We start from the raw sequence: 72,089 nt of genomic DNA, 5'->3' as shown, positions 1-72,089 counted from the left end.
CCAGAGGGAGATCGGCAGACCAGCAAACCCCATCATGGATCGAACCATGTCTAACAGGGTCCGATTCCTCCTTTCAGACACACCATTATGCTGTGGTGTTCCAGGAGGAGTCCACTGAGAGGGAATCCCATTCTCCCCTAGATACGTCAGAAACTCATTGGAAAGGTATTCACCTCCTCGATCAGATCGAAGAGTTTTAATACACTTCCCAGTTTGTTTTTCTACCTCATTTCGAAATAGTTTGAACATTTCAAATGATTCCGACTTATGCTTCATTAAATAGACATACCCATACCTAGATAGGTCGTCTGTGAAGGTTATGAAGTAGAAAAATCCACCTCTTGCACTTGAGCTCATGGGTCCACATACATCAGAATGTACCAGACCTAAGAGTTCACTGGCTCGCTCACCTTTTCCAGTAAAAGGTGACTTGGTCATCTTCCCAAGAAGACAGGACTCACAGGTTGGAAGTGATTCACAATCACTAACTTCAAGAATTCCTTCTTGAGCCAACCTGTTTATCCTATTCTTATTGATATGACCTAGCCTACAGTGCCAAAGGTAGACTTCTGACACATTATCTATTCTAGAGCGTTTACCGAATTTTTGAACCACATTAACAGGCTGTGATAGTAAGTAAATTCCATATTTAATTGTCCCACAAATATTGTAACACCATTCAAAATGATATTGCAAATATTTCCTTTTATTAAAAAATCATAACTGTACATGGCCAAAAGGCCTATAGAAATAATATTTAATAAAAAACTTGGACAATAGTGACATTCACTCAGAATTATATTACGAGAATTGATTACAAGACTCATGATTCCTAAAGCTAGAACTGGAACTTTGCTTCCATCTCCAACTTTCAGAAACTTCTCACCTTCATCAAATCTCCTACTGACCTGCAGACCCTCCATCGAATTACAAATATGATAAGGGCTTCCGGTATCCAATACCCAGGCAGTAGTATCACAAATCGAAAAGTTGCAAGGAGTTATCATATAATTACCTTGCTTCTTCTTTGGCCTGTTCGGGTCCAGGGAGGCAATGTATTGAGGACAGTTCCTCTTCCAATGCCCGTGCTTCTTGCAAAAGAAGCACTTTGCCTGGCTCTGGTCGTGCTTGCGCTTCTTGGTCTTACCCCGTGCTACTGTCCCAGCAAGAGATTGCACCTTCTTATTTTTCTTCTTCTTGTTCTTCTTCCCCTTCCCAAAGGGTTGACGACGAGAAGAAGACCCTCCCACTACATTCACCGACTCCTTATGGAGTTGGTGATCCTTCTCAAAGTTCTGCAGCAACCCCAACAATCCGTGGTAGTTTACTGCAGGCTTTGTCATTCAAAAATGAGTAAGGAATGGGAGGAAGGACTTGGGCAAGGAATTAAGGATCGCATCCTTACTGAGCTGCTCGTGCAGAGGAAAGCCCAATTTGCTTAGGCGCTCAATCATCTCGATCATGTACAGTACATGATCAGTGACTGAGGCCCCATCCCTCATCCGAGCATTGAAAATGGCACAACTAGTTTTGTGCCTTTCAACATCGTCAGGCGTGCCAAAGGAGTCGTTCAACATTTGAAGCATCTCCTATGGTTGGGCATTCTCAAACCTTCGACTGAACTCGTCATTCATTGCTGCCAGCATAATACATCGAATGGTGGTGCGGTCATTGAACCACTTCAAGTAAGTGTCTCAGATCGCCTTACTAGCGTTCGGAGCTGGCTCCTCAGGTGCTGGATCCGTTACTACATAAAGGATCCGCTCATGCTCAAGGACGATTTTCAATTTTTGATACCAGCTATCGAAATTGGGTCCCATGAGCTTGTCATTATCTAATAATGACCGGAGCGACAGGGTAGTGGCCATAGCTGCTTAAAGGAAAACGAGACCTCTATTAGTACATAAATTAATACTAAAGACTTGGATTTTAGTCTAAGTTTTTCCCAATATTTTTACGAACTGGTAACCTCATCCTCCAATTCAAGGAATTATTTTAATTCCTTAATGGGTACTAGAATCCACACAGACTACACACGAGCCCAATTTTGGTTGGTCAACCCATGTGCATCTATGGGTAGGTTCTTAACCAGTTGTTTCTCTAAACAACTTCTAGTAATTGATTTTGCCCCAGAACCTAATCAGTAGGCTTTGGCCTCCACTGAAAAGATCTGGTTAGGTCCAACCATTAACATGACTTAATTTAGTGAATCAGACCAATAAATGATCAGGCCCGACTTTGGCCGGCCAACCTAACCACCATTAGAAAGACTCAATCAAATTATCATATTATGAATAATAATTCCATTAGCCAATGAGCACCAGGCCTTTGGGCCTCCAATGATCATTGAACTAATGGACTCATTATCACTCACTTAATGGGAGGCTATGACTTAGTTATCATTATAACTTAATCATTTTAGGGACCTAATAATTTTGAGGATTTTATTAAAGAATAGTAGAGAAGAAATCATCCAGCCAATTTCAATCCTCCCACTGACTTCAACAAGTCAGATTAAAAAAGGATTTAATTAAAGCTGGCATTAGGAGCACCTAAATCAGTCACACTGATTTACCTAATGACATGGGTGAGCTCTAATCACCAAGTGATCTAATCAAAATCTAACTTACCAGATTGGCCAGGTAAGTGAGATCAGTGGTGGGGATTTGCCATTAACTCGTCAATGATCGAATCAATGCGAGTAGCTCCCACTTAAGAACCACTGGTCAAAACTGCCGAACTTACCTTAGACAACAACCGGTTCATTAGTTTTAATTTTGATCAACTTAGTAAATAGGGCTCCACCGCGTAGCCATGAATTAAGTCCATCTTGGTCTCGTTAAAGACATGGACCCATTCAACTACAACTATTGAAGTTGAGTCTAGAGTATCCTTGACCTAATCTAATTCAACTTTTGATTAGATTTGATCAATTACTCCATTTAGTCCATTTTTTAAACTAACCTTAGGTCTAACCCAATTATGGACCTAATTCATCTAACCCATTGACCCACAAGTTTATGCAATTGTCTTAGGTCTTAATTCACAATTCTAGACCTACTAGACAACACTTAATTCTTTTAATTAAGTACTTGGGCTGATGGGTCAGGGTTTGGCATTTCGAAAACAATTTTCAAATTTGAAAGATTTTATTTTCTGTTCACCAAATGTGTTAACTCATTTCACAAACGGGTCAGCACATTTCATAAACAGCAATTCTATTGCTCATTTCATAACAGAAAATAACTCAAAATAAATCATAAATTTTTTTTTTTAGATCTAATCTAACACATTCATGATAAATTTCTTAATTATGTCCTTTCGCTGCTTCATCAGCATGGGATATAATTGCATCGGCACCCCTACCGCCATAGGAGACCCCATCGAATGGGAAGAGAGGGCCTTAAAATCCTACTTTTCTCCTATGACCGGACGGCCATGGCAACCAACCCAATTAGATTACTTGCTACTTGGATCAAGTATATCTAAATATATCAATTTTAAAATTTAAATTTTGAATTTCAAATTTTAAATTTCAAATTTTAAATTTCAAATTTGAGATTTCAACCAAATTTCAAATTTCGAATTTTCAATCTTTGAATTTTAAATTTTGAATTTCAAATTTCAAATTTGAGATTTCAACCAAATTTCAAATTTCAAATTTTGAATTTTGAATTTCAAATTTCAAATTTCAAATTTCAAATTTTAAATTTTGAATTTTAAATTTGAAACTTCTAACAAATTTCAAATTTCAAATTTTAAATTTTAAATTTCAAATCATTTTGAATTTTGAATTTCAAATTTAAACTTATATATTACACCTTAATCTACGCATGCATATGTATATCATATTCTAGAACCATGCTCTAATACCATTTGATGCGAAAATTTAGTGCAGGGGCAAAATGGTAATTTTAAAACTTTTTCAAAATTACTATTTTATAGTGGAATTATTAATTAATCTCATTAATTAATATTAATTAATCCTACACTAGGATCTAAATATGATACAACAGCATGCATTTAAATTTGAAATTCAAATTTGAATCAGTAAACGTTTTACAGTACTGTGTTCAGAACACATCACCTTTTACGGGTAGTCGATCACCGTAATCTGATCACCATCGGGGGGCTCTGATCGTCATGTCACAGCCACATAAATGTCTGGCCTCTGCGGATCATCCACACGAAGCTCCCGTCTGATCAGCTCCTCACGAATGCTAGTTCGTGATTTCACCCTTTTGATGGCAGATGTTGATCGAACTCCTTCGATCGATGTGAGCTGACTTCTCGGATGCTCCAGATCATCTGCACAGTTGCTTGAGAGGCTGATGGATCTCTCCCTAAAATTTGGTGGACTCACGACACTCGTGGCACACCAATCTCACTTCCTGAACCCTAGGTAGAAACCCTAGGGTACACACCAAAAACCCTGCGCCCAATTTTCTCTCTTTTCTTTCTTTTTCTCTCGAAAGGTTTTGGACCTCCACCTTGCACAGAAGCCTTATTCATGCCTCAAAGTTTCTCTCCTAAAATTTCTACACACATCCCACCTTTCTTCTCTTTTTAAAACAACATCGAACGTGTCTTATCCGCGTGAGAGGATAAAGACAAGAGGTTACACATTTGAATTCAAATCAAATTTGAATTCAAACGAAAACCAACTTATCCCTATCCTTTTGGGTGTGAGAAGAGAAGGGGCATGGCTCTTTGTGTGTGGAAAATTTTTCACGAGAAACCTTTTCTCGTGTAAGTAATGTGGCGCACAAAATGGATAAGGATGAAAGGGCAAGTGATAAGTTATCCATTCAAATTCAAACATGATTTGAATTTGAATGGCTAACTAATTATTTTATCCATCCATGTGGCGCACAAATGAGGGCGTGGGGAAGGGTTTTGTGTGAGAAAAATTTCATGAGAAGTTTCTTCTCATGAATACAAATGGGTGCAAGGAAGTTGGGTGTCGCAGGGAATTTAAAACAAGGTGGTTTGATTCAAATTGAGCCAACCTAGTTTAAAATAGATCAAGCACAATTAGACCAGATTAAACCCAACATAATTAGGCTTAATTAGGCTCAATAAAATCTTAATCAAATTAGGAATTAACTAAACCTAACCCCTAATCAAATCAGGGACTAAACCACCTTAACAATTAGGTCAACATTTAACCTAATCGGGTCAATCCAAACTGAATCCAATTCAATTGGACTTGATCCAAAAATAATTACTCAATCAAATTGAGTTAATTAGTGATTAAATCACTAATTAAACCTCTCATAAATATTGAGTCCAAATCCGATGGGCAATCAGGCATCAGAGACCATCGATATGAAACCCTGATCAAAGAGTTCAAATTTCAAATTCAAAATTTGAAATTCAAAATTTTGACCCCGGTATCCAAAATGTGTGGAACTCATGATTAGAGAATCCTAATTCTCAATCATAGAGTCCCAGATAGATAAGACTCATAATCAGCCATCAGATCAGAAAGGAACCTCTAATGTGTGTGACCCCGCAGGTTCGAACCTAAACCGGTAGCACAGGAACCAATTCCTGTACTAATCGAAGTGACCATCTAGCAATGGTACCCGACGATCGGATAGGTCGAATAATCACAATCGCAACATTCAGAACCTATGTGAATATGGTTACCATATAATTCATCCCTTTTGACCCCTGTGTTTAGGACGACTCAGGGTTAAACTGTCAACCCTGATGATATTATCCGAATCGTGCTCAACTCAATTAGTCCTGTGACTCCTCACTAGGACTACCCTGGCCAAAGTTTTACTAAATTGAAACACGACTGTACACAGCTCCTAAACTGGAGTGGTCAATCCCATCTTGACACACGCACCGACAAGTCAAGTACTTGACTACACCCAGCAACCTTCCTGTTGGGAAATGTGTCCCAAAAAGTCAATCGTCAAGCTGTTGATGGTTGAGCAACCAAGTATTGTAATTGATTTGTTAATAAATAAAATATATTTGGCATCTTCATCATAAGCTTTCATCTTCTAATGGACTCCGTTGTTATGATGAAGTCCTTAGGACTATTTAAGTTCGATAAAGAGAGGATTTATCGATTAGTCCTTAAAACTGTTCACGACCAAATGATAGGCTGTTAATAAGGACGACAGCTTCTATCAAGCATAGGTCGCTGTAGGCCATATGGGTTGGTTGTCCTCTTAACCAAGGAGTGTGGAGACATTGGTATGGCATACAGGTGAGATGTAAGGGTACATCGTCATTGAACGTGACCAACTCCAGAGCATTCTGCTGTCGAGAATGTCTCTGATGGGATATAGGTATAAATGTCCCTTAGACTTGAGATCGCCTCAGTGACTTGCAAGCAACTCACTGTGCTTTGGTACTGGACTAACTGAATTTCTAATTTAGGGACGGAAGGCTTCTGGGCACAGTCAAGTACTTGCGAAGTCAGAGTGTGATCGAGATGGGATTGACCACTCCAAGAGTTGGAGAAGAATGAGTCGCTGTATTTCAATTTAGCAAAACCTTGGCCAGGGTAATCCATCAGATGGATTTGATATTTTGAAATACAATGTGGACAACCTGATCAGAGTTGACAGTTGAGCTCTGGGGTGTCCTATGATCATTTTGGTCAAGGGGATGAATTATATGAAAACTATATCCGCATGGGTTCTAAGGATGTTGTTCTACACATTCGACCTATCCGGTCGTCGGGTATCATTGCTAGATGGTCACTTCGATTGGTATAGAAATTTGTTTCTATGCTACCGGCTTAGGTTCGGACCTATGAGGTCACACACATTAGAGTTCATGATCCGATCGGATGGTTGATCAACGATTAAGAATCATTATAGGGTTAAATAATCAATACGATTGACATTTAACCCAGTGCAAGTGTTGCAGGAGGATCGATTAGCAATTTGATTGCTAATTGGCTTAACTTGATTAAGCCAATGGGCTGAGATTAAGTCTAATTAAATATGATTTAATTAGATTTGGTTTGGGCTTGATTGGATCAAGTCCAATTGGTTTATTGGATAAGCCAAGTGCAAGGAAAAACTAGTCCTAGTTCAACTAGGACTTGGGTCAATCTAATTTCTAATTTGATTAGAAAATTAAATCAGATTTAAATATAATTTAATCTGATTAAATTAGGTTCTTAATTGGGTTAAGACCTATTTTAATTGGGTTGATCTAATTTTGATTTGATTTGGTTTGGAAAACCAAATTAAAACAAGTTATGAGACAGAATCCTAGTAGGACTAGGATTCCACCTTGCGCCACATAAACCTTCTCCACGCCCTCTCTCTTATTCAACGCCAATCTCCACTTATTTTGCGTGACAAAAGCCCTCTCCCAGATCTCTCCCACGTTCACAAAAGGTCTCCTCTCTTCTTTCTTACATGGAAGGTGATTTGGATCAAATCTAAAAGGAATAAGTTTGGATTTCGAATTCTATGAGATAGAGTTTTAGAAATCCAAAACTCTTTCAATTTTGCACCGAATTTATCCAAATTTTTTTTGGAATTTTTGTGGCTTTTAGGGTTTACATTGTACACCCTTTTCTAGTGATCCATGCATGAAAATATGGAGGAGGTGCTCAAGAGTTGGGCGTCCCTTTACTTGCCATGTTTGGATAAGCCTTGACTAGGTGTTTGACCTAGACAAGGACTCTATCATATCTCTCTATATAAAACGAGTTTCTTTGTGAAATTTTAAGAGGAGATAGCTTTTTGAGAGGCCTTTCTGCCATCCAAAAATCATAGAGAAATACCTTTGGGTTGTGGAGATATAAAATACACAAGTCAGGGCGTTTAGAGAGAAAAACGTGAAGAAGAAGAGGGTCTTCTTCTAGGGTTTTTTATTTTCATATCTTTCCTCCTTCCATCTTGAGTTTCCTGAGAGCGTCTCAGATCTGAAACTCCTCCTTCTACTTTCCATCTTTGGAAGAGTCCAAATCAAGAAGAAGGAGGCACCTGATCAACCATCAAAGAAGGATCAGCGCAGTACTAGCATACTGTGCTGATTTCCTGAAGCAGGACTTCTGATCGAGATTCGTGGGCTCGTGTGGACGACTCCTAGAGGCCGGATGCGTGTGCGGCTTGCAACATCATCCTCAAGCCCAGATCAGCAAGGTTAGAACGTCTAACTTGCAAGGTAATAGATCTGATCTATTATTTAATACATACATTAGATGTAGTATAAAAACATGTTGATATGATCAACAGGTAGTTCATGCTATATTTATATATTTTAATTTCTGATTTAATACCATGTAATAATCATGTAATAGGATCTTAGATCTAGGGATTTTCTGATCTTAGAAAATAAATTTTGATTTATTTTAGTCTTCCGCTGTATGATCTTGAAAAAGTTTCAAGATCTAACCCTCTTTTTCAAGATCTAACCCTGAAACCCTAGATCTGGTTCCTACACTTCCATCACTGAATTAGAAATTCAGGTAGTCCAGTGCCTAAGTGCAGTGAGTTGCTTGCAAGTCACTGTGACGGTCTCAGGTCGGAGGGACATTTATACTCATATCCCATCGGAGCAAATCTTGACAGTAGAAATAGCTCCAGAGTTGGTCACGTTCAGTGCAGATGTACCATTACATCTCACCTGTATGCCATACCAGTGTCTCCACACTCTTTGGTTATGAGGACTGTTGCCCAGCTATGCAACCCAAGAGGGGAGGTGAATTGGGTTTCTAAAAATTTTAAGCCCAACAAATAACTTATGAAGAACAAAACAATGGCTTTAAATCAATATTAATTACCTAAAGTAGTATTGCAAGGATATAATAAAGAAATAAGATAAAGCGATAAAGCACACCACAAACACAAGGATTTATAGTGGTTCGGTGCTAACCTTGCACCTACATCCACTCCCCAAGATCCCACTTGGGAATTTTAATCCACTATCCTTTGTATTCAACCCGAATACAAAATGTCAGAAACTCCGACACTAGCTATCCCAAGCTAGAATACAAGACGTCGGAAACTCTGACCCTAGCTATCCCAAGCTAGAACACTTGTTTCCCGGGTACAAGCAAACCCAAAACACTCCGATTTCAGGTTCGGATCAACCTTTCCTTGTTTTGGAAATCCTCCAAAAATAAGAGCAAAAACTCACAAAGAGTAAGAATATTTAGAGCACAGATTAATACAATAACAGCTCCTTAAATGAGCAAATATAACAATAAAAGCTTTACTCAAATGAAGAACCCCTTTTTCAGATTTTCTCAAGATGAATGAACGGTTGAACACTTGAGAAGATGTTGATTGTTGATTGAAGATCTCTTGAAAGCTTTGAACGATCTATAGATCAAGGTTGAAATGATAGGCGTGAAGAATTCTATCCTTGAAAGATCTTCCTTTTCTCTTTCACAATTTCTCTGGTATATTGTGGATCCTCTCTCTTTTTCTCTATGGATATTTCGTTGATCTCAGGCTTTTTCTTGCAAATTTCGGATCCTCTCTTCTGTTCTTCTCTTTTTCTTCTTTTTCTCTTTACATTTGATTTCACGTTTGATCTGCTATTTAATCTGCAATTTCTTTCATCATTTAAAGTATTTTGTAGCATTAGAAGCAAGAGAAAACAATTTAGGCAGATAAAGAGCCGTTAGAGGATTTTTAGGAAGCATAAATGGCAATTAAAATGGGCAAAAAAATAGCCGTTGCTGACATTTCCCGTCGTAGGGGTCGACTCATGAGTCGACTCATGCTTCAGGGGTCGACTCATGAGTCGACCTCTGTTGCAAAAACCAGAGAATGCTTTTCTGGAATTTCTTGGCTCAAATTAGCAGGGGTCGACTCATGAGTCGACTCATGCCTTGTGGGTCGACTCATGAGTCGACTCACAGGTCGTGCCAAGCCAGAAAACTAGCGTGCCAAGGAGAATTTTTGCGTGCCAATCAGCTCACAGTGCCATGAGTTGACTCATGAGTCGACTCATGCACTTCAAACCTTCATAACTTCAAAAATATAAGTCCAAACACAATGAAATTTTCACCAATAGATTTCAAATCATTTGTTCTACCAAATGGTACTATCAAATCAGGATTTTAGTGAAATTATGATTTTGCCCTTGAAGAGCATAAGGACTTTTTCATTTTAAAATATTGTATCCCTTCAATCTGCTTTGTAATCATCAAAATCGATCTAGGAGCAACAATCTCCCCCTTTTTGATGATGACAAAACATATGAACAAAAATTTTTATGTTAATGCATTAATTTCAAAAGAATCCATTATAGGTGTATATGCTTGAAAAGAGTATGATTCTTTTGGCATGTAATATAAATGCAAAAATAGTTTGTCTATTTTCTTAAAGATTTGAAAAGGGTATTAGATTATTTTGAGTTCAAGATATATCAGAGCAAGAGAAGATAAATAACTTTTTCTATGTATCAGAGCAAAAATAATTTTTACAATGATATCAGAAAAGATTTTATAATGTATCAGAGCAAGAAAATTTTTAATGTATCAGAGAAAATTTCATACAGTATCAGAGCAAATGTTATAATATATTAGAGAAATCTTCACACTGTATCGGATCAAATGTTATCATGTATCAGATCAAGTTGAAAGAAATTGTAGGATGTATCAGAGTAAAACAAATTTCTTATTGATGTATCAAGGTGAGTAAAATTTCAAAAGCAAGTTTGAATATCAGAGCTTATATATAAAAAAAAATACTTATTTGCATTGTACTCATGATTTTGCTTTTGATGGATAACTTTTTGTTAAAGTTCTGTCTGATACCAAATTTTGATACCAAAATTTCTCAAAGTTTTGTTTAATCTTTCAATCCTTGTTTTTGTCTAATTTCTCCAATATTTGTTTAATTTCTTCAATATTTTCTTCAATATTTGTTTTAATTTAATTTCTCCTCCTTTTTCTCATAATTTAGGGTTTTGCTTTTTGTCTAATTTCAATTTTTGTTTAATTTTAATTTCTCCCCCTTTTTGACATCATCAAACATAGTTAACTCTTTCCTTTCTTTTTCTAAAATATTCTTTAATTTCTTCCTCTTTAGAGTTTTTCACAGATGTTTGCTCCCCCTTAATATAGCAATTATCAATAGCAAACAACAACAAGGAGAAGATAATATTTCAATAGATGTATCAGAGATTGAAATATAACCAAAATATAATCATTACAAAGATATAAGTAAAAGATGATTTCATTAATATCATAATTATTTCAATACATAAAATTCAACCAGCTAAATGTCAATACATGGCCCCAAGGTATAGATCCTAGAACAAGATACTAACTCCTAGAACCTAGTAAAGATCAAGATAAGTCAATGATCAAGACAAATCATGGATCGGAGTCATCAGATATGGTATGAGAAGATGATGGATCAGAAGTGCGTCCTCTACCCCGTCTGCCTCTGCCACGAGATGAACTGGGAGGCTGAGAACGCTGAGATATTAGGGCTGATACCATGAGTTTGATAGAATCAAGTACGTTCAGTGCTCTGGAAACAGATTGAAGTAGAGCAGTGAACTGGGTGGTAGCATGCTCACTCGATCCTCTGATCTCTTTCCTCAGTAGCTCATATCCACCTTCTAATGCTCCTCTGAGCCTTCCAGCCTCTGCAGTGAGGTCTGTGACCTCAATAGTAGACTCCTGTGGCTGGGGATGGGCCAATGCAAGAACTTGCCCCTGCAAGTCAAGAACTCTGCCAGTCAATCTCCAGACTGTATCCTCAAGCTGCTGTATCCTGACGGACTGATCTGAAATCATCTGAAATACAGTGGAGATGTGGGAAGTAATGGTCTGATCAGAAGAAGTAGCTCCAGGTGCAAAAGAAGTACTACTCCACTGGCTAGATAACAAAGAAGCCACATGCTGAGATATATGCTCGATCTGATCATCAGCCAGTCTGAACTCTGATGGAGGTGCTCTGCTCTCTGGCTGATACACTGGTGTGGGCATCCTAGTAAACTCAGAAGGGCCAGCCTCAGTATCAGGAATGAACTGGGTATCTTGTGAAGCTGCCCTGAAATCATGTACAGGAGAAGATGGACCTTCTTCTTCTACTCTGCCTTCAGTTCTGTCTTCAGCTCTTTCCTCAGCTCTCTCCTCAGCTCTTTCTTCAGAGCCCTTGATCCAACCACCAACAGTCTTTGTAATTCCCATTCGGTGCAGGCTGTGTTGGTTGAAAGTGTCCACATGTGAGAGCTTGGTAGGTGTCTCCCCCTCACAGCTAACTCCAAACCTCCTAAAAACTCTAGTAAGGGCCATACCATAAGGCAAGTGTGCCTTGGATCTGTTCAAAGTTTCTCTCATGGCCTCTATCATAAGTGCAGGGAGGTTTAGGGGGTCTGAGTGATGATATAAACATGACACATACATCTCTGCCAGATAGTAAGTCATGTCTACCACTCCTAGGAAAGAATAGTTTTGTCACAATCTGATGCAGGACCCTCATCTCAATGGACAGTAGCTTTGCTTCCAATCTGTTTAAACTTCCTGAAAAATCTTCTCCTAAGATAATTCTGATCCCTTCTTCTTTAATTGGGAGTTCCATATATGAGTATCCTTCACTAGGCAACTGAAGTATCTCTCCCAATATCCTAGAATCCAAACAGATGTCAATCCCCTTTACAGTTGAAGTCACAGACCCGTTTCCATAATTTAGGTTCTGGTAGAACTCTCTGACTAGATCAACATAGGTGACTTCCTTAAGAGAGCAATAAAGTTCCATCCTTGATTTTTGATCTTGGTAGCAAAAGTAAAGCCTTCTTTCTCAAAGAATCGAAAATCTATATTTTTTCGGTTTCTACTTTTCTATCAGAAAGAAGATTTACACTGGGGCTTATGGAGGATTGAGAGGGACCTTGAGCAGGTACTGAAACTGGATTGGGAACATGGAAGACTGAGCATGCCTTTTCTTTCGGACAATTTCCTCAGGCTCTCGGATTGATTTCCTTCTTTGGGGAAGTTTCATCTTTGGAGCCATATCCAATAAAGTGCAGACAAGAAGACTTGAATTCAGTGGAGGAGGGATCACAAAAGAGTAAAGAAGAATTTTGGTGGAGAAAAGAAGTGGATTTTGATGAACGGTGAAGTTCTAGGGCACGTTCCAACCACGCCAAGCAATGCGAGAAAGCACAGAAAATCCTTTTCAAGGAGGCGATTTTTGGTGGAGAGAAGGAGGGAGAATTGCCTCAGAATTGATCCTTGGATTTGGAGCAAAAAAAGTTGGAAAGACGGCTTTCGGAAGGAAGAACATGAGAAGATGAGTCGTCTCACAAACAGGGTTTCCCGTTTTAAAAAAATGAACCCGATGGAAGTTGGTGGGATTTACAAGTTTGCCATTGAGTCGACTCATGGGGGTCGACTCATGAAGTTCAGAAATTCAGAAAAATGCAAATAAATTCCAAAAAATTCAAATTTTGGGAGAAGGAATTTTGCTCAATGATAAGTTTTTAGAGAGATAAAACTGAGCTTTTGGACCAGGATAGATGTTGGAAATTGAGCTCTAAGAGTTTTTGACATTATTTTGGAAATGAGAATTTAGGCAAATGGATCTAGAATTCCTAGATTTCTCCTAATTTCACAGAATCTATCTCACTAAGGCCTTTGTAAAGATATCAGCTAATTGATTTTCAGTGCAAACATATTCAAGAATTATATTTTTGTTTTGAACATGTTCTCTTATAAAATGATGTCTTATTTCAATATGTTTGGATCTTGAGTGTTGTATTGGATTTTTAGATAGATTTATGGCACTTGTATTGTCACATTTTATTGGAGTTTCATTAAGTTTGATTCCAAAATCTTCGAGTTGTTGCTTAATCCACAAGATTTGAGCACAACAACTTCCGGCTGCAATGTATTCGGCCTCAGCCGTAGACAGTGCCATCGAATTTTGTTTCTTGCTAAACCATGAGATTAGGTTAACTCCAAGAAATTGGCAAGTTCCACTTGTGCTTTTTCTATCTAATTTACATCCAGCAAAATCAGCATCAGAATATCCTAACAAATTAATTTGTGAGTCCTTAGAGTACCATAACCCTATAGTTTGTGTACCATTTAAGTATCTAAGGATTCTTTTAACAGCATTCAAATGAGATTCCTTAGGATTAGATTGATATCTTGCACATAAGCAAACACTAAACATGATATCAGGCCTACTTGCAGTTAGATATAATAATGAGCCAATCATACCTCTGTAGTATTTTAAGTCTACGCTTTTACCTTCATCATCCTTGTCAAGCTTACTTGAGGGACTCATTGGTGTGCCAATAGGTTTGCAGTTCTCCATTCCAAATCTTTTGAGTAGTTCCTTGGTGTACTTGCTTTGGGTGATGGAGATTCCCTCTTTTGATTGTTTGATTTGGAGTCCGAGAAAGAAAGTGAGTTCTCCCATCATGCTCATCTAGAACTCTCCCTGCATAAGCTTAGCAAAGTCTTGACAAAGGGATTCATTAGTAGACCCAAAAATAAATTTGTATAATTAGCATATCATTTTGGTTTCTTCTAATAAATAGGGTTGTGTCTACATTGCCTCTTGAGAAACATTATTTAGTAAAAATTTGCTTAGCCTTTCATACCATGCTCTAGGTGCTTGTTTTAGACCATATAAAGCTTTATTTAATCTAAAGACATGATTGGGAAAAGCATGATTTTCAAATCCAGGGGGTTGTTCTACATATACTTCTTCAGAAATATATCCATTTAAAAATGCACTTTTAACATCCATTTGAAATAGTTTGAATTTCATAAAGCAAGCATAAGCAAGTAGAAGTCTAATGGCTTCTAATCTAGCAACAGGTGCAAAGGTTTCATCAAAATCAATTCCTTCTTCTTGATTATATCCTTAGCAACCAGTCTTGCTTTATTTCTAATTACATTTCCATGCTCATCTAACTTGTTTCTAAAGACCCATTTTGTGCCAATTATTGAATAATCTTTAGGTCTTTTCACTAAGGTCCAAACATTATTTCTTTCAAATTGACTGAGTTCTTCTTGCATAGCATTAATCCAGTTATGATCATTTTCAGCTTCTTCAAAAGTTTTAGGTTCAAGTTGAGATACAAAAGCACAATGATTAAGTACATCTCTAAGTGAAGAACGTGTTTTTACCCATGCATAGGATCACCGATAATTAATTCCTTAGGTGGTTGTGAACATACCTCCATTCCTTGGGTAAGTCATTTGTACCTTGAGGTTGTTCTTGAATTTCTTCACCTTTCTCATTTTGTTCATCTTCTTGATCCTTGTCTTCTGGAGTTGCTGAATCTTTCAGAGTGATCTCCTTCATATCTTCTATTAGTGGATCTGCATCATCAACACCCTCATTCTTCCTTGAAGGAGGATCGTTAGATTCATCAAAGACAACATGTATGGACTCCTCAACTACTAAGGTTCTTTTGTTGAACACTCTAAATGCTTTACTAGTGGAGGAGTAACCTAGAAGGATTGCTTCATCTGATTTTGCATCAAATTTACCAAGTTTTTCTTTGCCATTATTTAATACAAAACATCGGCAACCAAAAACATGAAAATAGGCAATATTTGGTTTTCTTCCTTTCCAAAGTTCATAGGGGGTTTTCTTTAAAAATTGTCTTATTAAAGCACGATTTAAAATGTAACATGCTGTGTTAATAGCTTTCGCCCAAAAATATTTTGGAAGGTTGCTTTCACAGAGCATGGTACGGGCCATTTCTTCTAAGATTCTATTTTTTCTTTCAACTACGCCATTCTGTTGGGGTGTCCTAGGAGCAGAGAAGTTGTGGCCAATTCATTTTCATCACAAAAATTTTCAAAGTCATGATTTTCAAATTCTGTTCCATGATCACTTCTAATATTTTGAATTGAAAACCCTTTTTCATTAGTGACTTTTCGATGAAATTTCGTGAAAATTTGAAAAGTTTCATTTTTGTGAGCTAAAAAGAAAACCCAAGTAAAACGAGAGTAATCATCAATTATTACAAATCCATATCGTTTTCCTCCTAGACTAGTGGTTTTAGTTGGTCCAAATAAATTCATATGTAAGAGCTCTAAAGGTCTAGAAGTTGAAATAGTGTTTTTGGATTTAAATGATACTCTAGTTTGTTTACCTAATTGGCATGCATCACAAATTCTATCCTTTTCAAAATTCAATTTTGGCAAACCGAGAACTAAATCCTTTTTGATTAATTTTGAAAGAGAATGCATGCTAATATGTGCAAGTCTACGATGCCACAGCCAACTAGTCTCATTTATTTTAGCATTTAAGGAAACTAGGCATTGCATGTCTAATTTAGTTAAATCATTCAAGTCTACCATATAAACATTGCCATGCCTATGTCCTATAAATTTAATGCCATCATTAATAGGACTCGTCACAATGCATACAGATGATTCAAAACTTACTTTATACCCTTTATCACAGAATTGACTAATGCTAAGTAAGTTATGCTTTAAACCTTTAACAAGTAAAACATTCTCAATGTATTTGGAGGGAGTGATACCAATGTTACCTATCCGATGATCTTTCCTTTGCCATTATCTCCAAAGGTGACCATCCCTCCATCCTTAGCATCAAGCGTGATGAATTGTGATTCATCACCAGTCATGTGTCTCGAGCATCCACTGTCAAGATACCATTTCCTGTTTCCTTCTTGGGATGCTAGACACACCTGCAAGCACAGATCAAGTTTCTGTCTTAGGTACCCAAGCTTTCTTGGGTCCTTTCAGGTTAGTCAGAATGGTTCCTTTTGGAACCCATATTTTCTGTGTTTGCATATTTGTTAATAAGACATGTGTATGATTTATGTCCTATTCTTCCACATTTAAAACAAGTAATATTTGTAGGCTTTTTGCTTGAATAATTTGCATAAATATCCTTCAAAAATTTTTGTTTCTTCAGGGGTTTATAACCAAGTCCAGCCTTATCATATATAGCTTTCTGATTATCAAGGATCATATTTAGCTTGTTTGAACTTAAGGTGAACTTATCTACTATAGATTTCAGCCTGTTAATTTCATCCTTAAAGTTTTGATTTTCTTGAATCAATGTGAATTTTTCAATTGAAAGAATTTTAGCTTGTTTCACTAAGGACTGATTTTCCAATTTCAGCTCTTTGTTTTTCTTCCCTAGTTTCTTTAATTCATCAATTGAATCATAGAAAGCTTCATGCAATTCTTCAAAAGTAAATTCACTAGTGGATTCAGAAGTTACCTCATTTTCATGTGCCATCAGGCACAGATTGGCTTGTTCGGTTGAGGTTTTCTCGTCGGAGCTTGAGTCATCACTCGCACTCCAGGTCGCCATCATTGCCTTCTTTTTGAATTTCTTTGGACCTTTCTTCAATTGAGGACATTCGGATCTGAAATGTCCTGGCTTCTTGCACTCGTAGCATATAGGGGTTTGATCTTTCTCCTTTTCTATGCTTTGATCCCCTTTTGTAAATTTCTTTCTCATCCCCTGTTTCTTTTTTCTTAGAAACTTCTTGAATTTCCGGGTGATGAGAGCCATCTCCTCATCCTGATCTTCATCTTCAGAGTCATCTGTTTCATAATCAGGTGAAGTTGTGGATTTGAGGGCAATGGTTCTTTTCTTTTTGATTTCATCCTCTTGATGTTGCATCATGCTAAGTTCATGAGTCATCAAGGATCCAAGAAGCTCTTCTAGAGGTAGAGTGTTCAAGTCCTTTGCTTCTTGGATGGCAGTCACCTTGGCTTCCCAAGTTCTTGGCAGTGACCTGAGAATCTTCCTTACAAGTTCACTGTTAGTATAAGATTTGCCAAGACTCTTTAAACCATTGATTATATCAGTAAAATGAGTAAACATAGCAGTTATGACTCATCATGCTCTATTTTGAATAATTCATATTTATGTACAAGCATGTTTATTTTAGACTCTTTTACTTGATTTGTTCCCTCATGGGTGACTTCTAACCTATTCCATATTTTTTTAGCAGATGCACAAGTAGAAATACGATTAAATTCACTAGCATCTAGTGCACAATAAAGAACATTCATAGCTTTGGCATTTAATTGTGCCAATTTCTTGTCAACCTCATCCCATTGTTTCTCGGATTTGGTTGACTCCTCACCATCTATAATCTTGGTGGGTGTGTGAGGACCATTCACTATGATACTCCACATATCATAGTCGAGTGCTTGTATGAAAATCTTTATCCGAGCTTTCCAATAGGTGTAATTAGACCCATTGAAAAGTGGAGGTCGGTTTGTTGATTGCCCCTCAGCTAGAGAAGTTCCAACATGGGTTGCCATAGATCTTTGGCTCTTTGATTGTTAGATCAAAGAAGGGCTAGAGCACTGGCTCTGACACCACTTGTTGCCCAGCTATGCAACCCAAGAGGGGGGTGAATTGGGTTTCTAAAAATTTTAAACCCAACAAATAACTTATGAAGAACAAAACAATGGCTTTAAATCAATATTAATTACCTAAAGTAGTATTGCAAGGATATAATAAAGAAATAAGATAAAGCGATAAAGCACACCACAAACACAAGGATTTATAGTGGTTCGGTGCTAACCTTGCACCTACATCCACTCCCCAAGATCTCACTTGGGAATTTCAATCCACTATCCTTTGTATTCAACCCGAATACAAAACGTCGGAAACTCCGACACTAGCTATCCCAAGCTAGAATACAAGATGTCGGAAACTCTGACCCTAGCTATCCCAAGCTAGAACACTTGTTTCCCGGGTACAAGCAAACCCAAAACACTCCGATTTCAGGTTCGGATCAACCTTTTCTTGTTTTGGAAATCCTCCAAAAATAAGAGCAAAAACTCACAAAGAGTAAGAATATTTAGAGCACAGATGAATACAATAACAGCTCCTTAAATGAGCAAATATAACAATAAAAGCTTTACTCAAATGAAGAACCCCTTTTTCAGATTTTCTCAAGATGAATGAACGGTTGAACGCTTGAGAAGAGGTTGATTGTTGATTGAAGATCTCTTGAAAGCTTTGAACGATCTCTAGATCAAGGTTGATACGATAGGCGTGAAGAATTCTCTCCTTGAAAGATCTTCCTTTTCTCTTTCACAATCTCTCTGGTATATTGTGGATCCTCTCTCTTTTTCTCTATGGATATTTCGTTGATCTCAGGCTTTTTCTTGCAAATTTTGGATCCTCTCTTCTGTTCTTCTCTTTTTTTTTTCTCTTTTTCTCTTCACATTTGATTTCACGTTTGATCCGCTATTTAATCTGCAATTTCTTTCATCAAATTAAGCATTTTGTGGCATTAGAAGCAAGAGAAAATAATTTAGGCAGATAAAGAGCCGTTAGAGGATTTTTAGGAAGCATAAATGGCAATTAAAATGGGCAAAAAAATAGCCGTTGCTGATATTTCCCATTGCAGGGGTCGACTCATGAGTCGACTCATGCTTCAGGGGTCGACTCATGACTCGACCTCTGTTGCAAAAACCAGAGAATGCTTTTCTGGAATTTCTTGGCTCAAATTAGCAGGGGTCGACTCATGAGTCGACTCATGCCTTGTGGGTCGACTCATGAGTCGACTCACAGGTCGTGCCAAGCCAGAAAACTAGCGTGCCAAGGAGAATTTTTGCGTGCCAATCAGCTCACAGTGCCATGAGTTGACTCATGAGTCGACTCATGCACTTCAAACCTTCATAACTTCAAAAATATAAGTCCAAACACAATGAAATTTTCACCAATAGATTTCAAATCATTTGTTCTACCAAATGGTACTATCAAATCAGGATTTTAGTGAAATTATGATTTTGCCCTTGAAGAGCATAAGGATTTTTTCATTTTAAAATATTGTATCCCTTCAATCTGCTTTGTAATCATCAAAATCAATCTAGGAGCAACACATATAGATATCATCCTCCAGACATCCATTTAGGAATACAGTTTTTACATTCATCTACCAAATCTCATAATTATAATGAGTTGCAATAGCAATCAATAGGTGGATGGACTTCAACATGGCTACAGGTGAAAATGTGTCCTGATAGTTAATGCCTTCGTGTTGACTATAATCTTTCACCACAAGCCTAGTTTTATAAGTCTCTACCTTTCCATCTATACCTATCTTCTTTTTATAGATCTATTTATATCTAATAGGCACTATACCATTTGGCAAATCTATCAAGATCCATACTTGATTCGAATGTATGGATTCAATCTCTGACTTCATGGCATTCAATCATTTTTCGAAGTTAATGTCTGACATCACCTCGTTATAAGTTTTAGGATCATCTCTATGATTCCTATCTCCCATAAAAAATATTTTCTCTATTATGCTTTAATACCACTTGTTGAGAAAGGAAGAAAAAAGAAAGAGAGAGAACAATACCATAAACAAATCAAGATAATATAGATTGGTCTCAAGCCTATCCCTACAGCACGTGAAAGCTTCACTATGAGAGAAAAAAAATCAAACAAAAATAAAAAAAAACTCACTACTCAATCTTTGTACAAAAAATTCTCAATAAGAAACCTCAAAATTCTTATAAAAGCTCTCTAAAATCTCTCTTGAAGCCTCTCTGCACGATTAAGACATCACCAACTACTCAACATAACAAATGGCTCATCAATTGGAGTATATAGGCTTCAGTATCATCAAAATAGTGTTTCACTCGGATATCAGGCTCAAATCAAATTCCAAAACTTTTCTGGACCGTCCAATCATGATTGGCTCAAACTAGAGCCATCCAATCATGCATATCAGCTCTAATTATGTCTGATCAAAATCAAAATCAATCTGGATCATCGGATCTTCATTGGCATGAGCGATGGCCGTTAGATCATGCATTCGCCTCAGTCATTCGATCTCCACCGCAAGCATTGCCAGCCATCCGATTGCGTAAACTCATCACTATCATTGGATCCATCTTTGGTCCACATGATTTCCTATGAGCCGTGACAGGACATGTGGTCCATGACGGACCGCGATCCCAATGGGCTTGGGCACTCGCACGTGCAGGCCACATGCGTGCTTGGGTCAGCCCAGTGCCAGCATGCTGCTGAGCCTGGCCCATGCCACCACTGGCCTGCACTGGCCCGTGGGCCCCTTCGACGGCCCGTGGGCTGTACTATTTACTCCCAACTTTCTCTTATGCGTATCTTCACCGTCTGGACTCCATTTGGGCTGATCTTGGTCTAGTTGGATTTTATTTTTCATTCTAAACCTTGTTCTAGGCTTATTATGGATCGCATCTCGAGGTATTTTTTTGAATAATCTCCATCTTGACTCGATGTTCGGCCTCTACCTGTCTTTGAGAGTTGGTGATCCATCTCACCCCCATGCCCTAAGGCACACCTATTATCTCGTAGATGGGCAAATATGAGAGTTGAGCCAGGCCACTTGATCCCACCTCCATCATGAGCTGTATCCACTCTGATCATATTGGCACATATATGGTGCTCTCAAGCCTTGAGAGACCACGAGAGGAGCCATAGGCTTAGCTCCAAGATTTTAGGATCAGTTTGGGTCCAAGGGCTAGGATCGATTTGTGAAGGTTCAGCCTCCATGGGCTCGAGGCCTAGGGGAATTGGGTTTCAAGGGGGCTAATCCAAGTTTGGATCAGGTTTGGGTCCATGAGGGTGAGAGAATATCATGTACTCGGGTTTGGGTTGAGTGCTTTCAGATATTGGGTTAGCCTAGGAAGTTTTTGGGCTAAGATTTAGGTCATGTATACTAATATATATATGTAACTTATAAACCCTAATTTGTGAGGAATGAAGGAACCCTCTTCTCCTACATCTCTCCCTCTCTCTGGTTTTCCAGACACCAAGAAGCCCTATGGGGGTGCGCCTCCTAGGAAGAGAAAAGAGGTGCACCCCCTCATCACATCTCTTAATACGTGCGGGACAAGGTAGCGCATGCTAGCAAGAAGAGAGAATCCTATCTGCCTGGGAGTCTCTCTCCTAGCAGGATGTCCATGCCCAGGTCATCCACAGAAGAGGAAGAAGGGGGCGGGAGAGATTTCTCATGGAGAGATTAGGGAGGCATGTCCAACAGGAAAGAAATTAGGGTTGCATGCGGATAGGCTGTAGATTTTTATGTTGGGAGTCCCTGTTGGACAGGAAGTTTCTCTTCACGTGGATCTTGATTTTTACTGAGATTAAAATAGTAAGGAGGGCACAAAAAGAAGACTTTACTGTTTTAATAGTTCACCTAGATGAGATCTGGAAAGGTGGATGATTAGATGCACAAGATGCGTGCAAGCTGAAATCATGCCAAGGAGTCTTGGTCCAACAAGGACTCTTTTCAAACCAATGGTTTCAGTCCAGATCTGTAAGCCCCCGAGTTACCACACCCCTAGCCCAAGTCCCAAGAGTGTTAGGGGTGGAAGATCAGATCTAGAGATACATCCTAGATCTCGAAAAGTGAGGGGGATGTGGACTAGGTCGCTGCTGCAGGATTCAGGCTACGCAGCGATCTAGGATATGGCATTTGCTACCCTTAAAGAGTTGGGATCCTCGTGGACTCTTGCAGAGGGCTTTGTCATAGGTCTTCTCAGGTCCATACAGATACATGACGGTCCTAATAGACCAAAGATCTACTCAAAAAATTTTTCTACGGTAATAGAAACTTCACTCTGCGATGTCGCCTCTTATCCTCTCGAGTCTTGCATCTCATGTCCGATCCACCTCCATCTAGAGCTCCACCTTGTACTAGGCTCCCCCTAGCTTTTGAAGCTCCATCTCGCATAAGGCTCTCTACCATATAGTAATATTCTCTCATCCTCTTATCTCTCTTTAGAATAACACTATCATCGCACATAATTTTTAAGATTTCATCACCAATTATCCACCTGTAGCCGTTTGAATCCAGTCTGCTTAATGAGATAAGATTCTGTCTGAAATCAGGTATGTATCAGACCTCACTCAATCTTCTCACTGCACTATCATGTGTCCTCTAGCTGACAATTCTTATGTCTCTGATCATATAGCTCGATCCATCCAGTAGATGAACAATGCCCTCATTGCTCTTCAGAGAGTCAAAAAGCTATGCTCTGCAACATACATAATGGATGTATGCAGAATCTAAAATTCACTACTGAAAAAAAGTAGATATCTCATCAAATATCAATAGGACATCATCCTGTGACTCGCTACTGGCTGTCGCTATAGTAGCCCTCATCCAATCTCTGAGTTGAGGGCAATCTCTGACACGATGCCTTAACTCGTCACACCTGTAGCACTTGATCTTGCTGGGGTTCCTTATCTTGGATCTGGATCATCCACCTTGTGATCCTTTGCTACTCCATCTGCTACCACCTGCTCCTTCAAAAATTATCAAAGCTGAGCTACTACTATCTAAGCTCGAAATCGGGTTCTTCCTCTTGAGAATCTCATTTTGAAGAATCATCACAGTGACCTCATCCATCTTGATAGTATTCTTTTCTACTAGAAGAATAGTCACCAAGGACTCATACGAAGGAGGAAGTGATACTAGCAAGACCAATGCCCTAATCTTCTTCTCAACTTTCTCACCTACACTGAGAAGATTGATGAGAATCTTCTGAAAGTGGCTGAGATGCTCCTACATGCTCTATCCCTCGTCCATCCATAATTGATAGAACTACCTTCAGAGAAAGAGAGTGTAGGTGAGGAACTTCGTCATATAAAACTCTTCAAGCTTCGACCACAGCATCATCGAAAAGGTCTCTCCATGTACATGGATCACCACCTCATCTATCAGGTACAAATGGATAGTCTCACCATCTATATCTGTAGCCACTCCAAGATCTTCTCCTCCATGGTGTCCAACTTCTTCTCGGACAAGAGAGCATCAATCAATCCATATTGGATGAGCACGTTCTTCACCCTTGTTGCCACAAGAAAAAATTGCTCTTCCCATTGAACCGATTGATCTCCACCTTGATTGTGCTTTTCTTCTCCATCTTCTATCTTGATCACTAGCACCTCTGTTTGGATCATCTGGTACCACTTGTCCATGGTAACCTGGCTTTGATATCAATTATTGTGTTCTAATACCATTTGTAGAGGGAGGAAGAAAGAAGAAAGAGAGAGAAAAATACTACAAATAAATTAAGATAATATGGATTGACCTCAAGCCTACCTCCACGGGACATGCAAGTTTCACTATGAGAGAAAAAAATCAAATAAATGTAAGAAAAACTCATCACTCAACCCTCGTACAAAGATCTTTTAATAAGAAACCCCAAAATTCTTATAAAAACTCTTTAAAATCTTTCTTAAAGCCTCTCTACATGATCAAGATGTCACCAGTTATCCAACATAACAAATGGCACGTCAATTGAAGCTATATAGGCTATAGTATCATCAAAATAGTATTTCACTCGGATACTGGGCTCAAATGAAACCCTAGATTCATTTTGGACCGTCTGATCATGATCGGCTCGAACTAGAGCTGTCTGATCTTATATATTAGCCTTGATAATGCCTGATCAAACTCAAAATCAATTTGTATCATCGAATCTTCACCGGCACGAGTGATGGCTGTTAGATCATGCATTTGCCTCAGCCGTCCGAACTCCACTGCAAGCGTCGCCAACCATCCGATCGTGCAAACTTGCCGCTATCGTTGGATCCATCTTTGGTCCATGTGATCTCCTATGAGCCATGATAGGGTGCATGATCCACGATGGACTACAATCCCAGGCGAGCCTGGGCCCCGCATGCGTGCATGTGTTGGCCTAGCATGCTGCTGGCCCAGTGCCAGTGCACTGCTAGGCCTGGCCCATGCTGCCACTGACCTGTGTTGGCTTGTGGGCCCTTTGATAGCTCATGGGCCGTACCATCTGCTCTTAACCTTCTTTCGTGCGTATCTTCATCATCTGGACTCCGTTTGGACTGATCTTGATCTCGTTGGATTTTGTTTTTTATCCTAGACCTTATTCTAGGCTTATTATGGACTGAATCTTGAGATATTTTTTTCAACATCCTCAATATCCTCTATGATCATTCCTATGTATCTTTCAAAAAGATGAGAGATCCTACTAAATCTATGAGAGGTTGGAGGTACTACATCTACTGGCTTAGTTTGAGCATGTTCTGATTGGTCTATGACCTTGTGCTCTTTAGAGATTTTTTCTTCGAGCTCAATTTGCCTCCCACTACCTCCATCTTGGATAAATTATTTTTTCAAAAATATGACATGTCGGCTCACAATCACATTGTGATCCTCTGAAAAGTAAAAATAACATCTTAATGATTCTTTAGAATATCCTATAAAATGAGCTCTCATAGATCTAGCGTCTAACTTGTCTGTCTGTTGTCTTTTGATATAGGCTAGACATCTCTAAATCTTGAGATGATCAAAACTTGATTTCTTACTATACCACATTTGATATGGCATAGTAGGAACAGATTTAGAGGGCACTCTATTTAATAAATAAATCATAAAAGGTAAAGCATGTCCCTAATGAAACAAAGGTAAATCAGTTAAGCTTATCATGGATCGGATCATATCTAATAAGATTCTGTTCTTCCTTTCTGATATGCTATTGAGTTGAGGTGTACTAGGAGGTATCCATTATAAGACTATGCCATTTTTTCTTAAGATAATCTTAAAATTCTCTGTTAAGATATATTTTTCCTCAATCTAATCGAAGAACCTTGAGAGATTTTTTAATTTATTTCTCTATTTCATATCTGAATTCTTTGAACTTTTTAAAAGCTTCAAATTTATATCTCATTATATGCACATACCCATACCATAAGTAATCATCGGTAAAGATAACAAAGTAGAGATATCCACCCCTATCCTGCACATCAAATGGCCCACATGGATTAGTGTGTACCAGTGTAAGTATTTTAGTGGTCCTCTCTTTATGTCCCACAAAGAATAATTTGATTATTTTTTCTTGAAGGTAGGATTCACAAATCAGATATAACTCAGAATTTAGTGAGCCAACGATCCCATCCTTTTTCAATTTGTTTAACCTATTTTTTCCTATATGACCAAGTTTGAGGTGTCACATATATTTTTAGTTTATCTCATCTCTAGATCTCTTAGATCCTACAGTGCTCACTATCTGCTTGGATATGTTTATAGATACATCAACATATAAATGGTAGAGACTATCAATTAAAAAATCACATGCAACCAATTTATTTCTGAAATAAATTGAATAGTAGTTTTTTATTGAAATTAAAAATGTATTCATCCTATGCTAGTATAGATATAGAAATCAGATTCCTACTAATAGTACGTATATAGTAATAGTCTTTAAGAACTAAATTGAATCATGATGGTAATCACAGAGGATAGGTGCCAATGGCTATGGCAGCAACTCTTGTTCCATTGCGACCTGAAGGATCATTTCATCTTCCCTCAGCCCTCTACTTTCTATCAGATCCTACATTAAAGTACATAAATGAGCACTAGAATCAAAATCTATGACCTAACTAGAAATAGAGAAAATCATTAAATTTGATTCAATTACAAGCAGATCTGACATATCTTTAGAAGGTGTGTCACCTTTCTTTTTTTTTAGGCTCTCTAGATATATAGGACAATTCCTCTTTCAGTAGCTGTCAATGTTACAATGAAAATATTTATCCTTGTCAACCACTTTCTTAGGAATGTCCTTTTTTGGCTTACTCTCCTATTTTTGCTTCTTCACAGGCTTTTGCTTCTTCTTTCAAGTAGACTTTCTTTTGGACGTAGATATCTACTCTAAAGCAAGAATAGTATCCCTTGAACTTTTTAAGGTTCCCTCAGTAGTTACCAATATATTCAATAATTTAGATAGAGTGCTATTAATCATGTTCAATGATAGTTTACTATAAACTCCCATACAAACTAGGAAGGGATTGCAGAATCAAATCTGCTTACAATTCCTTATGCATGGTTATGCCAAGCTTCTCAAGCTCTTTCAGGTCTTTAATCATTGTCAGGCAATGATCATAGACCGACTGTCCTTCGCACATCTTGGTGTTGAAAAATCTATCGAGCACTTCATAACATGCAGTTCGGCTCTGCTAACCATACAACTTTTACAGGTGAGTTATTATAGCCCTGGCCGTTTGCATGTCCTCATGCTTGCAATGGAGTTCATTAGACATTGACACCAAGATATAGCATGTAATCTTACTGTTATCATCCATCCATTTTTTGAATGCTGTCCTTTGTTCACAGTTGGATGGTTTGATAAAATAAGGGGTTCCTGATCGAGTACATAACCTATCTTTTCTGTGTTCAAAACTATTTTGAGGTTCCTAAGCTAGTCCTTGTAGTTGATTTCGATCAATTGATTGGTTTCAAAAATTTGGGCTATGTTGGGATTTAGTGCCTTGAATTCAACCTACAGCAATGAAACCCATAGCAGTAGAGCTCAGATGGAAGAGCCCATGCAGGCCAGGCAGATGCGTAGGCCCGAGACATGGCTCGGGGGTCTACAGTGTGCGACTCAGTGGGGCCTATAATGCGTAGGCCCAAAGGCAGGCCTAGGCCACAGTAGCCCACATGGCCTAGCATGAGCGCATGAATACGCACGGCCCACTACAGGCCATGGATGCACGACCCAGGCCATCGATGTGATGCGATCCATGGTGGATTGTGGGAAGCTGGCGCGGTCCATGTGTCCACCGTGGATCGCTGCAGTCCATGCTCAAAAATCACGATCCACAGGCCTATTTTGCATGAGCAGGTGCTCAAAGCATTTGCAGGAACGATTAGATGGGCAGGAGCATGATCGGGTGGTTCAGAGAGCTTGCAGGCATGATCAGATGGTGGTTGGATTTTTAGACTTCAATCAAGATTGTGTTTTTGATCTGGAGTGGATCTTGGCCCTATAAAAAGGCTTGACGATCCTGGAGAGGTGTGCATCTCAGTGAGGGTCAAGAGAGACTGTGAGTAGCTGAGAGTGCCCAGGGACATTAGAGACAGTCGAGAGTATCCTGGAACAGCTGTGGGAGTGGCCATGAGTGTAGGGCAGAGGTTGAGGCATGATGTAGAGGTTGAGAGCATTACAAGAAGCATCTAGGGGCGCCAAGGATTCTGACTTGATAGGCTTGTGAGAGGGTCTCCTTAGAAGATTTTGTGAGAGCTTTTATGGGGGTTGTGCTTCTTGTTGAGAGAGATTTGTGTATGAGAATTGAGAGGATGTGGTCTTCTCTTGTACTTATTATTTTCTCTCATAGTGAAGCTTGCATGCCCCATAGAGGTAAGTCTTGGGCTGATCCATATATTTGATTATGTCTTCTCTTTTATTTTTTCTTTCTTTCACTCCAATAAGTAGTACCAAATCTTCAACAATTGGTATCAGAGCTAGACGATACTAGAGCCCAGGTTGTCTGGGTTACGACGGTGTTGATCAAAATTGAAGAAGATGGAGAAGACAGGCTCAATCAAGGTGGAGATAAACCGTCAAGGGTTGATCGATGCTCTCTTATTCAAGAGAAGCCATCTACCATGGAAGATAATAGTGGGAGCCCAGTGCGAGGTGAAGTTCTAAGAGAAGGTGGTTCGGGCACAAGATGGGAGACTCGAAGGATGATAAGTGATTCGCCAGGAGGCTATCTCGAGCAGATCTCAGATCATGCAGGATGAAGATGGGATCGAGTGGTCTGGCTCGACTCTCATATTTGCCCATCTATGAGTAGCAAGCATATGCCTTAGGGCATGGAGGTGAGAAAATTCAAAAGCTCTCAATGTCAGGTGGAGTCCGATATCTAGTTAAGGTAGAGATTGTTGAAATTTAGCACCTCGAATTTAACCCACAGTAGTAGAGCCCAAATAGAGGAGCCCATGTAGGCCAGGTAGGTGCATAGGCCTAGAGATGTGGCCTAAGGGCTTGTAGCACATGGCCTAGTAGGGCCCGTAGCACGCAGGCCCGAAGGTAGGCCCAAGCCGTAGCAACGTGCACGGCCTAGGTGGGCGCAGCCTAGCACGGGTGTGCAGATGCGTGTGGCCCAACATGGGGGGTGGGTGCACGGATGCGCAGCCCAGGCCATCATGTGATGCGGTCCATGGTGGATCGATGATGCGGTCCATGGTGGACCACAGGAAGCTGGCGCGGTCCATGCGTCCATCGTGGACCACCGCGATCCATGCTCGAAAAATCACAGTCCACAGGCCTATTTTGTACGATCGAATGGCTAGAGTATTTTGCGGACATGATTAGATATGCAGTGTAGGCTCAGGTGTGGTGCTCCCAAGCTTTAAGAGGCCAGGTGAGGAGCCATGGTGTTAGCTCTATGAGTCTAGGATCGATTTGGTCCTAGGTGGAGGTTGGGCCCTCCATGGTCTTGAAGCCCAGAGATTTGAGGCTTGAGTGGGCTAATCCATGTTTGGGTTCGGTTTGGATCCAAGGGGGTGAGAGCATGTCAGTCATGGGTGTACATGGATTGGATTGAGTGCAATCACATTGGATTAGTGGGTTAGCCATGGGAGTTTTTGGACTAGCGTTTGATCTATTTGTATAGGTATATACATACATGTAATTAGGTCAAATATATTGAAAAATAAAAAGAGCCTTTCTCCCTACCTTTCTCCTTTCTCTCTCTGGTTCTCCATGCCCCCTCTCTCTTGGAAAAACCCTAGCCGCCCCTAGGGTTGAAGGTGGATGCCCAAATCCTAGCGCCTAATCTCTAGCACCTAGATCTTGCTGCCTCTCTCTTTATGGCTGCCATCTCTTGCTTGGATGCCCTTTCTTGGTTGATTTTATGCTGGTTTAAGATCTCCATGTCCCTTTGGAAGATATCCAACAATTGGTATCAGAGCTTGGTGGGCATGGATGAGGAAAGGAGAAGTTCTTGAAGGACTAGATGCAGCAGAAGGCAGCAATCAAGAAGGAGTCCTAGTTCCAATAGGAATCCTTATCCCCTCCTTTTTTAGATAAATCTTCTTTGTGTTTCTAGATTTTAAAAGCCTGATGAGGATCTCTACACATGGTAAAAGTCAAGGAGAAGCCAGATTGGGCATAGAAAGAAGGAGAAGCCCATGGAGCGCAAGGCTACCAACAAGAGAAGTCTTAGTCGCATTAGAAATCCCTATTTGCATCCTTCTTGGATCCTTGCAGGTTTTAGGTTTCCAAATCTTGGTGAGAGCCTCTCATCTGATAGGAGTTAAGAAAAAGAGCCCCCCAATATCTAGTTGTGTGTGAAGGAAGAAGGAAGAAAGTTCTCCAAGAAAAGAAAAATTTGCACACCCTCTTTAAGGTATACCTTCTCAAATTTGATCTACTTTTATTCTGATTGTGGTTGGTTCCAACCATAAGTAGTAGATTGAAGGTGGAGTTTGGAGTTTGAAAAGTTGGATGGGAAGGGAAGCTTCTCGATGTAGGAGGCTAGGATGGAGGATTTGTTGGTCCAACTTAGGTTAGATTAGGACTTGGAGGAAAGGCTAAAGGATATGACGGATAGGTGTGGAGTTTCTTGAAAAGAGGGTATGTTTGATGATTAGGGGCTATTTGGTAGACTCAATTTTCTATGGCATGTTAGAGGAGAAGTCACCCAAGGGGTTGTGGTCGAGATTGCACACCATGTTATGGAGAAGAACATGTACAACAAGTTGATATTGAAAAAGCAATTATACAGTCTTCGGATATATGAAGGTGGAGACATTATGAGTCATATTCAGTGGTTCGACCAAATAAACATGGATTTGCTGAGCCTTGGGGTGAAGATGGAAGAGAAGGACAAAAGCTTGCTCTTACTATGCTTGCTGTCTGGTAGCTTTGATCCATTAGTGACGACCCTACTGTATGGTAAGGAGACACTGAATTATGAAGAGATAGTCTCAGTTCTCAAGTCCCATAAGCAGAGGGAACGGATGACAAAAGAGTGTATTTCCTAGGAGGGCCTCATCATAGGGGAGAGGCCTAGAAAAGGGAAGGATAAGAGCAAGCACAGGGGGCAGAACAAGTTTCAAAAAAGTAGCAAGGAGGCAAGATGCTTCAAGTGTAATAAAGTAGGGCACTTTAAGTGGGAATGTCCGCTTTGAAAGAAGTGCAAGGGTGAAAGGGAAGGGACTGATTTCTTAAGTACCATTATTAATTCAGAGGAAGATTTCTTCTTGGAGGTTTTGGAATGATCTGCGGTGTGGAGAGGATCTAAAACAGCAACAGTAGCAGTGGAGGAGCAATAGGAGGCCCAACATGATAGCATTGGGTAGCTGACCTCATTTTCAATTTTGCCTTTTGCAGGTGCACCAAGGGACTCGATATTCAAGTAGACTACCATCCAGAGGTGCCTCCTATGTGGAGGGAGGTTTGGCATAAGTTCAGGGCCAAGGGGTGCAAAGGAAGAAGAAAAATTTCAGCACCAGTGGCGGTGTCATACTACGCAAGTGATGTCAAATATGTGGATGCCAGAAAGGAATGGCTCTGAGGAGATGGTGTGATATGCATTTTTCCAGTGAGAGGAGACCCTAAAACCTATGAGGAGACTGAGGCAAGTCAAGGAGAAGATAGGTAGGTTCAAGGCATGCCAGAAAAGCTGCAGTCCCTCTAGGAGAGCCTGAAATGGTGGTTGGTGCAGCTGTCCAGCAGAAGAAAGCCTATAGACATAAGTGGTGTCCAAATATAAGAAAAGACCTTCAGTCCAAGGAAAGGTGGATGTTTTAGAGGCCTCCAAGGGAGCTCCAAGTTGAAGGATTTGGCATTAGCGATAGAATTTGCACAGAAGCTGTTAGGGTGCACGACGATAGTAGGTTGGTGCAGATGGACCGCACGACGTTTATTAAGACTTTACAGCACCAAGATGGAGATTATAGGCTTAGGTATAGTGCTCCCAATCCTTAGGAGGCCAAATGAAGAGCCATGGTGTTGGCTCTATGAGTCTAGAACTGTTTGGGTCCTAGGGCTAGGATCGGTTTGATCCTAGGTGGAGGTTCGACCCTCCATGGTCTTGAGGCTCAGCATTTGAGACTTGTGTGCGCTAATCCATATTTGGGTTAGATTTGGGTCTAAGAGGATGAGAGCATATCAAGTCATGGGTGTACATGGGCTTAGGTTGATTGCAATCACGTTGGGTTAGCCATAGAAGTTTTTGGACTAGGGTTTGATATATTTTTATAGGTATTTATATACATGTAATTAGGTCAAATATGATGGAGAATAAAAAGAGCCTTTCTTACCTCTTTCCTCTCTCTCTTTACTTCTCCACACCACCCTCTCTCTTGAAAAAGCACTAGCTGCCCCTAGGGTTGAAGGTGGACACCCCAAACACTAGCATCTTAATCTCTAGCGACTAGATCATGCTACCTCTCTCTTTGTGGCTGCCAACTCTGCTTGGACATCCCTTCTTGGTTGATTTTGTGCTAATTCCAGATCTCCATGTCTCTTTGGAAGATCTCCAACATATGGCACCATTGTTGTCGCAGTACAATGTGATGACATATGATGTCATGACATTCAGTTTCGCAATAAACTTTTTATACCAGAAGGCTTCTTTCGTAGCTTCTGATGCAGCAATATACTCAACTTCCATGGTTGAATACGTAATGATCGATTGCTTGAAACTCTTCCAACTAATCGCACCATCCTTGCATGAGAACACAAACTCTGATGTAGACCTTCTATCATCAGTGTTAGACATAAAGTCTGAATCAGTGTATCTTTCAACCCACAACTTAGACTCTCCTCCAAAAGCCAAGAACAAATCTTTAGTTCTTCTCAAGTACTTAAGGATGTTCTCTATAGCTATCCAGTGGGCTTGTCTAGATTCGACTGATATCTGCTTGTGACACTCATAGCAAGTACAATATCAGATCGTGTACAGAATATGGCATACATGAAGCTTCCTATAGCTGAGGCATAAGGGATCTTGCTCATGCACTGGATCTCCTTAGATGTGATTGGACATATTTTTTTGGAGAGATAAATGCCATGCCTAAGAGATAACATCTCCTTTTAAAATTTTTCATGCTAAACCTCTTCAGCACTTTTTCTATGTACATTTTCTATGAAAGGTTAAATATCCTCTTAGATCTATTTCTATAAATCTTTATTTCAAAAATATATGATGCCTCTCTTATGTCTTTCATGGAGAATTTCTTGGACAATCAACTTTTGACCGAAGTCAACATGGGAATATCATTTCCAATAAGGAGGATGTTGTCTATGTATAATACGAGGAACATCACAGCATTCCCACTGACCTTTTTGAATACATAAGTTCTTCCTCATTTTTGATGTCATTCAAGCCATGAAGATCCCATGCCCCAATTCTAGATTTGGCTGTCGAAAGACCATCCCCTTTACCCAGAAGTGCAGCCATGAGGAGTACTGCCTATTTGCCCCCTCCTCCTGCTTGTCTCGAGCTGCACCTTTTGAGCCCTCGCTCTCGAAAGCACGTACCCTTTAGAAACACCATTAGAACTCTCATTGAAGCCATGCCCCTGCTCTGAGCATGGCACCAGCCCATATCTCTTGAGGCTACGGATCCGCACTTCTCCTAAGCGAGATGATCGTTTCAATACCTCCCAAGATGATAGGTGGTGAGGACCGCATTACAGTGGCCATCCCTTTGAGGAAGAAGCATGTAACCTACAGAGAAGGCTCTAGAGACTATCATTGAAGGCATGCCCAAGCACTGTGTATGGATCCGTACTGGCAACAAGCGAGATAATCATTTCTAATACCTCCCAAACCAAGCTGGAATCATCAAGCTGACTCCTTTCCCTCGAACAACAGGTGACAGCCCCCACTGGAAAGGTGAGCTCCTACCACCCACTTCACGATTGCAGTGAAAGGAGCCACCTCATCATACCATAGCACGCAAGAGATGAACCTTCACTCCAAACGGAGGTGAGGCGGGGGTCTCCCTCCCATAAAAATAGCTGCCAAATCCAAGTGCACCGTTACCACCATAATTAACCAGCGACACATGTAGACTAGGGTTGGTCGTGGGCATCACCTAGGCTAACACGGACTTAATTTTGGCATGAGTGGGGTGGTCGTGTCATTTTTCCTCCCCTCCCCCTGGCCTTGACATGACATGCATTAAATGCAGGCACAGAAGTGTGGTGCATAATATTAACCATTGGTCAAAATTGTGGCATACATTTTGTTTCATCTATAGGATGTCATAATCTTAATCTATAATGTTATAATGTTGACCTTAATATCATAAAAACTCAAAATATGCATCTGAAAGCCATTTTACATACAGCATGTCATTATTTTATGATTTGGACATCCCGTTGGGTGTCATAATGTTGATACTATAATATTATAATTTGGATCCAGATGTCATAATTGTGACATCCTGAAAAGTTATAGATATTTTATCTCGAAGTTATGAATTTTGTGTCAAAATTATGACACAATAGGACAAAATTATTAGATTTGTGTCCGAAAAGTCAATTGTTGGTTGACACATTATGTAATTTTAGGGCTTAAACTTATATTTATAACTTTTTATTATCAATAAAGGATTTTTCATTCCAATCATGTTTATGTGTCCATGATTTATCCTAAGAATTAACAAAGATGATCTTTATATATTCTCAAAGTATTGAGAATTTGAGACATACATTAATTAGTGATTAATTTTTAAATACTTTCGATCAAAGGATCATCACGGAGAACAGTGATCAATTCATTCGAGATCGATGCATAGTTCATCTCCCTTATGGGCAGATGAGTCTCGGATCTACAGTGTAAGGATACTGAGGTGAGGGTGTGGGTCGTTGTTAAAGAAAACTTACACTGAGCATGATCAATATGAGAAACTACATGGATGTCTACTCACTCGTCAGTAATCTTCTTGATGCTGCAGTAGTGTGAGTGATTCTTTGACTTGCGGTGTCATTGGCTACTCGCAGCGAGGCTACTGAGTTTGACTGCACATTCTCTTGATCCCTAGTCATTTGGATCCTTACTGTGTATGTTGGCTACAGTAGGTTCAGATTTATTGTTTGGAGTAGGATGCACTTAGAAGGAATCTATCAACTTTGGTAGAAAAAGAGAAGTCCTATGTGATTTGCGAGACTGAGTTCAGAAAGTTTTTGGCCAAAGCAAGTATGAATACTAAAAAATAATTTTTATGAATTTACAAATGAATTCGAGTCGAGCCAATCTTATATATAACTGACAATGGGATTTGATGAATTCTCCATGACTTCTGTTAAGTTGAGACTCACGATAGAAGGATTGAACATATGATAACTGCATCTACGGGTTCATACTTTTATTTTACTAGATTACTACTACATACTGCTAGGTTCACTGATAATTATGGACTCATCGAGCATCATCTTGATGATCGATAATCCTCGAAGGGTAGAGTTAGAATTATTTCAATCCATCAAAAAGAGTTTTGATGATATTTTGATAGAAATCACAATATATCTCACTACCAAATATAATAAATCTATAGGGTCACACATTAAAAAAATTAATTTTAAATTTACCAATTGGACTTATGAAATTCTAATTGAGTTAGGATTTATTAAATTCTATTAGATTTGAGAGAACCATGCTAGAATATGGTTAAACCTAATTCTTTTTGAGATTTCGATTGGATCAAGTCCATAGCCTTGAACCTAACCAAAATTCATTTGGATTTAATTGGGTACCTAATTGTGAGCTCAAGAAGATTGGATTAAGTCAATTAGTTGATTAAATTATCTTCTCATTATCTTTTCATTATCTCCTTATTATCTCCTAATGTATATGTAGAATAAATGGAAAGAAGGGTGGCGTCTACCTTTTTTTTTGGCAGGACCAAGGGGCACCAATCCTCTGGATAATGCAATAGGGGCCTACCCTCTTGTGGCTTGGCCTGGAGGAGAGAGAGAGAGAAGCCACACCCCTTCTCTTGAAAAAAAACCCTAGAATGGGGTGCCAAGGATTGGCGCCCAACTACCTGCCCTGTATTCCATAGGCGCCCACTCAGATTGCCTTATCAGACTGGGGCACCCATATGCTTGCCAAAAGGGGCTGATAATCTATCAATTAATCTGATTTTAATAAAAAAATCAGATTAAAAAAGTATAAATCCTTATGAGATAAGAATGTGCCTTTTTAAGTTAATTGGATTCTTGATTTGGATCAAAAAAGGGCCTATATAAAGAAAGATCTCCTAGGATTTTAGAAGTTACTTTTTGTTTATTAAAAACCAAATCTCTCTCCCTCTCTCCCTTCTCCACGCTACACTTTCTCCCTATTCTCTTTCCCACACCCAAAGATTGGGTGTCCCATCTTTCTACACGCCAAGAGTTGAGGAGTTGTTCATCTACAGTGAGGAATGAAGAGAAAAAGTTGCAGATCAAAGAGTTGATTCTACAGTCTAAATCAAAGAGTTGATCAAGGTTCTAAAATACTGAGAACCTACTTAGAGAAGAAGGATCTACTACGAGAAGATCGATTCAAGGCTGATCCCGATGGATACCTGTAGAGGCCGGACACATGTGCGGCTCGAGGAACTTCAAATCTGAGATCATCGGTAGCGATAAATTTCTACCTATGCTAAGGTATTAAGATTTGATCTCATACTTATTTTATTTTTAGATTATATGTATATCTTTTCTCTTGAGCTTGGATAGGATTAGATATGATCTAATGCATATAGGGTTAAAGGGTTTAACCCGATTATTTTCTACTGCGATTGAAAAGATTTTTGAAATCTATGCATGCATCCTACCCGACTTTCTAATAGTGGTATCAAAGCCACTAATTTTTAAAGACATATATAATTTGATTTTTTCCTAGATCTAAAAGTTTTGATAATTTAAAATTGAACTTGTGCTAATATAAGGTTGTCCTGGTATAGGGTTTACCCCTTATATTGTAAAGATTATCCTAGCACAAGATTGATTGATTTTAAAAATTATTTTTAAATAACTAAATCAATCTTTTAGATCTAAAAATTAATAAATATGATATATCTTATTTTATATTTAGATCTAAAATTAGAATGATTAAAAGTTTACATTAAACTGGTATAAGATTGTTCTGGTATAGTATTTATCTCCTATATTGAAATGGTTGTCCTAGTTTGTTATGAATCAATCTCTTGAACAATATTTTTAAAATATTTTAATTATTATTTTAGATCTGATTATACAAGTATTTGATTCATATATTTTTAATTTTAGATTTAAAATTTGATGTATATTTTAATTTAGATCTGAAACTATATATATATAATATATGACATTAGATTTAGATCTAAAACAGTTTCAAGATCATAAGCCACTAATGCATACAATGAAACATAATCTAAAAATTACTTTTGAATCTAAAATTATATTATTGCATATAGATATGGGTTGAACAAATTAGGTCTAATGATCAAACTATAATTAGGGTCAAGTTGATTAGATCAGGCTAGAACCAATTATCGATTTTGAGTAGTTGATGAACCTAATCGATGGTTGATTAGGTTTAGATCAAATAGGCTCAAAGTCAAATTTAATTATAGTTGGTCACATCGATTTATATTTTGATGTGAGTTGATTGACTCAAGATCGAATTTGGCTCAGTGGTTCGGATCTGTTTCAATAGGTTAACCTGATCGACTCTAATTGATCAATTTGGTGTCTAAGGCAAGTATTTAGATGGTGGTTATTTAATTAATTCCATTATCTGACCTAACTAATTTTGATTGGTGTCTAAGGAAAGTAATGGAAGGACCCCCACTGATCTTAACTTATCTGACCATCTTGGGAGATTCAATTTCGTGCTAGGTTACTTGTTGACTCAAGTTCACCCATATCGACTAGGCTGGTTAGACATATTAATGTGTTGACCTGAATTTGATTAGTCGGATGTCAAATTTGCTGATTTAGAAGAGATCTAAATCTAAATCTCCTCACTAAATATTAAGTCTAGAGATCTTCCATCATTGTAGAGATGCGGGTGCCTTCCTAATGTTGATCATTCTTGGCTGGTTACAGTGGTTCGGTTGCATCAGAAAGGTACAACCACTCTATTGACATTTGATGTCCTAGGGTAGAGATGGGGTTGGGCTCAATAACTGTTAGGTGAGAGTCCCAATGATACCTTTGCATCTATTGGTAAACGATGGATCTAACTTAACTAAGAAATATGTCAATAACTGTTAGGTGAGGCTACAAAACTTAGAGACCAAGCTCACTACATCTTACTTAGTGAAGCAATGGACAAAGTGTTGTCCACTCATTGATCTGTACTCATCAATAACTATTAAATAAGGTGTGTATAGATTAATGGAACTGCAGTACCCATTTGAAATCGATCGTATATAGATTTCTATTTCTCCATCTGAGAAGTGTGGGAGATTTGAGAAAATAGTGGGAGTCTTTGTTTAGTTTTTAAAGTTTCTAAAATAAATAATTTTATAAGTATAAATATCTAATTAGAAATTATTCTTTTTGTAGATAACCATGTCAAGTTCTAATCCTTTAGTCCGTATCCTCGATACCAATAGGTTGATAGGTACCAACTATAAAGACTGGCTCTGAAATTTGAGAATCATTCTTAGTTTTTAGAAACTCACCCATGTCCTTGATTAGGATATGCTTATGTTAACTGCTCGTCCATCCCTGATCAACGAGCTACATTTGAGAAGTGGATGGATGAAGATAACAAGGCAAAGTGTTACATTTTAGCATCCATATCCAATAATCTTCAGCAACAGCATGAAGACATGAGGACTGTCAGAGAGATGCTGACTTATCTACGAGAGTTGTATGGTGAGCAGAGTCTCACAGCTCATTTAGAGGTCTCTCAGAGACTTTTTAGAGTGAAAATGTGTGATGGACAGTCTGTCAATGATCATTATTTGACAATGATCAAGGACATCGATGAGCTTCAGAAGGTCCATTTGAACATGGATAAAAAATTATAGGTGGATCTAATCCTCTAGTCTCTTTCTGATTATATGAGCAGTTCATCATGAACTACCATATGAATAAAATTGATAGCACTTTACCTGAGTTACTGAACATGATGGTAACAATAGAGGGCACCTTGAAGAGTTCAAAGGGTACAGTTCTGACTGTGGAGTGGACTTTCTCCAAAAGAAAGTCTTTTTTCAAAAAGAAGAAGAAGCTAGTGAAGAAGTAAAAAAATGAGGCCAAGCCCAAGAAGCAGGTTTCAAAAAAGGCCGATGATAAGAAAAAGTGATTTATTGCAATGTTGAAGGCCACTGGAGGAGGAACTGTCTGGCCTATCGGACGACTGTCAAGAGTAGGAAGAATAATGTGCCTTCTAAAGGTACATCTGATATACTCATTATTGAAACTAATCTAATGATTTTCTTTTGTTCTAGTTGGATTCTAGATTCTTGATCAAGGGATCATTTGTGTACTTTTATGCAGAATCTTGAAGAAGTGAGAGGGTTGAGGGAAGGCGAGATCACTCTCTGAGTCGACAATAAAGCAAAAGTTGCTACTGTGGCTGTCAGGACCTATCCTTTGCAATTACCGTTAGAAGTTAGTTTATTTCTTAAAGACTTCTATTATATACCTGTAGCCAGTAGGAATTTGATTTTTATATCTGTCCTGACACAGGATAATTATAATTTTTATTTCAATAAAGACATGTGTTTGATTTATTTCAAAAATAAAATTATTGCACATGCTTTCTTGATTGACGGTCTTTATCATTTGCATATGGATACGAGTGTAAATATTAACGAGCAAATTATGAATGCCATAGGGTCTAAGAGACTTAGAGATAGGATTAGCCAAAAGTATCTATGGCACTTTAAGTTAGGCCATATTGGAGAGGATAAACTCAACAAACTGGAGAAAGATTGTCTTCTCAGATTATTGACTTCCAAATCTTATCCGGTTTGTAAATCGTATCTTCAAGAAAAAATGGTCAAGTTGTCTTTTATGAGACAAGAAGAAAGGGCCACTGAGATATTAGCCTTGGTACACACTGATGTGTGTGGTTCAATTGATGTACAAGCTAGAGGTGGCTATATCTACTTCATAATTTTTATCGATGATTATTTACGATATGAGTTTGTGTATTTGATACACTGAAAGTCTGAAGCCTTTGAAAAATTCATAGAGTTCAGATATGAAGTAAAAAAATAAACCAAAAAATTCATAAAGGTCTTCGGCCAGATCGAGGAGGGGAATACCTCAGTGAAAAATTTTGAGCTTGCCTCAAAGATAATGGTGTAGTCTCACAGTAGACACCTTTAGGGATGACTCAGCTTAATGGGGTATCCGAAAGGAGGAATCAGACCCTATTAGATATAGTTCGATTTATGATGAGCTTTACAGACCTTCTTATCTTTCTCTGAGGACATGCACTGCTTTCTGTAATTCATCTTTTGAATCGGTTCCCTCTAAATCCATTCCTACCACACTATATGAGTTATGACATGGTAAGAAGCCAACTCTTAAGTACCTCAAAATTTGGAGATGTTCGACCCATGTTAAGTGACAGCAGATGGACAACTTAGAGGCTAGGTCCTTTAGGGCTCACTTTATAAAGTGTCCTAAGGAAACCATGGGATACTACTTCTATCTTCTTGAGGATCACAATGTGATTGTGAGCCATCATGCCATCTTTTTAGAAAAAGAGTTTATCCAAGATGGAGGCGGTGGGAGGAAGATTGAGCTCGAAGAGAAAATCTCTAAAGAGCATCGAGTCCAAGAACCTGAACCCAATAATGAGCTAGTAGATGTGATACCTCCTCCACCTCGTAGATTAAGTAGGATCTCCTGTCCTCCTGAAAGATACTTAGGTATTCTTACAAAAAATTTAGAGAAAGTATTTCTTATGGGAGATAGAGACATTAGAAATGATCTCAAGACCTATGATGAGGCAAATTTAGATATAGACTCCGAGAAATGGATGGAAGCAATGAAGTCCGAAATTGACTCTATACATTCCAACCAGATTTGGTCCTTAGTAGATCTACCTGAAGGTATTATACCTATAAGATATAAATGGATTTACAAAAGAAAAATTAAGTTAGATGGTAAGGTAGAGACCTATAAGGCAAGATTAGTTGCGAAAGGTTATAGTCAACGTGAAGGCATTGACTATCATGAAACTCTTTCATCTGTAGCCATACCGATATCCATCCGTACTCTACTTGCCAAAGATGTTTGTGCTAACCTAGTCTTGTTGCTTTGACCTAATATGATTGGGAATGAACCATCTAATTAATTAGTTGATTTTATCTGGTTTTAAGTGTTCCACATGGAACTAGCCTCCTCCATATCAAAACTATGCAAGAAATATTTTGGGCACCCCGTTTATTTGGCGTTATGAAGGAAGAGTCCTTCTTAATTACTTATCTTAATTTTCTTTCCATGATTCCATGCATCCTTTGTTTTATGCACCATCAGATGGTGCCTAGGGACATGTGGGCATGGAAGATATGGAGGAGTCCTTCTCTTGGAAGGAACTCCATGCCATAAATTAAATGGGGCATTGAACTTATGCGATGTGAAATGGAGAGTCCATTTCACATTGGACTCTTATTTTTTTCCACTTATTTTCACATATTTTTTAATCCATCGTGTCATTTGATGACCCTTGAAATTATAGGTGTAGAAGAGAAGGAAGAGTCCTTCTCTGGCAAGGAAACCACACACCAAAATATTTTGGATGCCACCCATTCTGCATTGAATTTTTTGGAAGAGTCCTTAATGGAATGGACTCTTGGTTTCATACCTTTTCTCCTTATCCCACGCGCCAAGAGTTGGCATCTTAATTTTTTCCAAGTAGAGGAAGAGTCCTTCTACTGGTGAACCTTTTTAGTTTCCACACAAACTCTTTGGATTACACAAAAAAAATTTAATGGTGGCAAGTAATAATTAAGGGACGCCAAGAGTTGGCGTCCCATGGTATGCCCCTTGTTTTCTATTTAAAGGGGATGCCACAACCAGATTCTGTGTGCCATTTTTGGCTAAGGATGGGTGTGGAAATGAGGAGAAATAATGAAAAAAAATTAGAAAAAAGATAAGAAAAAAAGAGAGGAAAAATTGAAAGGAAGGGAAGAGAGAAAATGGAAAGTATTAAATACTTGTCCTGAAATTAGATTGTTCATGTGTTGAACATAAAATCTGATTTAAGTGTGATGAAATCTTTTGAGAAAGGATTTCTAAAGAGATCCTAGTGAAGGTCATGAAGGTATACAAGTAATGGTGTAACAAGTTCTTACGAAGGATGGTCGGCAGTGCACTTGCGAAGAAGGCTGTAGCACCATGACGAGTTAGGAAGGGTCCTGATCAATCCTGTGTGGATCATCATTAGAGGGGTTCTTAGGGTTTTGAGTTTTAGTGGTTGAGTTTAATTGTTAAATTTTATTTTCATTTATTGAATGTATGTTAAAAATTTTGAAATCTATATTCCGCTGCATCATCGAAACCCAACAGTGGTATCAGAGCAACCCTTGATAGATTCAATCAAATTTTATGTTATTTTTGTGATATGGATTTGATCCAGTTCAAACTATGTCAAAATTAATTTTTTTTATTGATGTTTAGTTGATGATTTTGATGTATTTTTATTAATGATAAAGTGTTATCGATCTATGATCAAATCTTGGATATGAAATTTTATGATTTATAGACTTATGTGATAAGTTTAATTTAGATCCTATGATCTATTTTTCGATGGAATTGAAATCCAGTACATATGATGCATGGGGGTCTTAAAATGCTACATATGGATGTACATTGTCCAGACTTAAGGTTTTTTTGCATTTGATGCATTTACTTAAGATCCAAAGGTCGACTACCATGTTATCGGGCACTCACCATTGTGGATCGACTATCTTGGTTGTTGTCCGAGACATGTGTGGGATCGAAAAATTTTGGTCATGAAAAGATTGCATTAGACATCGATTAGAGTTTTTGTGCCGCTTGATTGGTTTAACTATAATTTATTGTTCTAATGTGATTAGAGTTTAATGATTATAGATTAAATAAAAATCATGGTTCTAATTTGATTAGAAGCCATGTTTAATTTTGGTTAATCATATTGTCATTTACCTAATTTGATTAGGATTGGACTCATGGTTGATCGAATCTATGCTAACCTAATTGGATAAGGATTAATATAAGAATTGATCAACCTAATTCAAATGGATGATAAATGATTGACCTAATATTGAACTTTGGATCAAGTGTTGAACCCGAAACAAAAATCCTTGATGGGTCCTATGCCCATATTTTTTGAACATCATAATTGACATGTGTTTGAATGATATCGCAATTGAAATAACATGAGTTATTTGTTATAATATTTTATAATTATTATAAAATATTATATTGATTTGTTATGGACTATGTAACATCTATGTGATGGATATATGTATGAATGCTTACATGATAGTTGATTATATTAATGCATCTGTAAGAGTTGCAATAGGGATTGGATGTCCTTGATGTATTATATTATTAGTTGTACCTCTCTCTTCTATATTTTTAATTATTGATTGGGATTTTTACATAATGATGTAATATTATAGAAAAAAATTATTTGGGAATAGATTGAAATTGTATCATTCAATTTTCAAATAAAGATCAAGCATTTATGGTAGTCTTCATGGTGATGAAGACTGGACTACCAAGCTTTCGAAGAGTAGAGGTACATTAAGATTGATCATGAGATAGTTCAATCTATAATGCACCTAGGGTTAGACCCTTAGATCATCCTGTGGCTCGGATGATTTTTTTTTTCAAAGTCTATAACTACTTATCTTTCTTGATATGCTCATATATGCTAATAGTTAAAAAAATTAAAATTTAAATTGCATATGATGCATAATTAAAAGTTTAGGATGTGCATGAGACCTAAGTCCCTCATTTAAATTATATTAAGTCTTAATGGTGAAGAGTTTAAAACACTACCCATGCTTTCCTTCATGCTAAGTCACTATTATGTCAAGAACCATAGTAGGCTTATTATGCTATCCACAAGGTTTGTTGTGGAGACTGGCTTAATATTGTCTTGGTACATAATGAAGCTAATGGTATTTAGTTCACACTAAGTCAATAGAGTATATCAAAAATTGTAGTGAGTTTGTTGTGCTATCCACAAGGCTTGCAATAGTGATTGGTATGATGTTGACTACTGCTTCTGGTATATTTTGGTAGTGCTGTCTTATTGTGCTATCCAAACTGAATCGGGTCAATCCAAACTGATCCAATTCAATTGGACTTGATCTAAAAATAATTACTCAATAAAATTGAGTTAATTAATGATCAAATCACTAATTAAATCTCTCATAAATATTGAGTCCAAATCTGATGGGCAATTAGGCATCAGAGACCATCGATATGAAATCCTGATCAAAGAGTTCAAATTTCAAATTCAAAATTTGAAATTCAAAATTTTGATCCCGGTACCCAAAATGTGTGGAACTCATGATCAGAGAATTCTAATTCTCAATCATAGAGTTCCAGACATATAAGACTCATAATCAGCCATCAGATCAGAAAGGAACCTCTAATGTGTGTGACCCCGCAGGTTCGAACCTAAGTCGGTAGCACAGGAACCAATTCCTGTACTAATCGAAGTGACCATCTAGTAATGGTACTCGATGATCGGATAGGTCGAATAGTCACAATCGCAACATTCAGAACCTACGTGAATATGGTTACCGTATAATTCATCCCTTTTGACCCCTGTGTTTAGGATGACTCAGGGTTAAATTGTCAACCCTGATGAGATCATCCGAATCATGCTCAACTCAATTAGTCCTGTGACTCCTCACTAGGACTACTCTGGCCAAGGTTTTGCTAAATTGAAACACGACTGTACACTGCTCCTAAACTGGAGTGGTCAATCCCATCTTGACACACGCACCGACAAGTCAAGTACTTGACTACACCCAGTAGCCTTCCGTCACTGAATTAGAAATTCAGGTAGTCCAGTGCCTAAGTGCAGTGAGTTGCTTACAAATCACCGTGGCGGTCTCAGGTCGGAGGGACATTTATACCCATATCCCATCGGAGCAAATCTTGACAGCAGAAATAGCTCCGGAGTCGGTTACGTTCAGTGCAGATGTACCATTACATCTCACCTGTATGCCATACCAGTGTCTCCACACTCCTTGGTTATGAGGACAACCAATCCATATGGCACACAACGACCTATGCTCGATAAACGTTATTGTCCTTGGTAACAACGTATCATTTGGTCGCGAACAGGTTTAAGGACTAAGCGACAAATCCTCCTTTGTCGAGTCTAAATAGTCCTAAGGACTTCACCACAACACAGGAGTTCATTAGAAGATGAAACATTTGTGATGAAAAAAATCCCAAAATAACTTTTATTTATTTATAATTCATGTACTAATACAAAAGGAGCACAACCGTCAACAGGCTGACGATTGGCTTTGGGATACTATTTCCAACAATATTTTGTAATCATCAAAATTATTTCTGAGATCAATAGTTGATCGACCATGTTGTCCATGGAGTCAACTCTCTATACCGTAACATATCTCTTCTCGAGGTAGCTACGAATGATGTGATATCATCACTCGATGTGCTTATACTTCTGATAATATCTGGACTCCTTAGTAAGTGCTATGGTATCATTGTTATTGTAGTACAATATGATGGCATCTGATGTCATGACATCTAGCTTCGCAATGAATTTTTTATACCAAAAGTCTTCATTCATAGTTTTTGATGCAGCGATATACTCAGCTTCCATGGTTGAATCTGTAATGATCGATTACTTGAAACTCTTTCAATTTATCGAACTACTATTGCATAAGAACATAAAGTCTTATGTAGACCTTCTATTATTAGTGTGAGACATAAAGTCTGAATCAGTATATCCTTCAATCTGCTACTCAGATTCTCCTCCAAAGATTAAGAACAAATCTTTAGTTCTTCTCAAGTACTTAAGGATATTCTTCATAGTTATTTAGTACTACTTGTCTAGATTTGACTGATATCTACTTGTGACACTCACAATAAATGCTATATCAGGTTGTGTACATAACATGGCATACATAAGGCTCTCTATTACTGAGGCATAAGGAATTTTGCTCATATTTTGAGTTTCCTCAAATGTGGTCAGACATATTTTTTTGAAGAGATGAATGCCATGCCTAAGGGGTAATAGTCCTCTTTTGGAGTTTTTCATGCCAAACCTTTTTAGCACTTTCTCTATGTACGTTTTCTATGAAAGATCAAGTATTCTCTTAGATCTATCTCTATATCCCTTTATTTCGAGAATATAAGATGCCTCTCCTAAGTCTTTTATAAAGAATTCTTTGGACAATCAATTTTTGACCGCAGTAAGTATGAAAATATTATTCCCAATAAAGAGGATGTCATCCATGTAAAGTAAAAAAAATATAATAGCACTCCCACTGACCTTCTTGAAGATATAAGATTTTTTCACATTTTTGAAGAAATCAAACAATTTGATCACATCATTAAAATGAGTATTCTAACTCTAAAATGCTTGTTTCAATCCATATATGGATATATAAATCTCCATCATTGAAAGTGAAATCCAAAGGATGCTCCATATAGATATCTTCCTCCAGACATCCATTTAGGAATACAGTTTTTACATCCATCTACCAAATCTCATAATTATAATGAGTTGCAATAGCAATCAATAGGTGGATGGACTTCAACATGGCTACAGGTGAAAATGTGTCCTGATAGTTAATGCCTTCGTGTTGACTATAATCTTTCACCACAAGCCTAGTTTTATAAGTCTCTATCTTTCCATCTATACCTATTTTCTTTTTATAGATCTATTTATATCTAATAGGCACTATACCATTTGGCAAATCTATCAATATCCATACTTGGTTCGAATGTATGGATTCAATCTCTGATTTCATGGCATTCAATCATTTTTCGAAGTTAATGTCTGACATCACCTCGTTATAGGTTTTAGGATCATCTCTATGATTCCTGTCTCCCATGAGAAATATTTTCTCTATTATGCTTTAATACCACTTGTTGAGAAAGGAAGAAAAAAGAAAGAGAGAGAACAATACCATAAACAAATCAAGATAATATAGATTGGTCTCAAGCCTATCCCTACAGCATGTGAAAGCTTCACTATGAGAGAAAAAAAATCAAACAAAAATAAAAAAAACTCACTACTCAATCTTTGTACAAAAAATTCTCAATAAGAAACCTCAAAATTCTTATAAAAGCTCTCTAAAATCTCTCTTGAAGCCTCTCTGCACGATTAAGACATCACCAACTACTCAACATAACAAATGGCTCATCAATTGGAGTATATAGGGTTTAGTATCATCAAAATAGTGTTTCACTCAGATATCGGGCTCAAATCAAATTCCAAAACTTTTCTAGACCATCCAATCATGATTGGCTCGAACTAGAGCCATCCAATCATGCATATCAGCTCTGATTATGTCTGGTCAAAATCAATCTGGATCATCGGATCTTCACTGGCATGAGCGATGGCCGTTAGATCATGCATTCGCCTCAGTCATTCGATCTCCACCGCAAGCATCGCCATCCATCCGATTGCGTAAACTCATCACTGTCATTGGATCCATCTTTGGTCCACATGATTTCTTATGAGCTGTGACAGGACATGTGGTCCATGACGGACCACGATCCCAATGGGCTTGGGCACTCGCACGTGCAGGCCACATGCGTGCTTGGGTCAGCCCAGTGCCAGCATGCTGCTGAGCCTGGCCCATGCCACCACTAGCCTGCACTGGCCCGTGGGCCCCTTTGACGGCCCGTGGGCTGTACTATTTACTCCCAACTTTCTCTTATGCATATCTTCACCGTCTAGACTCCATTTGGGCTGATCTTGGTCTAGTTGGATTTTATTTTTCATTCTAAACCTTATTCTAGGCTTATTATGGATCGCATCTCGAGGTATTTTTTTTCAATAATCTCCATCTTGACTCGATGTTCGGCCTCTACCTGTCTTTGAGAGTTGGTGATCCATCTCACCCCCATGCCCTAGGGCACACCTATTATCTCATAGATGGGCAAATATGAGAGTTGAGCCAGGCCACTTGATCCCACCTCCATCATGAGCTATATCCACTCTGATCATATTGGCACATATATGGTGCTCTCAAGCCTTGAGAGACCACGAGAGGAGCCATAGGCTTAGCTCCAAGATTTTAGGATCGGTTTGGGTCCAAGGGCTAGGATCGATTTGTGAAGGTTCAGCCTCCATGGGCTTGAGGCCTAGGGGAATTGGGTTTCAAGGGGGCTAATCCAAGTTTGGATCAGGTTTGGGTCCATGAGGGTGAGAGAATATCATATACTTGGGTTTGGGTTGAGTGCTTTCAGATATTGGGTTAGCCTAGGAAGTTTTTGGGCTAAGATTTAGGTCATGTATACTAATATATATATGTAACTTATAAACCCTAATTTGTGAGGAATGAAGGAACCCTCTTCTCCTACATCTCTCACTCTCTCTGGTTTTTCAGACACCAAGAAGCCCTATGGGGGTGCGCCTCCTAGGAAGAGAAAAGAGGTGCACCCCCTCATCACATCTCTTAATACGTGCGGGACAAGGTAGCGCATGCTAGCAAGAAGAGAGAATCCTATCTGCCTGGGAGTCTCTCTCCTAGCAGGATGTCCATGCCCAGGTCATCCACAGAAGAGGAAGAAGGGGGCGGAAGAGATTTCTCATGGAGAGATTAGGGAGGCATGTCCAAGAGGAAAGAAATCAGGGTTGCATGCGGATAGGCTGTAGATTTTTATGTTGGGAGTCCCTGTTGGACAGGAAGTTTCTCTTCACTTGGATCTTGATTTTTACTGGGATTAAAATAGTAAGGAGGGCACAAAAAGAAGACCTTACTATTTTAATAGTTCACCTAGATGAGATCTGGAAAGGTGGAAGATTAGATGCACAAGATGCGTGCAGGCTGAAATCATGCCAAGGAGTCTTGGTCCAACAAGGACTCTTTTCAAACCAATGGTTTCAGTCCAGATCTGTAAGCCCCCGAGATACCACACCCCTAGCCCAAGTCCCAAGAGTGTTAGGGGTGGAAGATCAGATCTAGAGATACATCCTAGATCTCGAAAAGTGAGGGGGATGTGGACTAGGTCGCTGCTGCAGGATTCAGGCTACGCAGCGATCTAGGATATGGCATTTGCTACCCTTAAAGAGTTGGGATCCTCGTGGACTCTTGCAGAGGGCTTTGTCGTAGGTCTTCTCAGGTCCATACAGATACACAACGATCCTAATAGACCAAAGATCTACTCAGAAAATTCTCCTACGATAATAAAAACTTCACTCTGCGATGTCGCCTCTCATCCTCTCGAGTCTTGCATCTCATGTCCGATCCACCTCCATCTAGAGCTCCACCTTGTACTAGGCTCCCCCTAGCTTTTAAAGCTCCATCTCGCACAAGGCTCTCTACCATATAGTAATATTCTCTCATCCTCTTCTCTCTCTTCAGAATAACCCTATCATCGCACATAATTTTTAAGATTTCATCACCAATTATCCACCTGTAGCCATTTGAATCCAGTCTGCTTAATGAGATAAGATTCTGTCTGAAATCAGGTATGTATCAGACCTCACTCAATCTTCTCACTGCACTATCATGTGTCCTCTAACTGACAATCCTTATGTCTCTGATCGTATAGCTCGATCCATCCAGTAGATGAACAATGCCCTCATTGCTCTTCAGAGAGTCAAAAAGCTCTGCTCTGCAACATACAAAATGGATGTATGCAGAATCTAAAATTCACTACTGAAAAAAAAGTAGATATCTCATCAGATATCAATAGGACATCATCCTGTGACTCGCTATTGGCTGTCGCTACAGTAGCCCTCATCCAATCTCTGAGTTGAGGGCAATCTCTGACACGATGCCTTAACTCGTCACACCTGTAGCACTTGATCTTGCTGGGGTTCCTTATCTTGGATCTGGATCATCCACCTTGTGATCCTTTGCTGCTCCATCTGCTACCACCTAGCTGAGCTACTACTATCTAAGCTCGAAATTGGGTTCTTCCTCCTGAGAATCTCATTTTGAAGAATCGTCACAGTGACCTCATCCATCTTGATTGTATTCTTTTCTACTAGAAGAATAGTCACCAAGGACTCATACGAAGGGGGAAGTGATACTAGCAAGACCAATGCCCTAATCTTCTTCTCAACTTTCTCACCTACACTGAGAAGATTGATGAGAATCTTCTGAAAGTGGCTGAGATGCTCCTACATGCTCTATCCCTCGTCCATCCATAATTGATAGAACTACCTTCAGAGAAAGAGAGTGTAGGTGAGGAACTTCGTCATATAGAACTCTTCAAGCTTCGACCACAGCATCATCGAAAAGGTCTCTCCATGTACATGGATCACCACCTCATCTATTAGGTACAAATGGATAGTCTCACCATCTATATCTGTAGCCACTCCAAGATCTTCTCCTCCATGGTGTCCAACTTCTTCTCGGACAAGAGAGCATCAATCAATTCATATTGGATGAGCATGTTCTTCACCCTTATTGCCACAAGGAAAAATTGCTCTTCCCATTGAACCGATTGATCTCCACCTTGATTGTGCTTTTCTTCTCCATCTTCTATCTCGATCACTAGCACCTCTGTTTGGATCATCTGGTACCACTCGTCCATGGTAACCAAGCTTTGATATCAATTATTGTGCTCTAATACCATTTGTAGAGGGAGGAAGAAAGAAGAAAGAGAGAGAAAAATACTACAAATAAATCAAGATAATATGGATTGACCTCAAGCCTACCTCCACGGGACATGCAAGTTTCACTATGAGAGAAAAAAATCAAATAAATACAAGAAAAACTCATCACTCAACCCTCGTACAAAGATCTTTTTATAAGAAACCCCAAAATCCTTATAAAAACTCTCTAAAATCTTTCTTAAAGCCTTTCTACATGATCAAGATGTCACCAGTTATCCAACATGTTGCTCCTAGATTGATTTTGATGATTACAAAACAGATTGAAGGGATACAAATATTTTTATTTTGAAAAAGTCTTTATGCTCTTCAGGGGCAAAAATGTAATTTTACCAAAACCCTGATTTGATAGTATCATTTGGTAGAACAAATGATTTGCAATCTATTGGTGAAAATTTCATTATTTTTGGACTTATATTTTTGAAGTTATGAATGTTTGAAGTGCATGAGTCGACTCATGAGTCAACTCATGGCACAATGAGCTGCTTGGCACGCTGAAATTCCTATTGGCACGCTGGTTTTCTGGCTTGGCACGACCTATGAGTCGACTCATGAGTCGACCCACAAGGCATGAGTCGACTCATGAGTCGACCTCTGCTGGTTTGGGCCAAAATTTCCAGAAACCACATTTCTGACTGTTGCAACAAAGGTCGACTCATGAGTCGACCCCTGAAGCATGAGTCGACTCATGAGTCGACCCCTGCGACGGGAATTATCCGCAACGGTTAGTTTTTAGCCCGGTTTAGTTGCTTTTAATGCTCACTTTAAGTGCTCTAACGGCTCTTTTTCTGCCTAGAATGTTTTTCCTTTGTTTCTTAAAGCTATAAAAGGTTTCAAAAGGTGGAAAACAAGGAAGAGATACACAATATACACAAGAGACATACAAGAGATTTTGAAAAAGAAAAGCAAGAGCATTCAAGAGGGCATTCAAGAGCATTCAAAGAGAGGGTTTTTCAAGTCAACTTTTCAACCTTAATCAAGAGCTCATTTAAAGCCTTCAAGAAGCCTTCAATCAAAGCTCACCTACTCCTCAAGCGTTCATTCAACTCTTCATCCACTTTGAGGAAATCCAAAAGGGGCTTCTTCATTTGAGTAAAGTGTATTTAATGTTATATTCGCTCATTTAAGGAGCTATTCTTGTACTTGTTTGTGCTCTAAGCTGTTTTACTCTTTGGGAGTAATTGTTTTTATTTTGGAGGGTTTCCAAAACAAGGGAAGGTTGATCCGAACCTGAAATTGGAGTGTATTGGGTTGGCTTGTACCCGAAAAATAAGTGGACTAGCTTGGGATAGCTAGTGTCGGAGTTTCCGACGTTTGTATTCGGGTTGAATACAAGTATAGTGGATTGGAATTCCCAAGTAGGAGCTTGGGGAGTGGATGTAGGTGCAAGGTTGGCACCGAACCACTATAAATCCTTGTGTTTGTGGTGTGCTTTATTATTTCTCTTTAACTCTTCATTATATTCTTGCTTTCTTGCTTTAGGTAATTAATCTTGAACTAAAGTCTTTCTCCTCATTCATCAAGCTTTTGACAAATACTTTTCATAAGTAATTAGTTAAGCTTAAAATTTTTAAAACCCAATTCACCCCCCCTCTTGGGTTGCATAGCTGGGCAACAAGTGGTATCAGAGCTCGGTGCTCTAGCCCTTCTTTGATCTAACAATCAAAGAGCTGAAGATCTATGGCAACCCATGTCGGTACTTCTCTAGCCGAGGGGTAATCCACCAACCGACCTCCACTTTTCAATGGGTCTAATTACACTTATTGGAAAGCTCGGATGAAGATATTTATACAAGCACTCGACTATGATATGTGGAGTATCATAGTGAACGGTCCTCACACACCCACCAAGATTATAGATGGTGAGGAGTCAACCAAACCCGAGAAAGAATGGGATGAGGTTGATAAGAAATTGGCACAATTAAATGCTAAAGCTATGAATGTTCTTTATTATGCACTTGATGCAAATGAATTTAATCGCATTTCTACTTGTGCATCTGCTAAAGAAATATGGGATAGATTAGAAGTAACCCATGAGGGAACAAATCAAGTAAAAGAGTCTAAAATAAACATGCTTGTGCATAAATATGAATTGTTTAAAATGGAGCATGATGAGTCCATAACTGCTATGTTTACTCATTTTATTGATATAATTAATGGTTTGAAGAGTCTTGGCAAATATTATACTAACAGTGAGCTTGTAAGGAAGATTCTCAGGTCATTGTCAAGAACTTGGGAAGCCAAGGTGACTGCCATCCAAGAAGCAAAGGACTTGAACACTCTACCTCTAGAAGAGCTTCTTGGATCCTTGATGACTCATGAACTTAGCATGAAGCAACATCAAGAGGATGAAGTCAAAAAGAAAAGAACCATTGCCCTCAAATCCACAGCTTCTCCTGATGATGAAACGGATGACACTGAAAATGAAGAACAGGATGAAGAAATGGCACTCATCATCCGGAGATTCAAGAAGTTTCTAAGAAAAAGGAAACAGGGGATGAGAAAGAAGTCATTCACAAAAGAAGAACAAAGCAAAGAGAAAGAGAAAGATCAACCCCTTATATGCTACGAGTGCAAGAAGCCAGGACATTTCAAATCCGAATGTCCACAACTGAAGAAAGGTCCCAAAAAGTTCAAAAAGAAAGCAATGATGGCGACTTGGAGTGCGAGCGATGACTCAAGCTCCGATGAGAAAACCTCAACAGAACAAGCCAACCTGTGCCTTATGGCACACGAAAATGAGGTAATTTCTGAATCCCCTAGTGAATTTACTTTTGAAGAATTGCATGAAGCATTCTATGATTTAATTGATGAATTAAAGAAACTAGGAATGAAAAACAAAGAACTAAAATTAAAGAATCAATCCTTAGTTAAACAAGCTGAAAGCTTTTCAATTGAAAAATCCACCTTACTTCAAGAAAATCAAAGCTTAAAGAACGAAATTGACAAGCTGAAACCTATAGTAGATAAGTTTACCTTAAGTTCAAATAAACTAAATATGATTCTTGATAATCAAAAAGCTGTATATGATAAGGCTGGACTTGGCTATAACCCCTTGAAGAAATAAAAATTTTTGAAAAATATTTATGTAAATTATTCAGGTAACAAGTCTACAAATATTACTTGTTTCAAATGTGGTAGAATAGGACATAAATCATACACATGCCTTTTTAACAAATCTGCAAACACAACCATAAAGAAAATATGGGTTCCAAAAGGAACCATTTTGACTAACCTAAAAGGACCCAAGAAAGCTTGGGTACCTAAGACAAAAACTTGACTTTTACTTGCAGGTGTGTCTAGCATCCCAAGGAGGAAACAGGAAATGGTATCTTGACAGTGGATGCTCGAGACACATGACTGGTGATGAATCACAATTCATCACGCTTGATGCTAAAGATGGAGGGATGGTCACCTTTGGAGATAATGGCAAAGGAAAGATCATCGGGATAGGTAACATTGGTATCACTCCCTCCAAATACATTGAAAATATTTTGTTAGTTAAAGGTTTAAAGCATAACTTACTTAGCATTAGTCAATTTTGTGATAAAGGGTATAAAGTTATTTTTGAATCATCTGTTTGCATTGTGACTAGTCCTATTAACGATGGCATTAAATTTATAGGACATAGGCATGGCAATGTTTATATGGTAGATTTAAATGATTTAGCTAAATTAGACATGCAATGCCTAGTATCCTTGAATGCTAAAGTTAATGAGACTAGTTGGCTTTGGCATCGTAGACTTGCACACATAAGCATGCATTCTCTTTTAAAATTAATTAAGAAAGAATTAGTTCTTGGTTTGCCAAAACTGAATTTTGAAAAGGATAGAATTTGTGATGCATGCCAATTAGGTAAACAAACTAGAGTTTCATTTAAATCCAAAAATATTGTTTCAACTTCTAGACCTTTAGAGCTTTTGCATATGGACTTATTTGGACCAACTAGAACCACTAGTCTAGGAGGAAAACAATATGATTTTGTAATTATAGATGATTACTCACGTTTTACTTGGATTTTTTTTTTGGCACACAAAGATGAAACTTTTCATATTTTCACTAAATTTCACCGAAAAGTCACTAATGAAAAAGGTTTTTCAATTCAAAATATTAAAAGTGATCATGGAACTGAATTTGAAAATCAAGACTTTGAAAATTTTTGTGATGAAAATGGAATTGGCCATAACTTTTCTGCTCCTAGGACACCCCAACAAAATGGGGTAGTTGAAAGAAAAAATAGAATCTTAGAAGAAATGGCCCGTACCATGCTTTGTGAAAGCAACCTTCCAAGATATTTTTGGACGGAAGCAATTAACACAGCATGTTACATTTTAAATCGTGCTTTGATTAGATAATTTTTAAAGAAAACCCTTTATGAACTTTGGAAAGGAAGAAAACCAAATATTGCATATTTTCATATTTTTGGTTGCCGATGTTTTGTATTAAATAATGGCAAAGAAAGACTTGGTAAATTTGATGCAAAATCAGATGAAGCAATCTTTCTAGGTTACTCCTCCACTAGTAAAGCATTTAGAGTTTTTAACAAAAGAACTTTAGTAGTTGAGGAGTCCATACATGTTGTTTTTGATGAATCTAACGATCTTCCTTCAAAGAAGAATGAGGGTGTTAATGATGCAGATCCTCTAATAGAAGGTATGAAGGAGATCACTCTGAAAGATTCAGCAACTCCAGAGGACAAGGATCAAGAAGACAAACAAGATGAGAGAGGTGAAGAAATTCAAGAACAACCTTAAGGTACAAATGACCTACCCAAGGAATGGAGGTATGTTCACAACCACCCTAAGGAGTTAATTATTGATGATCCTATGCATGGGGTAAAAACTCGTTCTTCACTTAGAGATGTATTTAATCATTGTGCTTTTGTATCTCATCTTGAACCTAAAACTTTTGAAGAAGCTGAAAATGATCATAATTGGATTAATGCAATGCAAGAGGAACTTAATCAATTTGAAAGAAATAATGTTTGGACCTTAGTATCAAGACCTAAAAATTATTCAATAATTGGCACAAAATGGGTCTTTAGAAACAAATTAGATGAGCATGGTAATGTAATTAGAAATAAAGCAAGACTGGTTGCTAAGGGATATAATCAAGAAGAAGGAATTGATTTTGATGAAACTTTTGCACCTGTTGCTAGATTAGAAGCTATTAGACTTCTACTTGCATATGCTTGCTTTATGAAATTCAAATTATTTCAAATGGATGTTAAAAGTGTATTTTTAAATAGATATATTGTTGAAGAAGTATATGTGGAACAACCCCCTGGATTTGAAAATCATGCTTTTCCTAATCATGTCTTTAGATTAAATAAAGCTTTATATGGATTAAAACAAGCACCTAGAGCATGGTATGATAGGCTAAGCAAATTTCTACTAAATAATGGTTTTTCAAGAGGTAATGTAGATACAACCCTCTTTATTAAAAGAAATCAAAATGATATGCTAGTTATACAAATTTATGTTGATTACATAATTTTTGGGTCTACTAATGAATCCCTTTGTCAAGACTTTGCTAAGCTTATGCAGGGGGAGTTCGAGATGAGCATGATGGGAGAACTCACCTTCTTCCTCGAACTCCAAATCAAACAATCAAAAGAGGGAATCTCCATCATCCAAAGCAAGTACACCAAGGAACTACTCAAAAGATTTAGAATGGAGAACTCCAAACTAATTGGCACACCAATGAGTCCCTCATGTAAGCTTGACAAGGATGATGAAGGTAAATGTGTAGACTTAAAATACTATAGAGGTATGATTGGCTCATTATTATATTTAACTGCAAGTAGGCCTGATATCATGTTCAGTGTCTGTTTATGTGCTAGATATCAATCTAATCCTAAAGAATCTCATTTGAATGCTATTAAAAGAATCCTTAGATACTTGAATGGTACTCAAACTCTAGGGTTATGGTACTCTAAGGACTCACAAATTGATTTGTTAGGATATTCAGATGCTGATTTTGCTGGATGTAAATTAGATAGAAAAAGCACAAGTGGAACTTGCCAATTTCTTGGAGTTAACCTAATCTCATGGTTTAGCAAGAAACAAAATTCGGTGGCACTGTCTACGGCTGAGGCCGAATACATTGCAGTCGAAAGTTGTTGTGCTCAAATCTTGTGGATTAAGCAACAACTCGAAGATTTTGGAATCAAACTTAATGAAACACCAATAAGATGTGACAACACAAGTGCCATAAATCTATCTAAAAATCCAATTCAATACTCAAGATCCAAACATATTGAAATAAGACATCATTTTATAAGAGAACATGTTCAAAACAAAAATATAATTCTTGAATATGTTTGCACTGAAAATCAATTAGCTGATATCTTTACAAAGGCCCTTAGTGAGGATAGATTCTGTGAAATTAGGGGAAATCTAGGAATTCTTGATCCATATGCCTAAATATTTTTCAATTTCCAAAGAATTGATGTCAAAAATTCTTAGAGCTCAATTTTCAACATCTATCCTGGTCCCAAAAGCTCAAGTTTATCATTCTAAAAACTTATCTTTGAGCAAAACTCCTTCTCCCAAAATTTCAAATTTTTCTGGAATTTATTCACATTTTTTTCTGAATTTCTGAACTTCATGAGTCGACCCCCATGAGTCGACTCAATGGCAAACTTGTAATTTCTTCAAACTTCCCACGGGCTCATTGTTTTTATATGGGATCCTGTTCGTGAGCCGACCCATTCTTTCATCTTCCTCCTTCCAAAAGCCGACTTCCCCATTTCCATTTGCTCCAAATCCAAAGATCTAGCTCGAGGCACTTCTCCCTCCTCCTCTCCACCAAAAATCGCCACCTTGGGAAAGGGATTTTTGTGCTTTCTTTCATTGTTTGACACGGTTGGAGCGTGCCCTAGCACTCCACCGTTCTTCCCAAATCCACCTCTTCTCTCCACCAAAATCCCTCTTCACTCTCTTGTGATCCTTCCTCCACTCATTCACTTGTACCTCCAAGTCTCCTTGCCTGCTACTGTAGTGAATATGGCTCTGAAGATGAAGCTTCCCCAAAGAAGAAAGTCAGTCTGTGAGCTTGAAGAAAATGTCCGAAAGAAAAGGCAAGCTGCTCAGTCTTCCACTGCTCCCACTCCAGCTACAGTGTCTGCTCAAGGTCCCCCTCAATCCTCCCTAAGCCCCAGTAAGAATCCTCTATCTGATAGAAAAGTTGAAACCGGGAAGAATATAGATTTTCGGTTCTTTGAAAAAGAGGGTTTTACATTTGCAACCAAGATTAAAAACCAAGGATGGGGTTTCTATTGCTCCCTTAAGGAAGTCACCTATGTTGACCTAGTTAGAGAATTCTACCAGAATCTACATTATGGAAATAGGTCAGTGACTTCAACAGTCAAGGGTATTGATATTTGCTTGGATCCTAGTATATTGGGAGAAATACTTCATTTGCCTAGTGAGGGTTACTCTTATATGGAACTCCCAGTGAAAGAAGAGGGGATCAGTGTTATACTAGGGGAAACTTACTCAGGGAGTTTAAATAAATTGGAAGCAAAGATTTTGTCCATTGAGATGAGGATCCTGCATCAGATGGTAACGAAGCTCTTCTTTCCTAGGAGTGGTAGGCATGATTTACTTTCCAGCAGAGATGTTTGTATCATGTTTCATGTCATCACTCAGACCCCCCTGAACCTCCCTGCACTGATGATAGAGGCCATGAGAGAGACTTTGAACAGATCCAAGGCACACTTGCCTTTTGGTATGGCCCTTACTCGAGTTTTTAGGAGGTTTGGAGTTAGCTGTGAGGGGGAGGCATCTACCAAGCTCTCTCATGTGGACACTTTCAACCAACACACCCTGCACCGAATGGGATTTACAAAGACTGATGGTGGTTGGATCAAGGGCTCTGAGGAGAGAGCTGAGGAGAGAGCTGAGGAGAGAGCTGAAGACAGGGCTGAAGAAGAAGGTCCATCATCTCCTATCCATGACTTCAGGGCAGCATCACCAGATATCCAGTTCATTCCTGATACAGAGGCTGGCCCTTCAGAGTTCACCAGGATGCCCACACCAGTGTATCAGCCAGAGACCAGAGCACCTCCATCAGAGTTCAGACTGATTGATGATCAGATCGAGCAGATATCACAGCGTGTGGCTTCTTTGCTATCTAGTCAGTGGAGCAGTACTACTTTTGCACCAGGGGCCACTTCTTCTGATCAGACCATGACTCCCCACATCTCCACTGTGTTTCAAATGATATCAGATCAGTCCATCCGGATTCAGCAGCTTGAGGACACCGTCTGAAGACTGACTGGCAGAGTTCTTGACTTGCAGGGGCAAGTCCTAGCTTTGGCCCATCCTCAGCCACAGGAGTCCACTATTGAGATCACAGACCTCACTGCAGAAGCTGGCAGGCTTAGAGGTGCACTGGAGGGTGGATATGAGTTACTGAGGAGAGAGATCCGAGGATCGAGTGAGCATGCATCCACTCAGTTCACTGCTCTACTTCAGTCTGTTTCCAGAGCACTGAACGTACTTGATTCCATCAGACTCACCCTTTCTGTTCAGTCCTTAGCCTCTCAGCGTTCTCAGCCTCCCAGTTCATCTCGCTCTCCTGCTCGTGCCAAAGGCAGACGGGGTAGAGGACGCACTTCTGATCGAGATCCATTAGTTCCTCATCCCTCATCCCATATCTGATGACTTCGATCCATGACTTGTCATGATCTTTACTAGATCCTAGGTGTTAGTGTCTTGTTCTAGGATCTGTATTTTGGGGCCATGTATTGACAATTAGCTAGTTGACTTTTATATTATGAACTATGTATTGAAATAATTATGGTTTTAATTATCTTTTACTTATATATCTACTCTTTGTAATGATCATCTTTTGGTTATATATAATCTCTTTGTTGAAATATCTTCCCTTAGTTGATGATTGCTGTTAATAATTGCTGTATTAAGGGGGAGCAAACATCAATGATAAACTCTAAAGGGGGAGAAATTGAATAATGTTTCAGAAAATGAGGGGGAGTTAACCATGTTTGATGATGTCAAAAAGGGGGAGAAAATTAAAGAAATCAAAAGCAAAACCATAAATTATGAGAAATTAAAGAAAAAGCAACCCATCAAAAGCAAAACTACAAATTATGAGAAATTAAAGAAAAAGCAACCCATCAAAAGCAAAACTACAAATTATGAGAAATTAATGAATGAATTGGAAAATTTAAACAATGCAAATGAGCAACCTTTTAAATTACTTCTTTACATATGCTCTGATTTGCTTTAAAAATTTAAAAATGCTCTGAATTGCTTTAAAAATTTAAATATGCTCTGATATGCTTTAAAATTCCAACTTGCTCTGATACATCTTAAGAAATTTAACTTGCTTTGATACATCTTAAAAAATTTAACTTGCTCTGATACATCTTAAAATTCTTAACTTGCTCTGATACATTGTAAAATTTTTTTCTTGCTCTGATACATCTTAAATTTAAAATGCTCTAATACACTTTCTAAATTAACTCTTAAACATGCTTTGGCACACATAATTATTTTTGCTCTGATACTAAAACTAAAATCAAATAAGAATGAGCAAATTTTCAAAATACAGCTTGCTCTGATAACAAAAATAAATTTTCTGCTCTAACACCAAAATCACATAATCCAATGAGCATATCTTCAAATCTTTAAGCAAATGGGCAAACTATTTATGCATATGACCATTTGTATCACTTGCCAAAAGAATCATACTCTTTTCAAGCATATGCATCTATAATGCATTCTTTTGAAATTCATGATTCACATAAATGCTTTTGTTCAAATGTTTTGTCATCATCAAAAAGGGGGAGATTGTTGCTCCTAGATTGATTTTGATGATTACAAAACAGATTGAAGGGATACAAATATTTTTATTTTGAAAAAGTCTTTATGCTCTTCAGGGGCAAAAATATAATTTTACCAAAACCCTGATTTGATAGTATCATTTGGTAGAACAAATGATTTGCAATCTATTGATGAAAATTTCATTATTTTTGGACTTATATTTTTGAAGTTACGAATGTTTGAAGTGCATGAGTCGACTCATGAGTCAACTCATGGCACAATGAGCTGCTTGGCACGCTGAAATTCCTATTGGCACGCTGGTTTTCTGGCTTGGCACGACCTGTGAGTCGACTCATGAGTCAACCCACAAGGCATGAGTCGACTCATGAGTCGACCTCTGCTGGTTTGGGCCAAAATTTCCAGAAACCACATTTCTGGCTGTTGCAACAGAGGTCGACTCATGAGTCGACCCCTGAAGCATGAGTCGACTCATGAGTCGACCCCTGCGACGGGAATTATCCACAACGGCTAGTTTTTAGCCCGGTTTAGTTGCTTTTAATGCTCACTTTAAGTGCTCTAACGGCTCTTTTTCTGCCTAGAATGTTTTCCTTTGTTTCTTAAAGCTATAAAAGGTTTCAAAAGGTGGAAAACAAGGAAGAGATACACAATATACACAAGAGACATACAAGAGATTTTGAAAAGGAAAAGCAAGAGCATTCAAGAGGGCATTCAAGAGCATTCAAAGAGAGGGTTTCTCAAGCCAACTTTTCAACCTTAATCAAGAGCTCATTTAAAGCCTTCAAGAAGCCTTCAATCAAAGCTCACCTACTCCTCAAGCGTTCATTCAACTCTTCATCCACTTTGAGGAAATCCAAAAGGGGCTTCTTCATTTGAGTAAAATGTATTTAATGTTATATTCGCTCATTTAAGGAGCTATTCTTGTACTTGTTTGTGCTCTAAGCTGTTTTACTCTTTGGGAGTAATTGTTTTTGTTTTGGAGGGTTTCCAAAACAAGAGAAGGTTGATCTGAACCTGAAATTGGAGTGTATTGGGTTGGCTTGTACCCGGAAAACAAGTGGACTAGCTTGGGATAGCTAGTGTCGGAGTTTCCGACGTTTGTATTCGGGTTGAATACAAGTATAGTGGATTGGAATTCCCAAGTAGGAGCTTGGGGAGTGGATGTAGGTGCAAGGTTGGCACCGAACCACTATAAATCTTTGTGTTTGTGGTGTGCTTTATTATTTCTCTTTAACTCTTCATTATATTTTTGCTTTCTTGCTTTAGGTAATTAATCTTGAACTAAAGTCTTTCTCCTCATTCATCAAGCTTTTGACAAATACTTTTCATAAGTACTTAGTTAAGCTTAAAATTTTTAAAACCCAATTCACCCCCCCTCTTGGGTTGCATAGCTGGGCAACACAACATAACAAATGGCACATCAATTGAAGCTATATAGGCTATAGTATCATCAAAATAGTATTTCACTCAGATACTGGGCTCAAATGAAACCCTAGATTCATTTTGGACCGTCTGATCATGATCGGCTCGAACTAGAGCTGTCTGATCTTATATATTAGCCTTGATAATGCCTGATCAAACTCAAAATCAATTTGGATCATCGAATCTTCACCGGCACGAGTGATGGCTGTTAGATCATGCATTTGCCTCAGCCGTCCGAACTCCACTGCAAGCGTCGCCAACCATCCGATCGTGCAAACTTGCCGCTATCGTTGGATCCATCTTTGGTCCATGTGATCTCCTATGAGCCATGATAGGGTGCATGATCCACGATGGACTACAATCCCAGGCGAGCCTGGGCCCCGCATGTGAGGGCCGCATGCGTGCTTGGGTTGGCCTAGCATGCTGCTAGCCCAGTGCCAGTGCACTGCTAGGCCTGGCCCATGCCGCCACTGACCTGTGTTGGCTTGTGGTCCCTTTGATGGCTCATGGGCCGTACCATTTGCTCTTAACCTTCTTTCGTGCGTATCTTCATCATCTGGACTCCGTTTGGATTGATCTTGATCTCGTTGGATTTTGTTTTTTATCCTAGACCTTATTCTAGGCTTATTATGGACTGAATCTTGAGATATTTTTTTCAACATCCTCAATATCCTCTATGATCATTCCTATGTATCTTTCAAAAAGATGAGAGATCCTACTAAATCTATGAGAGGTTGGAGGTACTACATCTACTGGCTTAGTTTGAGCATGTTCTGATTGGTCTATGACCTTGTGCTCTTTAGAGATTTTTTCTTCGAGCTCAATTTGCCTCCCACTACCTCCATCTTGGATAAATTATTTTTTCAAAAATATGACATGTCGGCTCACAATCACATTGTGATCCTCTGAAAAGTAAAAATAATATCCTAATGATTCTTTAGAATATCCTATAAAATGAGCTCTCATAGATCTAGCATCTAACTTGTCTGTCTGTTGTCTTTTGATATAGGCTAGACATCTCTAAATCTTGAGATGATCAAAACTTGATTTCTTACTATACCACATTTGATATGGCATAGTAGGAACAGATTTAGAGGGCACTCTATTTAATAAATAAATCATAAAAAGTAAAGCATGTCCCTAATGAAACAAAGGTAAATCAGTTAAGCTTATCATGGATCGGATCATATCTAATAAGATCCTGTTCTTCCTTTCTGATATCCTATTGAGTTGAGGTGTACTAGGAGGTATCCATTATAAGACTATGCCATTTTTTCTTAAGATAATCTTAAAATTCTCTGTTAAGATATATTTTTCCTCAATCTAATCGAAGAACCTTGAGAGATTTTTTAATTTATTTCTCTATTTCATATCTGAATTCTTTGAACTTTTTAAAAGCTTCAAATTTGTATCTCATTATATGCACATACCCATACCACAAGTAATCATCGGTAAAGATAATAAAGTAGAGATATCCACCCCTATCCTGCACATCAAATGGCCCACATGGATTAGTGTGTACCAGTGTAAGTATTTTAGTGGTCCTCTCTCTATGTCCCACAAAGAATAATTTGATCATTTTTTCTTGAAGGTATGATTCACAAATCAGATATAACTCAGAATTTAGTGAGCCAACGATCCCATCCTTTTTCAATTTGTTTAACCTGTTTTCTCCTATATGACCACGTTTGAGGTGTCACATATATTTTTAGTTTATCTCATCTCTAGATCTCTTGGATCCTACAGTGCTCACTATCTACTTGGATATGTTTATAGATACATCAACATATAAATGGTAGAGACTATCAATTAAAAAATCACATGCAACCAATTTATTTCTGAAATAAATTGAATAGTAGTTTTTTATTGAAATTAAAAATGTATTCATCCTATGCTAGTATAGATATAGAAATCAGATTCCTACTAATTGTACATATATAGTAACAGTCTCTAAGAACTAAATTGAATCATGATGGTAATCGCAGAGGATAGGTGCCAATGGCTATGGCAGCAACTCTTATTCCATTGCGACCTGAAGGATCATTTTTCCCTCAGCCCTCTACTTTCTACCAGATCCTACATTAAAGTACATAAATGAGCACTAGAATCAAAATCTATGACCTAACTAGAAATAGAAAAAATCGTTAAATTTGATTCAATTACAAGCAGATCTGACATATCTTTAGAAGGTGTGTCACCTTTCTTTTTTTTTAGGCTCTCTAGATATATAGGACAATTCCTCTTTCAGTAGCTGTCAATGTTACAATAAAAATATTTATCCTTGTCAGCCACTTTCTTAGGAATGTCCTTTTTTGGCTTACTCTCCTATTTTTGCTTCTTCACAAGCTTTTGCTTCTTCTTTCAAGTAGACTTTCTTTTGGACGTAGATATCTACTCTAAAGCAAGAATAGTATCCCTTGAACTTTTTAAGGTTCCCTCAGTAGTTACCAATATATTCAATAATTTAGATAGAGTGCTATTAATCTTGTTCAATGATAGTTTACTATAAACTCCCATACAAACTAGGAAGGGATTGCAGGATCAAATCTACTTATAATTCCTTATGCATAGTTATGCCAAGCTTCTCAAGCTCTTTCAGGTCTTTAATCATTGTCAGGCAATGATCATAGACCGACTGTCCTTCGCACATCTTGGTGTTGAAAAATCTATCGAGCACTTCATAACATGCAGTTCGGCTCTGCTAACCATACAACTCTTACAGGTGAGTTATTATAGCCCTGGCCGTTTGCATGTCCTCATGCTTGCAATGGAGTTCATTAGACATTGACACCAAGATATAGCATGTAATCTTACTGTTATCATCCATCCATTTTTTGAATGCTGTCCTTTGTTCAACAGTTGGATGGTTTGATAAAATAAGGGGTTCCTGATCGAGTACATAACCAATCTTTTCTATGTTCAAAACTATTTTGAGGTTCCTAAGCCAGTCCTTGTAGTTGATTTCAATCAATTGATTGGTTTCAAAAATTTGGGCTATGTTGGGATTTAGTGCCTCAAATTCAACCTACAGTAATGAAACCCATAGCAGTAGAGCCCAGATGAAAGAGCCCATGCAGGCCAGGCAGATGCGTAGGCCCGGAGACATGGCTCGGGGGTCTACAGTGTGCGACTCAGTGGGGCCTATAATGCGTAGGCCCAAAGGCAGGCCTAGGCCACAGTAGCCCACATGGCCTAGCATGAGCGCACGAATACGCACGGCCCACTACAGGCCTATGGATGCATGACCCAGGCCATCCATGTGATGCGATCCATGGTGGATTGTGGGAAGCTGGCGCAGTCCATGTGTCCACCATGGATCTCTGCAGTCCATGCTCGAAAAATCATGATCCACAGGCCTATTTTGCATGAGCGGGTGCTCAAAGCATTTGCAGGCATGATTAGATGGGCAGGAGCATGATCGGGTGGTTCAGAGAGCTTGCGGGCATGATCAGATGGTGGTTGGATTTTTAGACTTCAATCAAGATTGTGTTTTTGATCTGGAGTGGATCTTGGCCCTATAAAAAGGCTTGACGATCCTGGAGAGGTGTGCATCTCAGTGAGGGTCAAAGAGAGACTGTGAGTAGCTGAGAGTGCCCAGGGACATTAGAGACAGTCGAGAGTGTCCTGGAATAGCTGTGGGAGTGGCCATGAGTGTAGGGGCAGAGGTTGAGGCATGTTGTAGAGGTTGAGAGCATTACAAGAAGCATCTAGGGGCGCCAAGGATTCTGACTTGATAGGCTTGTGAGAGGGTCTCCTTAGAAGATTTTGTGAGAGCTTTTATGGGGGTTGTGCTTCTTGTTGAGAGAGATTTATGTATGAGAATTGAGAGGATGTGGTCTTCTCTTGTACTTATTATTTTCTCTCATAGTGAAGCTTGCATGCCCCATAGAGGTAAGTCTTGGGTTGATCCACATATTTGATTATGTCTTCTCTTTTATTTTTTTCTTTCTTTCTACTCCAATAAGTAGTACCAAATCTTCAACAATTGGTATCAGAGCTAGACGATACTAGAGCGCCAGGTTGTCTGGGTTACGATGGTGTTGATCAAAATTGAAGAAGATGGAGAAGACAGGCTCAATCAAGGTGGAGATCAACCGTCAAGGGTTGATCGATGCTCTCTTATTCAAGGAGAAGCCATCTACCATGGAAGATAACAGTGGGAGCCCAGTGCGAGGTGGAGTTCTAAGAGGAGGTGGATCGGGCACAAGATGGGAGACTCAGAAGGATGATAAGTGATGTCGCCAGGAGGCTATCTCGAGCAGATCTCAGATCATGCAGGATGAAGATGGGATCGAGTGGTCTGGATCGACTCCCATATTTGCCCATCTATGAGTAGCAAGCATATGCCTTAGGGCATGGAGGTGAGAAAATTCAAAAGCTCTCAATGTCAGGTGGAGGTCGGATATCTAGTTAAGGTAGAGATTGTTGAAATTTAGCACCTCAAATTTAACCCACAGTAGTAGAGCCCAAATAGAGGAGCCCATGTAGGCCAGGTAGGTGCATAGGCCTAGAGATGTGGCCCAAGGGCTTGTAGCACATGGCCTAGTAGGGCCCGTAGCACGTAGGCCCGAAGGTAGGCCCAAGCCGTAGCAGCGTGCACGGCCTAGGTGGGCGCAGCCTAGCATGAGTGTGCAGATGCGTGTGGCCCAACATGGGTGGGTGGGTGCACGGATGCGCAGCCCAGGCCATCATATGATGCGGTCCATGGTGGATCGATGATGCGGTCCATGGTGGACCACAGGAAGCTGGCGCGGTCCATGCATCCATCGTGGACCACCGCGATCCATGCTAAAAAAATCACAGTCCACAGGCCTATTTTGTACGATCGAATGGCTAGAGTATTTTGCGGACGTGATTAGGTATGCAGTGTAGGCTCAGGTGTGGTGCTCCCAAGCTTTAAGAGGCCAGGTGAGGAGCCATGGTGTTAGCTCTATGAGTCTAGGATCGATTTGATCCTAGGGTGGAGGTTGGGCCCTCCATGGTCTTGAAGCCCAGAGATTTGAGGCTTGAGTGGGCTAATCCATGTTTGGGTTAGGTTTGGATCCAAGGGGGTGAGAGCATGTCAAGTCATGGGTGTACATGGACTTGGATTGAGTGCAATCACATTGGATTAGTGGGTTAGCCATGGGAGTTTTTGGACTAGCGTTTGATCTATTTGTATAGGTATATACATACATGTAATTAGGTCAAATGTATTGAAAAATAAAAAGAGCCTTTCTCCCTACCTTTCTCCTTTCTCTCTCTGGTTCTCCATGCCCCCTCTCTCTTGGAAAAACCCTAGCCGCCCCTAGGGTTGAAGGTGGATGGCCCAAATCCTAGCGTCCTAATCTCTAGCACCTAGATCTTGCTGCCTCTCTCTTTATGGCTGCCATCTCTTTCTTGGATGCCCTTTCTTGGTTGATTTTATGCTGGTTTAAGATCTCCATGTCCCTTTGGAAGATATCCAACAATTGGTATCAGAGCTTGGTTGGGCATGGATGAGGAAAGGAGAAGTTCTTGAAGGACTAGATGCAGCAGAAGGCAGCAATCAAGAAGGAGTCCTAGTTCCAATAGGAATCCTTATCCCCTCCTTTTTTAGATAAATCTTCTTTGTGTTTCTAGATTTTAAAAGCCTGATGAGGATCTCTACACATGGTAAAAGTCAAGGAGAAGCCAGATTGGGTATAGAAAAGAAGGAGAAGTCCATGGAGCGCAAGGCTACCAACAAGAGAAGTCCTAGTCGCATTAGAAATCCCTATTTGCATCCTTCTTGGATCCTTGCAGGTTTTAGGTATTCCAAATCTTGGTGAGAGCCTCTACATCTGATAGGAGTTAAGAAAAAGAGCCCCCCAATATCTAGTTGTGTGTGAAGGAAGAAGGAAGAAAGTTCTCCAAGAAAAGAAAAATTTGCACACCCTCTTCTAAGGTATACCTTCTCAAATTTGATCTACTTTTATTCTGATTGTGGTTGGTTCCAACCATAAGTAGTAGATTGAAGGTGGAGTTTGGAGTTTGAAAAGTTGGATGGGAAGGGAAGCTTCTCGATGTAGGAGGCTAGGATGGAGGATTTGTTGGTCCAACTTAGGTTAGATTAGGACTTGGAGGAAAGGCTAAAGGATATGACGGATAGGTAGTGGAGTTTCTTGAAAAAGAGGGTATGTTTGATGATTAGGGGCTATTTGGTAGACTCAATTTTCTATGGCATGTTAGAGGAGAAGTCACCCAAGGGGTTGTGGTCGAGATTGCACACCATGTATATGGAGAAGAACATGTACAACAAGTTGATATTGAAAAAGCAATTATACAGTCTTCGGATATATGAAGGTGGAGACATTATGAGTCATATTCAGTGGTTCGACCAAATAAACATGGATTTGCTAAGCCTTGGGGTGAAGATGAAAGAGAAGGACAAAAGCTTGCTCTTGCTATGCTTGCTGTCTGGTAGCTTTGATCCATTAGTGACGACCCTACTGTATGGTAAGGAGACACTGAATTATGAAGAGATAGTCTCAGTTCTCAAGTCCCATAAGCAGAGGGAACGGATGACAAAAGAGTGTATTTCCTAGGAGGGCCTCATCATAGGGGAGAGGCCTAGAAAAGGGAAGGATAAGAGCAAGCACAGGGGGCAGAACAAGTTTAAAAAAAGTAGCAAGGAGGCAAGATGCTTCAAGTGTAATAAAGTAGGGCATTTTAAGTGGGAATGTCCGCTTTGAAAGAAGTGCAAGGGTGAAAGGGAAGGGACTGATTTCTTAAGTACCATTATTGATTCAGAGGAAGATTTCTTCTTAGAGGTTTTGGAATGATCTGCGGTGTGGAGAGGATCTAAAACAGCAACAGTAGCAGTGGAGGAGCAACAGGAGGCCCAACATGATAGCATTGGGTAGCTGACCTCATTTTTAATTTTGCCTTTTGCAGGTGCACCAAGAGGACTCGATATTCAAGTAGACTACCATCTAGAGGTGCCTCCATATGTGGAGGGATGTTTGGCATAAGTTCAGGGCCAAGGGGTGCAAAGGAAGAAGAAAAATTTCAGCACCAGTGGCGGTGTCATACTACGCAAGTCGATGTCAAATATGTGGATGCCAGAAAGGAATGGCTCTGAGGAGATGGTGTGATATGCATTGTTTCCAGTGAGAGGAGACCCTAAAACCTATGAGGAGACTGAGGCAAGTCAAGGAGAAGATAGGTAGGTTCAAGGCATGCCAGAAAAGCTGCAGTCCCTCTAGGAGAGCCTGAAATGGTGGTTGGTGCAGCTGTCCAGCAGAAGAAAGCCTATAAGACATAAGTGGTGTCCAAATATAAGAAAAGACCTTCAGTCCAAGGAAAATGATGTTTTAGAGGCCTCCAAGGGAGCTCCAAGGTTGAAGGATTTGGCATTAGCGATAGAATTTGCACAGGAAGTTGTCAGGGTGCACGACGATAGTAGGTTGGTGCAGATGGACCGCACGACGTTTATTAAGACTTTACAGCACCAAGATGGAGATTATAGGCTTAGGTATAGTGCTCCCAATCCTTAGGAGGCCAAATGAAGAGCCATAGTGTTGGCTCTATGAGTCTAGAACTAGTTTGGGTCCTAGGGCTAGGATCGGTTTGGTCCTAGGGTGGAGGTTCGACCCTCCATGGTCTTGAGGCTCAGCATTTGAGACTTGTGTGGGCTAATCCATATTTGGGTTAGATTTTGGTCTAAGAGGATGAGAGCATATCAAGTCATGGGTGTACATGGGCTTAGGTTGATTGCAATCACGTTGGGTTAGCCATAGAAGTTTTTGGACTAGGGTTTGATATATTTTTATAGGTATTTATATACATGTAATTAGGTCAAATATGATGGAGAATAAAAAGAGCCTTTCTCCCTACCTCTTTCCTCTCTCTCTTTACTTCTCCACACCACCCTCTCTCTTGAAAAAGCACTAGCTGCCCCTAGGGTTGAAGGTGGACACCCCAAACACTAGCATCTTAATCTCTAGCGACTAGATCTTGCTGCCTCTCTCTTTGTGGCTGCCAACTCCTGCTTGGACATCCCTTCTTGGTTGATTTTGTGCTAATTCCAGATCTCCACGTCTCTTTGGAAGATCTCCAACATATGGCACCATTGTTGTCGCAGTACAATGTGATGACATCTGATGTCATGACATTCAGTTTCGCAATAAACTTTTTATACCAGAAGGCTTCTTTCGTAGCTTCTGATGCAGCAATATACTCAACTTCCATGGTTGAATACGTAATGATCGATTGCTTGAAACTCTTCCAACTAATCGCACCATCCTTGCATGAGAACACAAACTCTGATGTAGACCTTCTATCATCAGTGTTAGACATAAAGTCTGAATCAGTGTATCCTTCAACCCACAACTTAGACTCTCCTCCAAAAGCCAAGAACAAATCTTTAGTTCTTCTCAAGTACTTAAGGATGTTCTCTATAGCTATCCAGTGCGGCTTGTCTAGATTCGACTGATATCTGCTTGTGACACTCATAGCAAGTACAATATCAGATCGTGTACAGAATATGGCATACATGAAGCTTCCTATAGCTGAGGCATAAGGGATCTTGCTCATGCACTGGATCTCCTTAGATGTGATTGGACATATTTTTTTGGAGAGATAAATGCCATGCCTAAGAGATAACATCTCCTTTTAAAATTTTTCATGCTAAACCTCTTCAGCACTTTCTCTATGTACATTTTCTATGAAAGGTTAAATATCCTCTTAGATCTATTTCTATAAATCTTTATTTCAAAAATATATGATGCCTCTCTTATGTCTTTCATGGAGAATTTCTTGGACAATCAACTTTTGACCGAAGTCAACATGGGAATATTATTTCCAATAAGGAGGATGTTGTCTATGTATAATACGAGGAACATCACAGCATTCCCACTGACCTTTTTGAATACATAAGTTCTTCCTCATTTTTGATGTCATTCAAGCCATGAAGATCCCATGCCCCAATTCTAGATTTGGCTGTCGAAAGACCATCCCCTATACCCAGAAGTGCAGCCATGAGGAGTACTGCCTATTTGCCCCCTCCTCCTGCTTCGTCTCGAGCTGCACCTTTTGAGCCCTCGCTCTCGAAAGCACGTACCCTTCAGAAACACCATTAGAACTCTCATTGAAGCCATGCCCCTGCTCTGAGCATGGCACCAGCCCATATCTCTTGAGGCTACGGATCCGCACTTCTCCTAACCGAGATGATCATTTCCAATACCTCCCAAGATGATAGGTGGTGAGGACTGCATTACAGTGGCCATCCCTCTGAGGAAGAAGCATGTAACCTACAGAGAAGGCTCTAGAGACTATCATTGAAGGCATGCCCAAGCACTGTGTATGGATCCGTACTGGCAACAAGCGAGATAATCATTTCTAATACCTCCCAAACCAAGCTGGAATCATCAAGCTGACTCCCTTCCCTCGAACAACAGGTGATAGCCCCCACTGGAAAGGTGAGCTCCTACCACCCACTTCACGATTGCAGTGAAAGGAGCCACCTCATCATACCATAGCACGCAAGAGATGAACCTTCACTCCAAACGGAGGTGAGGCGGGGGTCTCCCTCCCATAAAAATAGCTGCCAAATCCAAGTGCACCGTTACCACCATAATTAACCAGCGACACATGTAGACTAGGGGTTGGTCGTGGGCATCACCTAGGCTAACACGGACTTAATTTTGGCATGAGTGGGGTGGTCGTGTCATTTTTCCTCCCCTCCCCCTGGCCTTGACACGACATGCATTAAATGCAGGCACAGAAGTGTGGTGCATAATATTAACCATAGGTTAAAATTGTGGCATACATTTTCGTTTCATCTATAGGATGTCATAATCTTAATCTATAATGTTATAATGTTGACCTCTAATATCATAAAAACTCAAAATATGCATCTGAAAGCCATTTTACATACAGCATGTCATTATTTTATGATTTGGACATCCCGTTGGGTGTCATAATGTTGATACTATAATATTATAATTTGGATCCAGGATGTCATAATTGTGACATCCTGAAAAGTTATAGATATTTTATCTCAAAGTTATGACATTTTGTGTCAAAATTATGACACAGTAGGATAAAATTATTAGATTTGTGTCCTAAAAGTCAATTGCTGGTTGACACATTATGTAATTTTAGGGCTTAAACTTATATTTATAACTTTTTATTATCAATAAAGGACTTTTCATTCCAATCATATTTATGTGTCCATGATTTATCCTAAGAATTAACAAAGATGATCTTTATATATTCTCAAAGTATTGAGAATTTGAGACATACATTAATTAGTGATTAATTTTTAAATACTTTCGATCAAAGGATCATCACGGAGAACAGTGATCAATTCATTCGAGATCGATGCATAGTTCATCTCCCTTATGGGCAGATGAGTCTCGGATCTACAGTGTAAGGACACTG

This window comes from Elaeis guineensis, chromosome 5 (genome assembly GCF_000442705.2).
Source record: "Elaeis guineensis isolate ETL-2024a chromosome 5, EG11, whole genome shotgun sequence".
In the NCBI taxonomy this organism is placed as follows: domain Eukaryota; kingdom Viridiplantae; phylum Streptophyta; class Magnoliopsida; order Arecales; family Arecaceae; genus Elaeis; species Elaeis guineensis.
Note: the sequence above shows the minus strand (reverse complement) of the source record.